The following is a 71,245-nucleotide window of genomic DNA, read 5'->3' as shown; positions in this document are numbered from 1 at the left end:
TAGCCTGTTTTCTCTCTCTTTCTTTATTTTAGTTTTTTGAGACAAGGTCTCAATGTGTGTCCTAGATGGGCCTCACACTCCTGGGTGATCCTCTGGCCTCTGCCTCATGTGCTGAGACCAGGGGCGTGCACCACCATTTCTCTTATGTGCTCACGCTATGAAAGACACACTCTGTTCCTGCAGTGGAGCTACCCAACTACTTCTGTTTACTGAAGTTAAAAGTGAATAAGACAAAGTGGAAGCTCACATAACCAATTCAGGGGAAAGCACTTCTAGGGAAGTTCAGAAGCATGATAAACATCATTAGAAATGCAGGTTCCAGGCTGGAGAGATGGCTTAGCAGTTAAGATGCTTGTCTGAAAAGCCAAAGGACCCAGATTCGATTCCCCAGAACCCATGTTAGCCAGCTGCAGAAGGGACGCATGCGGCTGGAGTTTGTTTGCAGTGGCTAGAGGCCCGGTGTGCCCATTCTCTCTCTCCCCCTTTCTTTGTCACATAAATAAATAAAATATTAGAAATTCAGGTTCTCTCTACCTTTGCTTGTCATCTCTTCCTCCAGCCTAGTCTTTAGACATGTTCCCTCATAACTACAAAATGGCTGCCCTAGCACCAAGATTCATATCATACATGACCTTGTAAAGACATAAGAACAACTTAAACCAAGGTTTGTTCAAATATGTTTTATCTAAGGTGAAATTCACATAAAATAGCCATCTTAAAGTGAATCAAATTGGTTTAAATATTGTGCGTCATCACCACTATCTACTTCCACGACTTTTTAAATGGTGATAAGTAGCACATAACATAAAAGTTTCCATCTTCACTTTAGATGTTTGTGATAACTATGCACACTATTGTGCAATACATCTATCTCTAAGACCTTTCCTCTTGTAAAACTAAAGCTACACACTGAACAACTTCCCCCTCTCCTGCCAGCCACTGTACCATTCTGTTTGCCCTTTTTAGAACATCTATGAATGAAATCATGCTATATTTGTCTTTTGTGTCTTGCTTCTTTCATTTGGCATAATATCTTCAAGCTTCCTCCATGTTACAACACACAACAAGATTTTTTTTCTTGTTCAGAGTTGAGTAATATTCAGTTGTATGTATTTGCCACATTTGCTTTATCTGCTAATCCTTAATGAACATTTAAGGTGCCTCTAGCAACTGGCTGGCTTTCAAGAGAGAATTAAAAACTTTCTCAGTAAGCCGGGCTTGGTGGCGCATGCCTTTAAATCCCAGCACTTGGAAGGCAGAGGTAGGAAGATCGCCAAGAGTTCAAGGCCACCCTGAGACTACATAGTGAATTCCAGGTCAGCCTGAGCCAGAGTGAGACCCTACCTCAAAAAAAAAAAAAAAAAAAAAAGCCCAAACCCCTCCCCCACAAAAATACAACTTTCTCAGTAGCTTCCAGCAGACTTCACTCAGACCTCAGAAGGCACAGCTACACGCCCACATCCTAGTTCTGGTTGAGCAGAGGGTAGGAAGGGACAATATCCATTTTAGCCTCCAGAAGTGGAAGGGAATCTTTCATCAGAAAGAAGGTATAAAGAGGCTTTGAGCAGACCATTTCACCCACCCCTCCTTCACCTTCTAGTTAGAATTCCTAAGAAATCCTCAGCCTCAAAGTAGCATCCACAAGCCACACAGTGACAACACTACATTTTAAAAAAGGTATATATATATCAGACTCACAATCTTCCTGCCTCTGTTTTCCAAGCACTAGGAGCCAGCTAGTACACATTACATTTAATGTTGCAGCTGCTTATGAAAAATGATAGTGAATATAATGCTTTTTAAAGAGTTCAAGTCCAGAGCTGTGGAAATGACTCAGTAGTTAAAGAGGCTTTGCTTGTTAAGCCTCCTGGCCCAGGTTTGACTCCCCAATACCCACATAAAGCTAGATACACAAAGCAGCACATGTGTCTAAAGTTCATTTGTAGCAGCAAGAGGCCCTTGGTGTGCCCATTCTCTCTCTCTCTCTCTCTCTCTCTCTCTCTCTCTCTCTCTCTAACACACACACAGACACACAGACACACACACACACAAAATGATAAGTAAATATATATTTTTAAAAAGAGTTCAGGGCTGGAGAAATGGCTTAGCGGTTAAGGCATTTGCCTGCAAAGCCAAAGGGTCCCGGTTTGACTTTCCAGGACCCATGTAAGCCAGATGCACAAGGGGCACTGCATCATGCATCTGGAGTTGGTTTGCAGTGGATGGAGGCCCTGGTATGCCCATTCTCTCTCTCTCAAATAAATAACTAAACATTAAAAAAAGAGTTCAAGACTAGCCTGAGTTATACAAGATCCTGGGTCAAAAATTTATATTGTATGTGTATACACACACACACACACACACACACACACACACATATATATATGTATGTATGTATTTTGTATATATAATATATACATACATGCATACATACAGATGTATCCTTTAAAACTTTGCTGGGGTAAACTCAACAGTAGAGTGCACATTTATTATGCACAAAACCCTATTATATCCTCCACACTAATAAATAATAATAACAATAACAGTAAAGTAGAGCCAGGTATAAAGTGCATGCTTATAATCTCAGCACTAAAGCAGGTGAAACAAGAGGATTGCTATGGGTTCGAGGCCAACCTGAGTACATAGTGAATCCAGGCCATCTTGGCCTACAAATGAAACCCTGTCTTTGAAAAACAAGAAGTTTTAGGGCTGGAGAAATGGCTTAGCAGTTAAGGTGTTTGCCTGCAAAGCCTAAGGACCCAAGTTCGATTCTCCAATACCCACTTAAGCCAGATACACAAGGTGTCTAGAGTTCATTCGCAATGGCTGGAGGCCCTGATGCATCCTCTCTCTCTCTCTCTAATAAATAAATAAATAAAAATAAAATATTTTTAAAAGAAATAAGCAAGTAGTCGCCCATCTATCTGAGATATACTTCTGTACTTTGACAGAGCCCCTTCAACCTCTCTAGACCTCCTGGGTGGCCCTGCCTGCAGCCGGGGAGAGTGACATTTAAATGGGATGTGCTCTACCCTGCAAGAGACTCAGTCTTGGGAGCAGGGACACAGCACTCTACAGATGCTCTTGTCTGGAACTTGTCTTGCTGGCTGTGATTCACACCAAGCCAAGGAGAACTAGATTCATGGGTGCAGAGTGTCTTCTGCCTGTCCCATGGCATTGTTCAGTCCCATTACTCACATCCACAGATCAGGGTGACACAGACACTGTCTAGGGCTGACTCAGGCGCTGCATGTGCCCTGTGTGTATACTCCCCACAGAGAGAAATGCCTAGAGGGCAGACCATCCTCTTCCTTGGTGGCCCCATGGAGAACAATAGATTCATCACGTTACACACAAAACACTAGGACAGCTCCATTTAGTGTAAAGAGTGCAGGATCATCACATACCTCACTGAGGGTCCTTCAGGAGCACACCGAGCCCCAAATCAGACAAGGGGCTCCTACATTTCAAGGTGATGTCTAGCCCTGAGCAAGAGGTCACCCGTGGTTCCTCCTTTGCATGCCAGTCACCCTCTTGTCCCTAGGGGTCCTCACAGGGACCTTCCATGTTGGTACAGGGGAACCAGACATCCCACTTAGCTGTCTCTGTCTCCTATCAAAGCTGCTCAGACCTTGGTAGCCTCTCCCTCTGACTCTGCAGAGGCTCTCCACCATCTTTGCTCTCAGGAGCAAGGAGCGTTCCCTTGAATCCCACAGCAGATATTTCTCCAGATAAGCTGTCCACTCCCTTCCAAGGTCCAATATCTCTCTGTTGAAAACCAGCATGTAATTCTGCTGACCCACAGGAGGGCCACCTGACTGCAAGTGCTCAGCTTGCTGAATATTACATACTCTTTACAAATCCAAATTTCTAAATTTAGGTGGACACTGGGGAAGGACAGCCCTTAAGGGAAAGGTAAAATTCTTTGGGACCTCTACTGCCTCCACAACATCCTTTTCTCTCTGTATGCCATTGGTAACTCAAGTGCAGCAGGTGGAAAGGACAGTGCTTGTGTAAGAAGGACGACTCTCCTCTAACAACTCCCACCTTGCCGCGGTGAGGTCTATGCCTCAGAGAGAGCAGGGATGTCCTGGCTTTGGAATCTTGGAGGACACTGATATGAGGGGAGGCCTTAGGAAAGCTATTTGTCATCCATACAGCAGTATACTGCCCTCTTCATGCCATCTATAGCTCTTTTCTGACTAAACAGTCAGAAAGAGCATCCCATCAGGACACCCCACTTGCTACAGGTGCAGAATGTGTGTTATGGACCATGCTCTGCTGCCTGATGACATGTCAACATCCCTATCTTCAAAGCGCATGGATTCAGGGGTCACCTTGCATGGTAATGACAGTTCAGAGGAATGCAGTAGCCATGACATGCAGCACAGGACCAACTGTCACCCATCAGGACAGCTCTTTGATGTGACATCTTATGATGAGAGCTGGGAAGAAATGGATAAAAAGAGGTATTTGAGTGTCAAGTCATACTCTCCAAGGTGGGACTCACCCAGAGGCTGAGCATCCCTTCAACGGTCCTGCCCTGGGTCTGACGAGCTGCTTTTATGACAATAGTTAACTTTTTATAGATATTTCTCCTGCAGCAAGTTAAATGGCAGCTGCTCGGGCAGACATCCAGGCCCAGGCCCAGCGGATGGAGCAGCCCGCCCCAGGCTCTGGCGGGCAGGCCTTCCTGCTGTAAAGCTCTGAGTCTAATAGGAAATCCAGGTTGGTGTGTGAGGCATGGGCAGCGAGCCCCTGCCCTTACAGTCTAAGACCTCAGCTGACTCCAACTTGGTTTTTCCTTCTTTTGCTTCTGAGCTCTGGGCCTGGGCAAAGCTCCTTCCAGAAACAGTAGTCACAGTAGTGGGTAGAGCTTGTGGTCAAAGCTGATATCAAGTTGTGGTTTGGACAACCTGGTAAACAGGAAAATAGGGGTCTCTGCCAGCTGTGATGGCAGAGGGTCAAGGTCATTGCCCAAGTAGGCAGCAGAGGTCCTAGCGCTGGGCAGGAAGCCAGCAAGAAAAAGCAGGGCCCCAGGCACAGGACCTTCCCCCAGCACTGAGAAGGTTTGCCATGGGGATTTGGCCACCAGCATGAAGTGAAAGTGCCGGAAGTCTTGCTCTCCAGGAAAGATGGAGAAGGGGCTCACTCTGGTCCCCTGACTGACTATCTTTTGTTGGGCTTCTTCATGCATAGCCACCCCATCTTGGCCAGGGCACGCACAGCTGGGTGAGATGCTCAGAGACTCATAACCATTCTCTTGAACCCTGACCTTAGCAGACAGTGTGTAATACTCTGAGGTTTCAAAGTAAACAAAATGCAGTCCCCACCCTGGTGGAGCTTCTGGAGGAGAAGGGTAAGAGCAGCAGAGAGAGGGTGTGAACATCCATGCTCTGCAGGCCCAACCCAGCCTCAGCCCTTGCTCCTGGGCTCTGCTCACCATCCCAGCTCTCCTGAGAAGCCCATAGGAAAGAGAGCACACACCTTCCCTGTTCTGATCTTGTTCTGGTCTAGGGCCCCATCTCTCCACAGAAAGCAGGGCTAGGCTGACTAACCCACCACACCCAGAAAGCCCAGAGTGACAGCTTAGCTCAACACAGCTCTATCTGGTAGTGGCTAGAGTACTCTACCCTATTCTAGGACCAACAGTCACTCACTGAGGCTCAGTTTTCAGGCAGGGTACTCTGTCATTAATGCTGTGTTCAAACTTCCCCCAAAACTTCCTGGCTTACAATAACAGTAGCATCTTTTCAGCACGTGAGTTTGTGAAGTACAACAGGGCCGGGCAGGGCTGGGCGGCCTCTGCTCTAGTTGGTGTGACCAGGGCCAGCTTGGAGGCTCTTTTCTCAGTGGGAAATGTGTTCGAAATCACCCCCATGGGTGTCTGAAACCAGATGATACCAAACCCTGTTGGGTATATTGTTTTTCCCATACATGCCTTCTATGATAGTTTTATTTATATATTAAGCACAGTAAGAAATGAACAATAGTAACTAATTACAAAGTTGAACAACTATTACAATAACTACAATATGTATAACTACCATGTGCTTGGGAACCAATAGTAAGTAAAGATAAGCATAATTTAAACACAAGAACAGCAATATCAAAGCAGTCAGTGGATAACTGAACCTGCACCGTGACTAACTGTGGGTAATGTATACAGCATGAGGACTCTGGACAAAGGTCAACTCACATCCTTTGAGGGAGATTTCATTTCACAATTTAAACAATTTAAAACGTATGACTTGTGTATTTCTGGAATTTTCCACCTAATAGTTGGAGTACAGTTGACTAAAGGTTGCTAAAACTGTGGAAAATGAAGCCTCCGATGAAGGGATCTCCTGTAGTCATTGGAAGCTGTTCACTTACCTACCTGCTGCTTTGGCTGCAAAGAGCCAACCGCTGGGAGGTGGAGCTGCTGGGCCCCTTGCCACACCTCTCTCCCCACGGCCACGCTGCCTCATCCCTGTAACATGGAAGCTCACATGTGGGCTCAGGACTCCAGGGTGCGTGTCCTGAGGAAGAGCAAGGCTGCAGGAGTGGAGTTTCCTTTTCCAGCCTAGTCTCTGAAGTGAATTAGCATTGTTTCTACTTCTTTTTATCCTTTCCTGGATTCAAGAGGAAGACTCTTCCTGGGAAGAGTGTCAAATTTGGGACACCTAAACGTGAGTGTAAGCAAGTTTTCTTTTCGGGGTAGGGTCTCCCTATAGCCCAGGCTAACTTGGAATTCACTATGTAGTCTCAAGAAGGACTTGAACTCTCAGGGATCCTTGACCTCTGCCTGCTGAGTACTAAGATTAAAGGCATGAACCACCACACCTGCTGTAAGCATGGTCTTAACAAAGGTCAATAGCCAATTTTAGAGAAGGGTCTAGAGAAGAAAGTGGCCAGTCCAGAAGACACAGCAATTTTAGACAGGTAAGAATTCTAAACCACACCTCCCTGCTCCAAAATCAAAGCCTTTCTCCCCATCATTTGGCTCATTGGTAAAGAGGTTTAAGTCCCTTAGAGCATCAAATAAAACCTACAGACAATTTTCCCACACAAAGAAATGCACATGCATAAAAATGTTGGATCTATAAATTTACGGGAGACAGAATAGTACGGCCAAAGCATAAGTTGAAACTCATCAATTCTGACCTCAGCTTTCCCAGCCCAGCCCTGTACCCAAGGTACACAGCACATAGCCAGGAGCACTCCACTGTGCCCACACATCTCCCAGGATCCTATCTCAGGGCCAGGGAAGGCCTAGGCTGTGGTCAGATTCTTGGGGAGCTTGCTGTGGAAGTCCCCACGATGTTGAGTCAACCAGGATGTCTTTCCCATGCACACCAGATGGAGGAAAATGAGAAGTTCCCTTCCTGTTCCTGGCATGCACAGACTCTAGGATCTGTGAGGGAGAATCAGATTCCATACTCACAGCAGACAGTAGGTCTCCTCTCAACCGCAGGAGCAGCTAGACAGGGCTCTAGAACAACAAAACAGCAAAATAAATGACATATTGAGGAGCCTATTACATGAGTGGTTTTGCCCCTGAGTTTTTTTTTTCTTAATTAATTTTTTGGGGGGTGGGGGTGGGGTTGTTTAAAGAAAAGGGAAACAGATGCAAGAGACATTTGGCTAAAAAGTATGGGAACCCCATCAGGACCACAGACAATTTGACCACATGATTTTTAGGCTTTTGGGGAACAGGGGTTATACAGAAAATGGAAAATGGCTTGTGTTGCTTTATTTTGTTGAACTGCAGAGCTGTGTGAGAGTCTTGCATCATTAGTACCGGACTACTCGAAGACCTGGGAGACATGCTTAAGCAGGGGGAAGGAGAGAGGACCATGATACATGGTCCCACCTACGATCTAAGGGAAGGGGTCCCTGGTTTGGCACTCGAGGAGTTCAGAATTTAATTTTTTAATGTAATTTTATTTATTTTGAAAGAGCGAGAGAATGGGTGTACCAGGGCCTTCAGCCACTGCAAACGAACTCTAGGCACGTGCACCACCTAATGCATCTGGCTTACTTGGGTCTTGGAGAATTGAACCTGGGTTCTTTGGCTTAGCAGACAAGCACCTTAACCAGTAAGCCATCTCTCCAGCCCACCACTTCAGAATTTAAAACCCACAGAAGTAGAAGGTGCAGGTGACAATGGAGCTGGCAGATGAGACAGACAGTCACTGGATAAGGAGGAGCAGCCACCATGTCACTCACTCTTGAACACACCGGAGGCATGGTGGGGTGGGGACAGTGCACTGCGTAGAAATCCTACAGTGGTAGTGGGACAGATGGGTGCTGATGCCCTTGTGACTTCATTTGTCTCCATCAGGTGAAGGAAGATGGGAGTGCTCATCCTAATGAGACCTGGATGGGTAATCTAACCGAAGGGTATGGAGACAGCAATTAACTTGGGAAAACTGAAACCTCATGTCTGGTTGTGAAGGCACTATCTGAACTTGCTTTTGAGAGATTGGAGGACTGAGACATGGCATTAGAAACCAGGGATGATCTCACAGGTAAAGGAAACACCTGGTTGGGGGGCATTAAAAATGTCCCTTGTCAGTGTGGCCATAGCAAAGTCCCTCTAGAAATGTGTGTGTGTGTGTGTGTGTGTGTGGAGAGAGAGAGAGAGAGAGAGAGAGAGAGAGATAATGGGTACAGACACACCAGAGCCTTTAACCACTGCAAACGAACTCCAGACTCATGTGTCACCTTGTGCATCTGGCTTATGTGAGTACTGGGAAATTGAACTTGGGTTATTAAGCTTTGCAGGTGAGCACCTAACTGCTAAGCCATCTCTCCAGTCCCATTACACTGGTTTTTTTAAATTTATTTTTATTTATATTTATTTATTTAAGAGCAACAGAGAAAGAGAGAGAGAAAGAGAGAGAAAGGGCGCACCAGAGCCTCCAGCCACTGCAAAGGAACTCCAGATGCATGCACCCCCTTGTGCATCCGGCAAACGTGGGTCCTGGGGAATTGAGCCTTGAACCAGCGTCCTTAGGCTTCGCAGGCAAGCACTTAACCACTAAGCCGCCTCTCCAACCCCCATTACACTGTTTTGAGAGGATTTTTGGTAGGACTCCTCTCAGGTAACTGTAGCCTTGCTCTGGGGTTACTGAGGGGTCATGGTCAAGTTCAGCTGCAGGATTACTGATGGACATTTTCTGAGGGCAGGAAATGTCCCCAAAAGCTGATGTGTACAAACTTCAAAGTATGACTTTATTCCTGGTGTCAGAGATGGCAGGGGACTGTTTCCTCACACTCAGTATTAGCCAAGGGAGGGTAAGGTAGGAGAGCCAGAAGGGATGTCCATACAAAACACAGGCCAGGAGCTGTGGAGGTGGAGATTGAACTCCATCTTAGGTAGGATGGAGCACAGGTTTCTGGACCCAGGAGTCCTGGGGACAGATGTGGACAATGAGAGTTCACCTGTGCATACTTGTCATCTGCTTTCTGAGTGCTTCTGCTCCTGAGTTCTGCCTTAGGCACAGTGAGGGCCCAGACATCTCAGCTGCTGAGAAGAGTCAGAGGAAAGCTTAACAATCCTAGACTTTCTATCCTGCTGTCAACTGACCCCATCACACAACACTGCCCAATGACAAAGAACCACGACTCTCCTCGTTTTCCAAATCTCCTATGTCTGTTTGGTGGAACTGAATTAGCCTCCAGCACTCTAGCTGCAAGGGAGTCTGTAAACAAACTCTTTATCTTTTATCTCTCTAGCCTCAAGTAAACAAGAAGGCATATTGAAAGGTAGAAATGGGTCTTCATAGTTTATCAATCACATGTGACGTTTTAAATCTCCATTTTCCAGATGGCTACACTGGGGCTTAGAAAGGAGAAGCAGTTAAGTAGCAAACTTGCCCTCCAGGAACTAGTAAGACAGGGCTTAAACAGGTGGAGCATCAGCTAATGTCTAAAAACCATTTCTCCATGTGCAGTTCCAACATGAGTATCAGTTGACATTTTTTCTGCTAATGAATGAAAGTAAAACAAAGAGACATGTAAAGACATGCCTCTTCCTTCACTGGCATGAATGATTTCTTTGCTGAATCAAATCAGAGTCCAATACCTGAGGCTTTCCTTCCTCTTTTATTATTTCACAATGTAGTAACTATAAGCTGTGACATACTTAATCTTTATCTGCATTGTTTACTTCTTCTCCATTGCTTTCCTATGTCCAGACAGTCAACAAAACAAAAATTATGACATGGGCTGGAGACATGGCTCAGAGGTTCAGGTGCTTGTCTGTAAAGCCTAAAGACCTGAGTTTGAGTCCCTAGTACCCACATAAAGCCAGATGCATAAAGTGGCACAGGTTTTTGGAGTTTGTTAGCAATGGCTAGAGGCCCTGGTGCACCCATTCTCTCTTTCTCTTTCTCTATCCACCTCTTTCTTTCTCTCTAAAATAAAAAAAAGGGGGGGCTGGAGAGATTGCTTAGCAGTTAAGGCACTGGCCTGCAAAGCTAAAGGACCCAGGTTCAATTCCCTACGACCCCTCTAAGCCAGATAGATGCACAAGGTGGTATATGCATCTGGAGTTCATTTGCAGTGGCTGGAGGTCCAGGTATGCTCATTCTTTCTATTTGTGTCTCTTTCTTTTTCTTTCTCTCTCAAGTAAATAAAAATAAAATACTTGGGCTAGAGAGATGGCTTAGTGGTTAAACACTTGCCTGTGAAGCCTAAGGACCCCAGTTCAAGGCTCGATTCCCCAGGACCCACGTTAGCCAGATGCACAAGGTGGCGCACGTGTCTGGAGTTCGTTTGCAGTGGCTGGAAGCCCTGGAATACCCATTCTCTCTCTCTCTCTGTCTCTTTCTTTCTCTGTCTGTCACTCTCAAATAAATAAATAAAAAATAAATAAAATACTTTTTAAATAAATAAATCATTTTTAAATCAAGACAAGTTTTATAGTGCTTTCAAATTAGGGAAAACCTCCTACCACAGTTAATTTAAGGCTACCAACATGGGGTCAATGAACCCAGAGATAGGGAAAGACCATTGTATAATATTTCTCCCTGTAAGGCTAGGTGTGCAGCTCAGTGGAAGAGCACCTGTGTAGCATGTTCAAGACTCTCAGTTTGATTCCAACTACAGCAAGAAGAATCATCTATAGACACAGTATATAACCTGCAGAGCATAGGTAATAGTAAAATGTTAGTGGTGAGCTTAGAATACTTATTACCTTTGCTTTTAATGTAATTTATTTAATTGTGTTTGAGTTGTCAATAATGAAATGTTTATCAGCTGGCTCACAAAATCCTTGAGAATTTATCAGTTCATTCTCACCAATGCACAGATGGCAGCTCTAGACCACAGGTGGTCCAGACCCAGTTCTTGAGGATCACCACAGCCCGTGTGCCCGACTCAATGCTGCCAAAGCATCAGAGGTCTGCAGGATGTATGTAGTGGGGTTGGGATTTGAAACCAACTATAAAGCCAAGTTTTATTTTTATTTTTTTTTATTGTATTTTTTTGAGATAGGGTCTCGCACTAGCCCAGGTTGTCCTGGAATTCACTATGTAGTCTCAGGCTGACCTTGAATTCACGGCAACCTTCCTACATCTAACTCCCGAGTCCTGGGATTAAAGATGTGCACCACCACGCCAGGCTGCCAAGTTCTCTTGTTTGTTTGTGTTTTTGTTTTTGTTTTCTGAGGTAGTGTCTCATGCTAGCTCAGCCTGACCTGGAATTCATTATTCATTATGTAGTCTCAGGTTGGCCTCAAACTCTCAGCAATCCTCCTACCTCTGCCTCCCAAGCACTGGGATTAAAGGCGTGTGCCACCACGCCCAGAGCCAAGTTCTTAACAGCTATCACTTAGATAATTATCTCCAACAGTTTCCTTTGGTATGACAAATAGGGCACAAGGAAAAGATGTAAGGTGGAGGTTTCAGAATTCCTAGCAGGACTATCCTGCCTCACACTCCAGACCATTGGCAAGTCATTAAACCTCCAGCACAGCCAAGTTTTGTTCCCTCAATGCAGAAGATTGACCTACCCAAGGTCATCCATGAAGCTCAGAACTACACTCAGAGTAGACCCCAACTATCCTCAATCATCCACAGCAAGGCTGATCCACAGCCCTGGTGACCTGTGCTCAACAGGCCAGCAGGAATCACTATTGCAGGCTAATGTGAACTGTCCCATTAGACTGGTACAAGATACCAAGCCCAAGGCTTGCTATTGTTCATGCCTCTGTGAGACCCTCTGGAGGGCTGTATAGCTGAGCAACTGTGGACCAAACAAGACCCCTACGAGCTCCCAATCCACTGTCCACATAAGCCCACTTTTATGGGCTAGACTTAAATTCAGTAAATTTTACATTTGAGTTCCTTAGCTACACTACCCATATTTAAGTACTCAGTGTCAGCATTTGGTTGGGAGCTGCCATGCCATATAGCACAGACCGATTTTTTTTTTATAATTTTTTTAAAATTTTTTTATTTATTTATTTGAAGCGACAGACACAGAGAGAAAGACAGATAGAGGAAGAGAGAGAGAATGGGCGCACCAGGGCTTCCAGCCTCTGCAAACGAACTCCAGACGCGTGCACCCCCCTTGTGCATCTGGCTAACGTAGGACCTGGGGAACCGAGCCTGGAACCGGGGTCCTTAGGCTTCACAGGCAAGCGCTTAACCGCTAAACCATCTCTCCAGCCCAGCACAGACCGATTTTTGCTAGTACAGAGCCTTTTAGTGGATAGCACTGGGCTGAGGAGGTAGGCAGATAAACCGGAAGACATTATCTTGACATGTACAAATTGAGCCTTATGCTCAGGAGTGGTTCTTGGTGGGAGAAAGCCACAAAGGCCCAATTCTCAGGAGTCCTGCCCACCCCAGGTCTGGCCTTCCCTTCTATGTCCTCCCAACTCCTGTCCGCTTGCTTTTTTCTTGATTCTTCCCAGCTGCCTGACCAGAGGCCTGTCTGCAGCTGTCTTCCACCACCCAGGGGTGGAGAATGTGGCTTGTGGGGACCTGCCGGGAGCTGACCAGGAGCCAGCAGCTGTGGGAGCAGCCCAGCCTCCTTCAGGCAGGCAACCACTGTGCCTGGGTGGGGCTTAAGGAGTGGCCTGCCTGCCTGAATCCCAAAGACAGCTATGACAGCAGGAACTTACTCAGGAAAGAAGGGCACTGGAGAGTAAGACAGAGGCTTGCGGGGTGGGGGTGGGGGGGTGTCTTGATACCTTTCGGAAGCCACTGGCCCCTGGAGAGGCCCGCCCTTGTGTCCCTTGTGTGTCTGACGCGGGTACCTTTGATGGGCCCCGCTGTCTTTCATGTCAGACATGTCCTCTGCCAAGCACACCATGTGCTGTTTGCTCTGGGGTTTCTCTTGTATTCATTTTTTATTATTATTATTCATCTCATTAAACTGATTCTGTGCAGGGCACCAGAAGGAGCCCAGCAGAAGAGTAGCCGTGTAGTTTATAGGGTGGGGGTGGGGCAGCTGAAGTCTAAGCACTTGCTCATCCACCCACACTTGAAGGCTGGAAGCCTCATGTGTGCAAACCTCGTAGGATCTTTATAGGATCCACATACACTTCTCATGGATGAACATAAAATCCTTATGTGATCTTAAGGGAAGCCATGAAGAAGTTTCCTGAGAATCCTTCCAGAAGCTATGTAAAATCCTCCTCAAATTCAAGACTTCTCAAAGATATCTAAATTTTTGATGTTCCACCCGCATAAACACTAACCCCCACTAACAGAAATAGCAAGTCACCTTGAACTTGAGCTTGGCCTCCTTTCCTTGGAGAAAAGCCACTTGATAGATTCATCTCTTATACAAATATACATGTTGGAGGTGTTAAGGCTTTTTGCTGCATGACTGGGCAGACCTCTTTTAAAGTTCATTGTCTGCAAACCTGGGTTCTTGGGAAGAGGTAAATAATTTGCATAAGGATCCTAGCATTTCTAAGAATAGATGAGGTGCAAGCCTTTAATCCCAGCACTTGGAAGGCAGAGGTAAGGAGGATCCCTGTGAGTTCAAGGCCAGCCTGGAAGTACAGAGTGAGTTTCAGGTCAGCCTGGGCTAGAGTGAGTGAGACCATACTGGAAAAAAAAAAAAAAAAAAAAAAAAGAGGAGGAGGAGAAAGAGAAAAAGGAGAAGAGATGAAGCCCCAGCTCCTATATGAAAACTCATTATGGTGTCCTGTGTATGACTTGCATGCTGGTATGTAAGCCCCTGAGGCAGGGGCTTTTGTTTGTACTGTGTATCCCAGTCCCCCATAGTGTTCGTCAATAAATATTTGTCTAATGAATGAATGAATGAAGGTATCCTTACAGGAAAGGACTACAAGGTCCTGAGTTTAGGAGATGGCGCAAGCCATAGGTCAACACAAAATTAAACCAGGCACTGGGCATTGCTATGGACTGCAGGGTGTTGGGGCAGCGGATGAAGATAAGCAAGCCTTCCCTGCTGGATAGATGGGCAAAGGCCCCGCTGGTATAGGAAGAAGCCAAGGAAGGAGTCCAACAGAAGCTGGTGTCTGGAAGACAGCTGAAGGAGTATGGCCAGGAGCAGCATGATCAGGGTGCAGCCTGTTCTGAGCATGTGGCCTGATAAAGAGCTGTGGGGAGCACAGGGTGGTGGTGCTTTTAATCCCAGGGAGGCAGAGGTAGTAGGATTGCTGTGAGTTCAAGGCCATCCAGAGGCTAAAAAGTGAATTCCAGGTCAACCTAGACTAGAGTGAGACTACCTCAAAAAAACAAAAGAGAGAGAGAGAGCTGTAGGGGATGTGGTTGAAGGGTCTAGAAGAATTTTCTGTTTATTTATGGGTTTCATCTTGCTTTCACTCTTCACAGTGGTGCCCTGTCAGAAGCACCCCAGTCCCACTTGGAGGAGCATTGTAAATATGTGAAGGTGGGGCTACCCAGCAACCCTGGATGCTGAGGAAATAAATTCTGTCTCTTTCAGGCACGGAGACAATTGCCCTTGAGTGAGAGCCCCGTGTCCTTCTCCCTAAACAAGCCAAGCTGTGCTGTGTCCTTGTGTCTATGACATGTGAGCCCTTCTGATCTCAGCAGCCCCTGTGCTCACCATGACCGAGCCCCAGCTCTGGGCCCTTCTCAGGGCACAGCTAAGAATATACAGGAAGAAGTATGTGGGGCCACACGTCAATGAGGACCCTGAAGGGCAATTGAGTTGGGACTTTGTATTTATACTCTGGGAGTCTTTAGAGGTTATAAGCAAGGAAATGACCTTTCAGACATGTGGGCATGTTTAGGGAAAACACTTCCTGAGCCTACCTGGGTCCCGGTTTTCCTGGATCATCCTGGTTCATGATGACTCTCTTGGGATCATATTAAGTTAATGTCTAGTGTACCCTCAAGAGCATCCAACACAACAAGCTGGGTTTTTTATGACAAAGACTTATTTTTCATTTTTCAAAATTTGATGACATTATTCATATTTAGAGGTAGATACTTAACTAGGTACAGATGAATGTCACTGAATGAAGATGATTTGCTTTCAAGTAACAGGGTGGGAGAGGAGATGAAATAAAACTGGCTGGGTGCACCGTTATTGAGGTTTGCTGGTAGCTAAATCGGGATTCATTATATTGTTCTCTGTATTTTGTATTTGCTTAAATTTTTGTGATATAAAAAAATGTACCAGTGCAAATAATAAATATGGTTGCTATAGTTCAGTGGGCCACAAAGAGTTTTGCCTTTAGGAGATAGTTGTCAGGGTTTAGAAATCTTTATAATTATATCATCTTAGGAGTTGGTGGTTGGCTGCTGTTATCTGATGGGTAAGAGGCCAAGGATGCTGCTAGAGACACCAGTGCTCAGGATGGCCCCACAATGAAGGATTTTTTTCTGGCTGATAGCACTGAGGATATCTGGGCTAGTGGCCTAGTCTGTAACTACTTTGGGGCTATGAGGCTGCTGCATGAACAGGGAGGGTGATGCACCTGTGTGTGAGATAACTGTGATTTGTGCCCCAAGGGTGATTCCTTAACACCTAATCACACTCCAGAAGTGGCCAGCAAGGGTTTCAAATATAGCTATCCACATCTTCTCCTTCAAACTCATTAACTAGCATAAAATATTTTCTAGATAATTTGTCACTGGTAAAATGAGTGATGTTCAAGAACTATGTTTGGCTGGGTATGGTGGCATATGCCTTTAATCCCAGCACTTGGGAGGCAGAGATAGGCAGACTGCTGTGAGCTCAAGGCCACCCTGAGACCACATAGTGAATTCCAGGTCAGTATGGGCTACCTTGAACCCCCATCCCACCCTCCCCCCAAAAAAAAAGAAAAAGAGAGAGAGAAGGAAAGAGAAGGAAGGGAGGAAAGAAGGAAGGAAGGAAGGAAGGAAAGAAGAAAGAGAGATGTCTGGCTGGAAAGATGGAAATACTTATGCCTATGCTTAGACAAGATAGAATAATCCTACAAACCAGGCTGCCTGAGACCCATGGACTATGGATCTATTCCCAGTCAGTTCCCTGTCCTCCTCAGAGATATCCAACCCCCAACTAGAGGGTTGGCTGATCTTGCTGAAATCACAGAGCCATATCTTGAGGACTGATCTTCTGTTCAAGTGCTTGTCAGCATGCCTATGGAATGAAAGAGGAGCCCCCAAGTTTAGTGAGGGCATAAAATGACTGTCTTGTGCCTACTTGCTATGAAAAGAATGTGTGGCAGCATCTGGTCTGTGGTTTACTTGACCATAACATGTCTAAAGACTTAGCTCCAACCTGATCCTTGGAGATAGAGATGCTTACTTAAGAACAAGATGACTACTAAAGGACCAAGTTTGCTGAGATCATGAAGATAAGGGTGTGTGTGTGTGTGTGTGTGTGTGTGTGTGTATACAGAGCAAGTTAAAGAAGACATCAAAGCCTTCAACTTCCTTCAGGGTTTGTGTACCTTCCTCATATCACCCAGGCACCTCACACCTTCCAGGCACCACCATTATGTGTTGCTAAACAGCCAAATTGGCTGAGATCTGTAAGATAATGCTAGTGATGCATGTGGAAGATATATTAGAGGAGATTAGAACTTTTTCTCTGCCTTCAGGGCCTTTTCAACACCTTTAACATACTACCTCTTGCTGCCTTGCTGGGTCTCACCCATGTCTCCCACATTTCTGTCACTTCAACCATGGCCTGTGAGGTATGAAATCAAGCAAAGGAGAGCCTGAGGCTTCGAAAACTGGAATTTGCGATGGTGGTCATATGTTTAGTGGCAGAAGGATAGTGAGGAAAAAGCTAGAGTGGCCACAAGAGTTCACAGGAAGCCTTACTTTTAAATACCAACAGCTCAAGACAGATCATTTCTCAGAGTATATTCTGAGAATATATTTGGATGGAGAGAGGCCAAGAGAGCAAAGCACAATGAGTGGGGAGGGGACATTCACCAGGAGAACGTTAGCAGAACATGGAAGCAGGACATACAGGAAGAGCTCTCAGGGGCTGTTGTGAGATGACTTTAACTTATTTCTCCATTCTGGAGAGGAGTGTTGCTTCCCAGCAAGTGCACACACATATACATGCCTGCATGTATATGCACACACACACACACATTCATGTATACATTTATGGGGCTTTGAGAAAGGCCTCAAGTTCCTTTCTCCACCAAGATCTCTATATGTACATTTGACAGATTTTTCATAGCTTCCAATCCCATGAGATGCTGGATTCCAGGGTATCCCACAAATAGGCTCAAGGGAAAGTCGTCTGACTCTTGAGACTTATTGGCACACCTTTAAAATAGACCAAAAAGCCTCCTTTGAGAAAAGTGTTCCACTTCTGGGGATCTCTGAGGTGTGCCTGGCACCATAGTGTGACAGTTCTCTCTGCCTCTACCCTAGCTAGTAGCAGTAGCATGAGGCAGTGTAAGATGAGGAGAAAATTCCATCTCAATCTACCTACCCATGCCAAGTAAGCAAATACTACATTAAAAAGAAGACAAAAAGAAGCATGTGTCTTCTAGACCCTTCCTATCAAAGGTCCTGGAGTCCCCTGGGTCTCAGTCACGGTAACACTGAGCCTCTGCTAGGCATGTGCTAACCTCGTGGGCTGAGAGTCCTCTGGACCCAAGGAATGGACAGGGCCTTGTCCGTCTCTGTCTTTCTCATAGCAGACTCAGCCAGAACCCCTCACCCCCGCCTCTACATGGGCTTAGAGGATGTCAGTGAGTGTGGGCAGAATTTAATTGCCTGACAAGTTCAGATTTGCATTCTTGATCTGCAAACCTGGCAGTATTGGGTGATGGAGAGAGCATGAGATGCAAGAACAGACGGACCTAGGCTTGAAACTCTCTGTCACTTTTACCTGTGACCTTGAGCATACCTCCCTACACCCTGGAACATGAATGGTCTCATCTGAGAACTAGGGAGAGCTGTGTCCAATCACAAGAGGGCAGTGAAAGGCTTAGACAATGTATACAAATGGCCTAAACCCATGCCTGGTAGTTACTCACCTTAATATTGGAGATTAGCTGAGCTCAGTGATGAGTGTTTTAGTCTTGGTTCCAGACATGGATTTCTATTATTGGCATAGTAAGCACCTTCCATGTGTACTAATCCTCACAGCAGTCTTGAGAAGGCAGCATTATCATCAACACCTCTTTTTTTTCAAGGCAGGGTCTCTCTCTCTCTCTAGTTCACGCTGACCTGGAACTCACTTTGTAGCTCCAGGTTGGCCTCAAGCACTCTGTGATCTTTCTTTTTATTTTTACTTTATATTTTATTTTTATTTTCCAAGGTAGGGTCTCACTCTAGCCCAGGCTGACCTGGAATTCACTACGTAGTCTCAGGGTGGCCTCGAACTCACGGTGATCCTCCTACCTCTGCCCCAAGTGCTGGGATTAAAGGCGTGCACCACTGTGTCCTGCTCACTGTGATCTTTCTACCTCAGCCTCTGGTGTGCTGGGACCAAAGGTGTACACCACCAGACCCAGCCAACAACACCTTTTTAAAGCCCAGGATACTGAGGTAATAGAGATTATACAACCTAGTTAAGGCCACCCAGCCAGCATATGGAAGAGCTGTGATTTGGGCCAAGACCTTTGGGCATCAGTGCCTGCAATCCTAGCTATGCCACTGGACTCCACTGAGATCACTCTGTGGATGGAGACCTACAGAGAGGCACTCTTACATCAGTCAGAACTACTTAGGGTTTACTAAGGAACTAAGAGAGGTAGGTTCAGCCTCATTATAAGATGCTCTCTGTGGGGTCCAGGGAAACAGCCCAACCCAGGCTTGCTGGGAAAGCTCTGCTGAGATCTGGCAGAGGCAGCCCTGCCCTGTCACGTCTTACTCCACAGCCTGCACGCCTGCCAGGGTGTTTGAACAATGATTAACCAGCATCAGGCAGGCTGGTGCAGGCCAGGGCGGGCACAGTGGGTGAGCTCACCCCTTACACAATGGCTGCCACACCCACCTGCCCCACTCCTGCAACTCAGTGCTGCAGGGCCAAGTAGCCTCCCAGAAGCAAGGGAAAGGGTCTGGGAGAGGTATAGGATAGTCAGGCTAAAAATGACAACCACATTCTGCACTGCCTTCTGCTCCCTGCGTAGACTCAAGCTCTTCTCAAGAGGCCTCCAGGGCAGTGGTTCCAGCCTGGATGGAAATGTCCCTCAGTGTCACCTGAGCCAGTTCCACACTATCCCAACCATAGAGCATCAGTCTCCAGACTGGACCAAAAATAGACAGGACCCGTGGGGACCACCCGCCACTGCCTCAGGCCCTTGGCAGACAGGGAGTAAGGCAACATGGCAACGTGCTCCTTTTTTTGGGGGGGGTGGTGTTGAGGTAGGGTCTCACTTTAGCCCAGGCTGACTTGGAATTCAGTATGTAATCTAAGGGTGGCCTCAAACTCATGGTGATCCTCCTATTTCTGCCTCCTGAGTACTGGGATTAAAGGTGTGCAGTCCTGAGCTTTACCTGGCCGTGTCTCTGGCCTGGACACAGAAAAGCACAAGTATGTGTGTGTTACAGGCATATCCACCCCCATACCCAGCCCCTGAGGCTCCCTCCTTGGGAGCACTCTGGTCCCCAGGGGTCAGCTGCATGGTGGTGGTGAATTCGGGACTCAGATTTTACCGAGTCTGCCTCCAGGTTCCTGTCACTGTCTCCACACCTGCCCACTCCACCTCACCTGAGCTGAGCCTCTTGTTTGTTTGTTGAATGAAGCATTGAAGTCCTTTGTCCTACATAAACTCTGTGCCATTTCAGGTCAGCTTCTTGTCTCCAGAGGCCAGAAAGTCTAGAACAGTTAACGCTGGGGGTGAGATTGTGAGAGAGGCAGAGGGTGTCACAGATGGAGTTATTGGCCATCTTTCTGCTTCCACATCCCTTCCTCAAGAATTCATACAGGTGGGTTCCTGCTGGTCTGATGTAGGGTCTTAGCTGATGTCTGAGTGACAAGGCCTGACTGCCTCTTAGTCTAGGGACTTGTTATCCCCAGGGTCTCCAAGTACTTTTCAACAATTACAAGGGGGTCAGGCTCCTCCTAAGAAGTAGTATCCAATTTTTTGTCCAAAATTTACCCAATCAGCCTCAGGGCCCCAAGTTCTGGGCCACATACTTGGAACACTACATCCTGTTTACACTCAGGAAACTCAGGCTAGAAAGACCTGGGTCTTCTTGCTTCCACAGAGTCCTCTCCCCACAGGAATCTCTCACCCTCTACCTCCAACTTCTACAGCCCCTTTCTGTGCCCACTGAGCACCTTGCTGGGCCACACCCCAGGATGAAAGGACTAGAATGTACCAGCTGCCCTCAGGGCGTATACCTTGGTGGAGAGCCAGGAGTGTGAACAGATTGCAAAGGTCTGTGAACATCATGGTGGCGATGAGTTCTTAAATGGCACCTTCTGTATACCCAGCCTTCTTCTAAACAGTTTGGGTATGCTTATTTAATTTATCACCTAGACTTTATAGGAAGTTTGTGAGGGAGACCATTTATGACCATCACTTTAGAGATGGTTTATCTCTATACCATCAGTTGCTATATATATAATATATTATTATAAGTATATGTCAGTTACTTTCTTGTAACTGGGACAAGATACCTGAAAAGAACCATCTTAAAGAATCAAAGCATTTATTTTTAGTTTACAGTGTCAAGGAGAAGTCTATCATGGTGGGCAAAACATGGCAAAACATAGCAGGCCAAAACTCTGCCATCACATCCCCAGCAAGGAAGTAGAGAGAGGAATGCTCAATACCAAGCTAGCTTTCTCCTTTTCTCCTTTTACACCATCCAGGATTCTACCCCTTGGGGTAGTGTCATTCTCAATTTAAGTGGGTCTTCCCTAATCTAAATAATCCCTCACAGGCATACCTGAGATTTGTTTCCATGGTAATTCTAAATCTTGTCAAGATAGCAACCAGAGATTAACCATCACATAGAGGAAATGAAACAGAAATTCAGCACCTCTCTCAAAAGATGTATAGCTGGTATGTAGTAAGCAAACATTCAATGCTGCATTAGGGTCACATGCACAAGAAAGGCAGAGCTTGCCGGGCGTGGTGGCGCATGCCTTTAATCCCAGCACTCGGGAGGCAGAGGTAGGAGGATCGCCGTGAGCTCGAGGCCACCCTGAGACTACATAGTGAATTCCAGGTCAGCCTGAGCCAGAGTGAGACCCTACCTCAAAAAACCAAAAAAAAAAGAAAGGCAGAGCTGGGCAAGTTTTCTAACTAGTTCTGTCTGAGCTGGAGTCTGTCATTCAAATACAGGAATCACATGATCAATGATCATTTAGATAGATGCAGAAAAGGCTTTTGACAAAGTCCAACGTTCCTTTGTGTTACCATGAAGAAACCAGGAGTAGAAGGAACATACATCAACGTAATAAGGTTTGACAAACCTATAGCCAACATTATAGTAAGTGGGGGAAAACTCAAAGCATTTTCACTAAAATCAGGAACCAAAAAGGGTGTTCATATTCTCCACTGTTATTCAATGTAGTGCTGATGTCTTAGCTAGAGCAGAAAGAAAGTGGATAAAAATAGGAAAGGAAGAAGTCAAGTCATCCCTGTGGTGTGCTCCTATATGTAAGAGACTATAGACTCTGCCAGAAACTCTTAGAACTCTTTGTCAGAGAAGTAATATGGGGATAGCCAAACAGAGCAAAGAGCCTAAGGTGGTTCCTATAAGACATAGAGGTAAAAAAAATACATAGGTGTACCTCAGTCTTCCTGGGACCCTGATTTCCTTCCAGATGCTTAGCCATGTCCCTTCTAGCTCTCCCAGATGAGCCATCATGCCGGTGGCCTGGAAGCCTTGAAAAGGTTTTGTGGAACTTTTCTTAATTCCATAAGATACTCACAAGATCAGATTTATTAACATTCCCATAGGACAGGTGCTGGAGAAATGGCTTAGTGGTTAAGGCACTTGCCTATGAAGTCAAAAGCACCCAGGTTCAATTCCTCAGTACCTATGTAAGCCAGATGCACATGGTGGTTCATGCATCTGGAGTTCATTTGCAGTGGTTGGAGGCCTTGATGTGCCCATTTCTGCACCTCTTCTGTCTTTAATAAATACATTTTAAAAAGAAGGGGAGGGCAGAAAGTCACTTGCTTCTGCCCCCACCCCACTGCTGCATGTAATCCTGCCCTAACTGAACATGGTCTTGGAAAATACTAATGTGCAGGAGAGGGAAGATTGGCCAAGGTTAGGGACTCCATCGATGCAGCTTTGAGGAGCTCATCACCCACGCCAGGTGGGGCTCTGTGGTAATGCAGCTATTGTATATCATCCATGTTCCTGGAAGTAATTGCAAAAACTCATTTGTTTTCCACGGTATACTTGGGTGGAATAGTTTCTTTGGTCTGTCACTGATGCCCTACCTGAGACAAACAGATGTTTGTTCACATCTCCCAATGAAAAGAGGGGTCAAGTGAATAAAAGAACGGCTCAAAGGAGGCAGGGTTCAGATCTTGGCTTTCCCCAAGGGTACTGGGGGGGGGGTTATATCCTTGAGGCCTCTCCAGACCTTCATAATTGCACTGCCTTCTGACTACATCGTCCTTCCAAAAGTAAACACTCCATTGGCTATTTCTCAACTGAGTCACTGTTCACTTTGCCTTCTCCCAGAAAATTGTTTGAATACAGTCTCCTCTGTCCTTCATCGCTTTGACCACAGTCATGCATCACCTTCTCCAAGGACCAACTTCCTCTGCTCTTTCTCACCCACAGAGAACCATGTAGCTGTCCCTAGAGGGGCTGAACCAGGCGTGGCCTTGGTGGCTTAGCTCACATTCCCAACCTTTGAGGGTGTGGTAGTTTACACAATGCATCTCTCTAGTCTCTCTATCTGCCCAGCATGGCTACATCCTCTCCTGGGAAGCTCGCCCACCCTTCCTCCTCCCCTTCTAGCCTAGTGTATAGGGTGATTATTCACAACAGTCTGGTCACCGCCTGATTCAGCCACATTGCTCCACAGGCAGACAACTAATGCCTCAGGGGACCCAGACTGACCCACTGGTCAATCAAGTCCAAATAGTCATACATCTAACAGGAACTATGGTGAACTACAGCCCCAGCTGGCCAAAATAGAGCCAGGCTCAAGTAACAGTCCCCTGGCCTGTTCTGACTCAACAGGTGACACTGAGGCCATAAGCATTTTAGGAAAGCCTTTCTCCCTATAGAGTATCTGAGCAAGACTCCGCTTTCACCTCCCAGACAATGCTTGTTGACCCATCTATGCAGTGTGCAGGGTGTATTTGTTGGCTGAGCTATGATCTGGAACTCTTCCTGCCTCTGAAAGGTGAGACTTAATGATGCCACATAGGAAGTCAAGGTATCTGTATCTCTGCCAAAGCCCTTTCTACTCAGACACCATGCAGGATACATGTGGTGAGTATCTTCCTACCACAAAATTCCCTATTAACACACAGACAAGGCAATGGGTTCCATGAGTCCATGGAGCTCAGATACCGGGACAGCCAGTTAGTCCAGAATTGAAGGGAAGAAAAGTTCCTGTGGACTCTTTCTCATAACAAGGCATGGGTATTCCAGCAGGCAGGATAGTTGACTGAAAGGATCAAGGGTGAGAGTCAGCCATGCGAATGGAGACTTCCCAAGGTTCCTTGCAGTGGGAGTAGAGAGCCTGATCTGATCCCACATCTGTCCACTTCTGACCCAATTCATACAGCAGAAACCTAGGGAACCTTCTGAGGCCTTGACCAACCCCAAGCAGGAGGCTAGGGTGGCTCTCACACAAGTACCTTTTCTGGAATGTGTTTTCCTGATGGGGGAGGGGTGGCACAAACCTTTGATGGAAGATCTGCTTCCTGTTGTGATTCCCTGTAACTTCTACCAGGTCAGCAGGTTCTTTGCTGTAGTAGCTCAAAAGAACTCAGGAGTCAAGGCACTCTATCTCAGGCCCCAGGGTGGTTCACCCACCTGTGAACAGCTCTGCTTAGACAAGGCAAGCCTGACCTGGGCTCATCCTGGCATACAGGGGACACTTTCAGGAGGGGAGGTCAGAAGCTCCAGGGGTCATCTGAACAGGAAGTACTTGGGTCACATCAAATGTTCCATGTCACAAACCCTTCATTGAACCTCTTTCCAGGAAGTCATCCGTCTCATTGGCAGGGTGGTGGAGAGGCCCTTTGCTGTGACTGTCACAAGTCAGATGCATCCAGTGGTCCCTATGTTGCATTCAGGTGACTGAAACCCCAGTTATAGGCACTGGCTGCCCAGGGCTAGAGTCTTCAAGCAGCTGCATGACAGTCCAGCAAAGGAAGGGTCGTTCCCATTCCATGAGGGGTTCCAGGGACAAGCTAAGGTGGGGAACACCCAGCAGCAGACACCCCCAACCAGAAGGAATATGAGAACCATAAATGTTACTTCATTCTGGATGGCAAATCTGAAAGGGAGTATACCACCTGTCTGTGCACACACCTGCCTGCCCCTCAGGTCCTAAAAGTCCCCAGTCCTTGTGTGTCACCAGACAACTTACTTGACCTAGGAATAAATCCTTGTCTGCCAGAGTAAGAACTCTTCAGTGGAGCCTTGCCTCCTACATCAGATGAGGAAGACAGACAGGTAGGAAGCCATATGGCCCATCTTTGGAGCTCAGCAAGAGGCTGGCACCCCATGTCCTACATGGAGCTATAGGTAAGAGGAAAGACTCTCCTCTATAGGACAAAGGAAGCATCCAGAAAGCCAAGCTAGCAGTCTCCCCAAAGATAAGTCACCTAGCTGTGCCATCTCAGTCCCTCGACTGTGTGGAGGCCCCAGCTGAGTGAGTAACCCTTGCCGGAAGTTGTTCTCCAGAGGGGAGAGGATGATAAGAAACCCAGCTGGGAATTGAGGGTCAGTGTGTGCTTCCCAGCATGTCCCCTGACTCTGCCCAGAGCCCACAGTGTGCCTTGGGGATGGCTGCTTGCAGTAGCGTGCTGCAGTTGGTGTGGGGAATGGCCCCTGGAGAGCCAGCTCTGCCCGCACCACTCAGAAAGGTTGCCACAGGCTGCCTTTCCATTATGCCAGCTCATCCTCTGCCTGACCTTGATGTCTGATGTATTCACCTCTGCAGGCTTTTCCCAGGGGTAACCTGCCTATCTCCCCTAGGGCAGCCCTAGAACCCCTGGTACCCACATCCCTCTCCTAATAGACCTATAGCCTGAGTCCAGCTCACAGTAGCCAAGGTCCTGAGCTCTGATGTGTATCTTCTTGGCAAGATAATGGGGTCTCTAAGGGATGGTCTCTATCTCCGAAGGAAGCAAGGATTGAGCATTCTGTCAGTGCTCAGCCCCACTCCTGCAGCCCCTCTATCTTGACTTCCACACCCATGCCTGCAGCTTCAGAGGGCTGGCCCAAGTGACAGTCCCCAGAACCCCTGGCTGAGGCTCTGTGTGCACAGGCTCCACTGACATCCAACTTCCCTGAGTCCAATGCAGATCTGGGGCCTCTCCTTAGCCACTGACCCAGCAAGGACATTTCCAACAGTTTCCTGCTGCCTCTCTTTGTCTGTTGTTTGGAATCAGTCATGGAGGCAAAGGGAGCGGGACCTTATGAAGTGACCACAGACACTCTGCTGCTTCGACCCCAAGGAGAGTCCCCAGCCATAGTGTGGGTTCTATGAGCACACACTGGAACATGGATGGAGCCTAGAGACCAATCCTGCACAGAAAGAGGGTTGGACTGAAGCAAGGTGGCTCAAGAGGACTGGGCGAGTCACTCACCACTGATAAATCACTCCTCTTCCCTGACCTTCAACCTTGAGGGTGTGAGTCTGAGAATCCTCCCAGCTTTGTAACTCCCAAAAGTCTATCTACATACTCAGAGGAGCAGTACAGAGGCAGCCATGTGGATCTCACGAGAGGCAAGTATCAGTGAGCATCTAGCTGAGGGACTCGGTGGCCCTGTGATGAAGCTTGCAAGCCAGGCAGTTTTGAGTTCAGATCCAGATTCTACCTCTGGCATGCTAGGCAAGCATTCTGCCGTTGAGTTATATCCCCAGCACCCCAAGTCTACCAATTACAAACATGGGCAACTTTTTACTGATGAGGACAACTGAGGTCAGGATCTTATGGTGAAGCCTGCTCTACTGGCTAATAGTTAGCTCTGTGCCCCTCCCTTAGACAAAAGAGGGTGCTGTGAAGTGTCCGCCTTTTAAAAGCTGAACTACCATGTCCAGGAGGGGCATATCCACTCACAGTCCATCTAGCAAGGCTAGTTCCTCTGCCCAGAACAGCCTGTGGATGCTGTAGAAACCATGTGTCTTTGGTGGTGGGGATGGAGGGGGAGCGGGATACAAACTGGGACCACATGGCCCCAGAGGAAAGCCCTGGGAAGACTGACTGTGCTGCATCCTGGGTGGTGGCTGGGGCTACAGATGGTCCTGAGCCTTTCATCTCCAGATGCCTGGCCTCTGTCCCCACATGGTGTCCAGAAGGCTGTGGGGGCTGCCCTTGCTGGAAGCTGCCAGTGGCAGCATTGACAGCAGGGGACTACACAGCCCAAAGCCCTTGAAGCTTGTGGATTTCAATTTTCACAGCACCCCTCCCCACCCTCAAAGTCCCCACATCCTTTTAAGGGGTGTTTATTAACCAGGAATGGAGAGAGGGGTAGCCTGTGGGTGGGGGGAAGGGCAGAGACGGTATGGGAGCAGTGACTGTATTTCACAAAGGGAGTCCTCTGAAGAACACATTTGGGCTACTGTGTGCCAATTAGTTAATGCACCAGGTTGCTACTTGAAGCAATCTTACCTGGTATCAGTGAAGACCGTGAACCTGCTGAGCTGTAATTGACCAAAGAGAGGCTCACAGGCTCCTGGACCCCCTACAACTACGGCTGTGGAGAGGGGGCAAGTCACCTGTCTCTGGACAGAATTTGGGTATGGAGAAAGGATTAGAAGATACAGGCCTTGACCCAGAAGAGGTGTGGTAGTCACCAAATATCCCTTTCTCTAGCATCTTACCTGGCTTGTGATGACTGCCACTTTCAAGTAGGAACTTAGTCCTGCCCCCTCAGCATAGTGCTTGACATCCCACAGCTGCTTCTGAGCCAGCCTGGAGCATTCCTGTCATGTCTTTATACAGAGGAGGGGACAGAGAGCTCGGAGCCACCCCAAATTTCAAGCTCTAAAGGCCCAAGGGCCAATTCTGAGCTAGAGGACAAGTAGACCAGACCAAGCCCTGGTAGACTCTGACATCTCCCCTTTGGATACTGAGTGGCTCCTGTCCCTACGTGTAGTAAGCAGAGGGGACAGGAGAGAATAGAGGCTTCAACCATCATCCTTCCTTCATTCTCATCAATTACTCTAAACAGAAATACAATCATACACACCTGTCATGAAAACCTGCAAGGCCCAGGACCTGCCCCAGCTGTGGTTCTGACACCATCCAGAAGCTTCCATGGACTAGACACATATGCATAAGGCACCATGGCACAGGTCACCTCAGCAAACCCCTATAGGCCTTTTAGAAAATATTTTATTTACCTATTAGAGAAGGGGGCAGATAAAGAGAGCACCAGGGCCTTCAGCCACTGCAAATGAACTCCAGACGCATCTGACATCTGTGCAGCTGGCTTATGTGGATCCTGGGGAATCGAACCTGGGTTCTTAGGTTTTGCAGGCAAGTGCCTTAATGGCTAAGCCATCTCTCCAGTCCCTGTAGGTCTTTTTATGGCTGTGTCTTTTTTAGTGCCTTTCCTCTGCTCCTCATTCTCATTCAGGGCCAGGGGAAGCAAGCTGGGGAGACAAGAGTTCAGGCATGAGCAAACTAGTGAAGGGAGTTCATGGTCTTTCTCCACATTCACTTCCAATCCCCTAATCCCCCTTCCTATCCCCATCCAAGGCCCAGCTCTGGGCAAAGCCCAGGTGTTTTTCATTAAGAGTTTTATTGCAGATTCTCAGGCTCTGGCCAAGGAAGGCCAAGAGAGACCTAATCCTGTGCCCCACCCCCAGGCTGAGCCCCACACTGCAGGAGTCAGGTTACTGCACAGAGGCATCCTTCCCTCTCCCCTCCCCAGACCTTTCTCAGGCAGCCTCAAACCCTCTCAGGAGGTCATCCAAGCCCTTTCCCTGCCTTGTCCTTCCCACTACAACAGCCAGACCTGAACATCCGGCTGAGGAACAAAGGGAATTATCCCATGCCCGTGTTTTAAAATTCAACGAAGACTACCAAACTTCCCTTTACATTTCTTTTAAACAACAGATTCTGATTTGTAGCTCTTGCCTATTTTCATGGTATAAATATTCCCATCATGGCCAGGTTCAAACCACTAGTGTAGGTTGTGGAACTCAGGTCACAAGCAGTTCTCACAAGCCAGGAGGAGCTGGCTGCAGCACATTGTCCTCTCTACCCTGTATCATTGACCTGGGGTACAAAGGTACAAAGCCCTACTTCACTGGTCCCTGGTGTCCTTGCCAGCCCCATTCTCCATTGCTGTCCATCCCTGACACAGACATGCTACATTGAGTGAGTATACCTCTTACTTGCCAAGAGCACCCTGTCCCCCTCCCTGGACAGCCCCTTTGAAAACCTCCTCCTCTAAGCAGCCTTCTCTAACTCCACACTGGAGGACATGCCCTTCCTCTGGGCCTACAGTCATGATCTTGGACCTCTAAATGAATTAATATGGTATGTGTGTCCTGGCCATGGAACTACAGACTTTTCCATGTTCTTCCCTGGTGGGTCACAGGTGATGTGGAAGAGGTTCAGCAACTGTGCTGAGTACAGGGAAGAGCCCAAGAGGAAGAGCTGCCTTTGGGGGATTGAGGCCATTCTCTTAAACTTCTTGGCAAAGCCCTGTGCTGGCTTTTTGGCATCTTCTTCAGATTGGGCTGCCCATCCTCTCCCCACACCTGGAGAGGGCATGCTACTGGCATGGAGGGGAACAGAGCTGCCCGGGCAGAGAAGAAATGTGTTGTCATCTTTCTCTTGGCTGTGACAATGGTTCCCTGCAAGGAACATTACCAATATGGACATATAGAGCTCCCAGACTCTTTGGTGAGGCTACCCTTTTTGCCTGGGAATAGCCTCGGGGCTGGGAGAAGGGCAGCTGCTACCTGGAAAAGCCTCCCCTCTCCCATCCAGGTAGTCTCTGTAACTAGCATGAGTGGACAGGATCTAATAGTAGAATGGAGATTGGTGAAGGTTTGGATTGGCATATTGGCTTGGTGGCTATAGGAAGCAACAGTCTGGGTGTCTGTTGCCCCATCTGCAATGCCCACCTTTCTGGGTTTCTGTGACCCAAAGAGTAAAAGCTACTATTTATGGAGTGATGGCAAAATGCTCACAATGAACTGCACAGCAGTGCCGACATGATCTTAATTTATGCCCCCACCACCCTAATGAGGAAAGAACAGTCTGCCCCATTTCACAGGCAAGAAAAACAAAGGTCTTAAGGGTTTATGGTCCAGCAGCAAGTGGAATTGAGATCTAACTCCAAAGTCCTGCTTCTACCACTGTGTTATTCGGTGTCCCTTAGGCAGGAGGGTAGGTATGTCTAAGGCCAGAAGTTTCGAGGCAGGTAAGCAATGGTAGCTCTATCAGAATTACCCAAACCCTACTGGGTAGCAGTTGACAGGAAGCTGAATTTGCTTAAATCTCTTTCACACTCTCCTCTGAACCTGAAGGATGACACTCAAATTCCTGGGTTGCCAATGAGGAAGCTGAGGACTAAGGGAGCACAAGGTTCTGACATGGCCCCTCTGCTAGTGGGGCAGAGCCCATCTAGACACTAGGTCTGAGCTGCAGGCTGCCCCGCAGCACAAAGAGGATGGGGGCTAGAAAGACAGGGTCTGAGAAAGCAAGCTGCGGATAGGCACCATCCAGCTTTCCCCTCTTCTGTCTTGCTACAGACAGCCCTTCCACCGTAAGCAAAACTGCCCCTCTCCACACTCACATCCTCTTCGTCATCTGTCGGACAGAAGAAAAGATCTATACCCTAAACAGTTCAGAGTTTTTACAAGAATGTGTCAGGCTGATCGTGACAGTTGAGCAGTATGGTAAGAGACCTGCTTGGGGAAGGAGAGACAATCTTATGAGCCCTGCGTCACCAGCCTTGTGTTGGACTGTCTATACTAGCTCTCCTCCAAGAAGCAGTGACCAGGCCATCACTGTGCACAAAGCATGACAAGGTTCACCAGTCCAGCCTCAATGTCCATCATTTATGGAAAGGCAGTAATAAGCCAACTACTGTCCAGATGGACCCTCAGCCCCACTGCATGCTCACTCGCCTGGTTTACGTCTGGGCTGTTTTGTTTTGTTTTGTTTTGTTTGTGGGGGTTCAAGGTAGGGTCTCACTCTAGTCCAGGCTGACCTGGAACTCACTACACTATGTAGTCTCAGGATGGCCTTGAACTTATGGCAATCCTCCTACCTCTGCCTCCCAAGTGCTGGAACTAAAGGTGTATACGACCAAGCCCAGACTACATCTGGATTCTTAAGCCTGGAAGCCCCTTGTCGGTTGTACCAACTTTTCTTTTATTAAAAAATTATTTATTTATTTGAAAGCAGAGAAAGATAAATAGAAGAGAGACAGACAGGGGGAAGAGGCACACCAGAGCCTCCAGCTATAGCAAACAAACCAGATGCATGCACCACTTTGTGCATCTAGCTTTACATGGGAACTGGGAAATCAAACTCCAGTTGTTAGGCTTTGCAGGCAAGCATCTTAATCACTAAACCATCTCTCCAGCCCACCAAATAACTTTTCTAATAGCTGCAAGTTGTGGCATAAGATGATGGCAAAGCAACTTCATTGAACAAGAGAAAAATAGGGCTGGAAGATTGCTCAGTGGTTAATGGCCTGGGTTTAATTCCCAAATACTCACATAAAGCTGGGATGCACAAAGTGATGCATGCATCTGGAATTTGTTTGCAAAAGCAAGAAGCCCTGGTGCACCCATACTCTCTCTCCCCCCTCAACTAAATAAGCAAAAATATTTTTGAAAACACTAAAATACATTTGAAAGAGAGAAAAATATACATCACCGAATGTTTTACATAGTCTTGAGAACCTGGAGGAACAGAGGAGAGTAGCTGATCAAGTTCCTCCTCTTCCTGAGAACTCTGACCAGGGTCCACTAGCTGGGCATGCCCACATGCCACCACAGGTTCTGTCGTGGCTCAGCAGTGGCCAGGCTGGACCCACAGGGGAAGCACAGGCTGCCTTTGCACTGGGGACCACAGAGTGTGGTATGAGCCTTGCTCCCTCGCTGTCAAGCTATAAGGACCACTTTTCAAGAGGGAAGGTGCTAGGGCCTGCATCCTCAAAGCCCAGGGATTTCATAACCAGTAGGTATGGCCACCACACCCTAGAAGAATCCAAGTGAGTTGTCATTTAGTTGCCCAAATCAGAATTTGACCTTGGACAAAAGAAGTAGTTTTATTTGATTTATGATGCTAGAAATAAGGAAAACCTATAGTTGAGAAGTATTTGGGTTTTGCTAGCTGTAAGTGACTACAAATAAATTCACCATATCCAGGCCATGGTATACAAAAAGAGCCAAATCTGAATATCCACAGTTTAGATAAACTCGCTGTTTCTGAGGTCAAAGAAGCTAGACTCAAAGGCTTATGCTAAATGATTCCACTCATACAACACCTGCAAATCCAAATCAAAACCATGGTAACAAAGATCTGAATGTGGGGAAAGGGTTAACTACCAAAACCATTGGGAAGTTTGGTCTACATCAAACTATAGGGATGGATACACAACTTTATGCATTTGAAAAAAAAATTGCATAGTGGGTATAAACTTTACTCTATGTAAATTTTACTTTATATTTTGTAAAAAGGAAAACTTATACCTTTCTGTTTCTTTACCTATTCTTTGGTTTTGTTTTGTTGTTTTGTTTTTGCTTTTATCTTTTGTGTCAGGGTCTCACTTTTGCCTAGGCTGACCTGTAACTCACTTTGTAGCCCAGGCTCAGTGATCCTTCTACCTCAGTATCCTGAGTTCTGGGATTTACAGGCATGAGCCTGTAAATACATAAGCATGAATTATTAAAGAATTTCGTCCAAATATCAATTTTAAAATATTTTGTTTTTATTTATTTATTAAAGACAGAGAATGGGTGCACCAGAGCCTCTAGCCACTAGAAATGAACTCCAAATACATGTGCCATCATGTGCATCTGGCTTACATTGGTTCTGAGGACTTGAACATCTGGGTCCTTAGGCTTAGCAGACAAGTGCCTTAATAGCTAAGCCATCTCTCTAACCCTCAACTATAACTTTTTAAATTTCTGATTAAATTAAATAAATAAAAGTAAAAGAACTTAAGTATCTAGGTATTTCTGAAGTGCTTTCTACAGACCAGGTCTTGCCTATGCGTAGAGAAAGGCTAGAGCTGAAAGCCCAGCCTCTCCCACTTGCCAGGGGGCCAGGTCCTCCTCACCTCCCGACTCAATGTGCTCAGCCCAAGTGCAGTATTTCCCTTCTCAGGAACTCAATGGCTTCAGCCCCATGTTGACCAAAGTGAGTCAATTTGTTACTATATATGTTGAAATACTGAAATTTCTAAGATGTTTTTCCATTACCTATGGAAATGTAATATTTGAAGTGGGAACCTGAGAATTGGCCTCTTTTTTTTGGGGGGGGGGGAATCATTCTAGTCCCTCTCATGCCACACACACTTAGGGAAAGAAAAAAGAGGCATAGATTGATTAGCAGACAGGGACTCAGTCCCTTGCTGCCCTTGCCAGGATAGGGCAGGAGACAACAGAACCAGAAGGGTTCTGGACTCTTGTGCAAAAAAAAAAAAACCAGACCAATTCACCAACTAGCCCTGCCCATCCTCCTGTCTGAATAGGCACTGAATACACCCAGAGGTCCTGTTCCTCCCCAGGTCCCTGTTTGTTCCTGTCTACCACCACCCTTCTCACACAACCTCAGTTCAAGACAGCCCTCCCCCTCCACCAACGCCCCAGCACTGCAGTAGTGGAGTATTTTGAAAAGCCCAACATGCTCAATCCTTCTTATAACACAAGAACACCAGACCAGACTCACACATAAGCCAAAGAGACCTATTAGAAAATTGGGCCATAAAACATGAAAAAGTGGGTACCCCTACCTAAAAATAACACACAAATAAAGAAAGCATATGAAGATATTCCTCACTTTGTTTGCAAGTAAATAAATGCAGCTGAAAATAAACATGCAATGTCATCCCCACCCATAGCTCAGCAGGAAAAAGAAAACAGAATCTTTTGATAAAATGTGGCAATGTGTCTGGGACTCTGCAATCTGGACTTGGTGACAGGCATAAGAAATCGGTAACACTTTGGGAAGACAATTGTGAGGAACATCCCTTTCCTTCCATGTAAGACCCTTGGCTGGAAAGCCCACCCAGATATGTGTGAATGTTCATTTCACTGAATTCCAGTACTTACCTGGAACCAGGTGCCCACCAGGAGGGAGAGCAGGGCAGTTCCCGTCCATCAACACTGCAGCCCTTACAAAACAGGGTGAGGTCTGGCAAAATAGCTCAGTCAGTTAACTGCTTGTCTTATAAGCATAAGGACCTGAGTTTGATCCCCAGTAACCACATTAAAAAAAAAAAAAAAAAAAGCCAGGCATGGGGCATATGCTTGTAATTCCAGCACTGCAGCAGCAGAGACAGGAGGATGCTTGGGTGTTAGCCAGATAGGCTAGCCAAACTGGCAAATTCCAAGCCAATGAAAGTTCCTGTCTAACAAGAAGGTAGACAGACAGTATTCCTGGGAAAAGACAGCCAAAGTTGTCTTCTGGCCTACACACACGCGCATGCACGCACGCACACACACACACACACACACACAGAGAGAGAGAGAGAGAGAGAGAGAGAGAGAGAGACAGAGAGAGAGAGCTATCTGCATCTGGTCAGCAAAGGGAGCCATGTGTGGGGATTTGTGCAAATTTCTTGTACTAGCCATTTGTGTAAGTTTTTAAAAGCAAACCTTATCCTCATAGAGACATGCATGGAAAAATGTTCTGGAAATGTACCCCAAGCCCTGTTAAAGGAAGTTGCCTTTGGCCTGAGCTACAGGTAGGGAGGAGGACTTCACTTTCATTCTGCGTATTTCTGCTGTGCTTGGGTTTCTAGTTATGTGCACGCAATTCTTTTCAGTTTTCATTTTGAAAAAGTCACCAGGAAATCTCTGTATGGTGGGGTTTGAAGCAGCTTTCTTTTTCTCTTTCTTTCTTTCTTCATTCCTTTCTTCTTTCTTCCTTCTTTTTCCATATTTTTGTGCTGGTGATGAACCTAGACACTGGTGTATGCTGTATCACCAACCTTTTAACTTTTTTATATTAATTTTTGACAATTTTATACAAGTTCTGATACTTTGATTTTGTTCACCTCCAGTACCTTTTCTTATCTCCTTCCCATGACCACTAAATCTCTTCTTCTTCCCACCTTATCCTCTTTCTCCTGTGTGTGTGTGTGTGTGTGTGTGTGTGTGTGTGTGTGTGTGTTTGTGAGAGAGAGAGAGAGAGGGAGGGAGGGAGGGGGAGGGAGGGAGGGGGAGGGAGGGAGGGAGGGGGAGGGAGGGAGGGAGAGAGAAGAGATTCACTGAGTTAAGTTAGGACTATTTATATGACTGTGATTGGGTGTTATTTACTGGAGCACAGGCAACCTACCAGTGGTCATACCACCGAAGAACATGACTCCTCTTTCCTCAGCAACCATTAATACCAGTAGCTCCTTTATGAGGAGTAAGATATTATGAGTTCCTCTCCCATTTTTTGTTTTGTTTTTTCGAGGTAGGGTCTCACTGTAGCCCAGGCTGACCTGGAATTCACTATGGAGTCTCAGGGTGGCCTCGAACTCATGGCGATCCTCCCAACTTTGCCTCCCGAGTGCTGGGATTAAAGGTGTGAGCCACCACACCCGGCTTCCTCTCCCACTTTTATTTTTAACTCTTTAAAAAATATTTTTGTGTGGAGGGGAGGGAGGGAATTAACATGGGATATTTTTTTATAATCATGGAAAATGCTAATAAAAATTTTTTTAAATGTATTTTTATGGGCTGGAGAGATGGCTCAGTACTTAAGGCACTTGCCTGCAAAGCCTAATGACCCAGGCTCAATTCCCCAGTACCCCAATAAAGCCAGATGCACAAAGGGCACATGCATCAGGAGTTGGTTTATAGTGACTGGAAACCCTGGTATGCCCATTCTCTCTGTCTCCCTATCTCTCTGTCTACTTGCAAATAAATAAATAAATATTTTTTTATTTATTTACTTGCAAGATAGAGAGAGTGTGTGGGCCTGATAGAGCCTCTTGCCACTGCAAACTAATGTACCAGACACGTGTGCCATTGAGTATCTGTCTTTACATGGGTACTAAGGAATTAAACCCAGGCTGTCAGGCCTTGCAAGCAAGTTTCTTTAATAGATGAACCATCTCCCCAGCCCCCTATTATTAACTTAAAAAATATTTTGTGGGGATGGAGAAATGGCTTAGTGGTTAAGATGTTTGCCCGCAAAGCCAAAGGACCTTGGTTTGATTCCCCAGGAACCAAGTAAGCCAGATGTACAAGGGGCGCATGTGTCTGGAATTCATTTGCAATGGCTGGAGGCCCTGGTGTACCTATTCTCTCTCTCTCTCTCTCTGTCCCTCTCCCTCTCCCTCTTTCTCTTTCTCAAATAAATAAGTAAAATAAAAGTATTTTATTTTTGGATTTTCAAGATAGGGTCTCACTCTATCCGTGGCTGACCTAGAATTCATTCTGTACCCCCAGGTGGGCCTTGAACTACTGCAATCCTCCTTCCTCTGCCTCCTGAGTCCTGGGATTAAAGGCAGGCATCACCATGCCTGGCTTAAAAATATTTTTAATTATTTATTTACATTTGTGTATGTATGGGCTTGTCAGCTTTATGTAAGTGGCTGGGGAATTGAACCCTGGCTGACAGGCTTTGTAAGCAAGCACCATTAGCCACTGTGCCGTCTCTCTAACCCCATTTATATACATATATTTCTGTTTGTTTGTTTTGTTTTGTTTTGTTGTTTTCCAAGGTAGAGTCTCACACTAGCCCCAGGCTGACCAGGCACTCACTCTGTAGTCTCAGGCTGGTCTAGGACTCACAGCTATCCTCTTACATCTGCCTCCTGAGTGCTGGGATTAAAGGTGTGCACCACCACACCTGCCTATCTTCTTATTTATAACTTTTAAAGATTAGTATTGTTCATGTATATCATGAGTGTTCATATGTGTGTGGGCACATGTATGTGTGTGCATGTATGTGGAGGTCAGAGGTCAATGCCAGATGTTCCTCCGGAACTGTATCCACCTCCTTTGAGACAGTGGTTTTTTGTATATATATATTTTTAAATTTATTTATTTATTAGGGAAAGAGAGAGAATGGGTATGCCAGGGCTTCCAGCCACTGCAAACAAACATCAGATGCATGTGCCCCCTTGTGCATCTGGCTTATGTGGGTCCTGGAGAGTCAAATCAGGTCCTTTGGCTTTGTAGGCAAATGCCTTAACCACTAAGCCATTTCTCCAGCCCAGAGACAGTGTTTTTTATTGGGCTGAAGCTCTCCAATTAGGTTAGGCTAGCTAACCAGTGAGCCCTAGGGTTCTGCCTGTCTTTGCTTCTAGGCACTAGGATTACAGGCCCACATCATCACACCCAGCATATTTATGGTTACTAGGGATTGAATTTAAATACTCATGCAAGGGCTGGAGAGATGGCTTAGTGGTTAAGCGCTTGCCTGTGAAGCCTAAGGATCCCGGTTCAAGGCTTGATTCTCCAGGACCCATGTTAGCCAGATGCACAAGGGGGCACACGCGTCTGGAGTTCGTTTGCAGTGGCTAAAAGCCCTGGTGTGCCCACTCTCCTCTCTCTTTCTCTCTCTCTGCCTCTTTCTCTGTCACTGTCAAATAAATAAATAAAAATAAACAAAAAAATTTTTAAAAAGATAAATACTCATGCAAGACCAGCACTTTAACAACTGAACTACCTCCTCAGCATTCCCCCCCACCTTTTTTTTTTTTAACTTCTTGAGACAGGATTTCATTAAATTAACCAGATTTGCCATGAACTCATTTTGCGACCTAAGATAACTTGCATGTTTGATCTTCCTGTCATCCGCTTGAGTGGCTGGGATTACATGCTTTCTTCACCAGAGTTAGCTAATTTTCTTTATATTTTTATATACTAAAAAGAATTGCCAAATGTGGTGGTACATACCTTTAATCCCAGCACTTGGGAGGCAGACGTAGGAGGATCACCATGAGTTCAAGGCCACCCTGAGACTACATAGTAAATTCTAGGTCAGCCTGGGCTGGAGTGAGACCCTACTTTGGAAAAAAAACAAAACAACAACAACAAAAAACAATGTGTTGAAGTGTTTCACTACAAATACATACCTTTGCTGCCCTGGGGATGAAGTCCACACTCGCAAGTGCCTGCCCTGGAAGGATCTCTGACTGCCTTCCCTACAGTTTCCTCTCTCTAGACTCCTGGTCCCAACCCTAGCAGATCTGATCAGCTCTCAGAGCCCCTTGGCAGTTACTTCTGGCCTTTGCCCATGCTCTTCTGTCTACTCCGAACAACGCTGACCCCCAGCCCCACCCTACACAGACTGTCCCTCTGCTTTACCTTCCTCTTCCTACAGCCTGACTCCAGATGCTCACTCCTTGCCTGCCCACGAATACATTCCCTCAGGCTCCCAGCAGCCATGTCACCTCCATGCCATCACAGCCTCCCTCCCTCACTTGAGGCAGGAAAGCAAGGCCCATCCCAGAGCTAAGCTTGCTCCACAGTAGGTGTCATCAACCTGACAGGTGCCTGAGGACTGAAGGAAGAGATTGCGGACTCGTGGAGTCAGGCCTACCTAGTGCAGCCCTGTTTGTGGGGTGGTATTTGTGGACCTAGCTCTAGACACTGCCCATGCTGAGGCAGTCTGGAATGGCAGACAAAGCAGCCTGCAGCGGGGCCGACTGCTTGACTCCAAGGTGGCTTTTATTTCCTTTTCTGCGGGTGCCAAGTCCCTGAACAAATATTTTCCTGGAGTGGAGGAATGGCTCAGCTCTCAGCCTTAAGTGTTGGAAACAGCAGCTGGGTAGGGCAGGTTCCAGGAAGCAGAGGAAAAAGTGGGGCCTGGCTGCCACTGGGGAAAGCAGGGGCACTGGTGCTGCCCTCCACGTGGTGTCCACCATCCTGCTGTCCAGGACGGGGTCTGCTCCTCCCACCCCATTAGGCCTAGACAGGCGGCCAGTTCTCTTGGCTAGCAGCTGTAGCTGGCTTTGCCCTGGGCCTCTTCTACCCATACATTGGAACCCTCTGGGATTCAGAAGAAAACGTAGGCCATGTGGGCCTCCCTACTTTTTGCTGAAAATACTACAGTGGAGTTTAAAGGAATTAATTAGAATCTCAGAAGCTGTTTTATAATCAGCTTTCTTTCTCTTCACATATCTTTCCTATTACAGAATAACACACACAGAGCACACTCATCTAAGTGCTCAGCTTGATTTATTTACATACACCTTCACCCTTGTAATCACCACCCACATCAAGCTAGAGAACATTTCCGGCACCCCAAAAGGTTCTTTTGTGTCCCTGCCTAGTCGTACCGCACCCTTGGCCAGAGAAGCCTACTGGCTTCTGTCATCATCAACTAGCCCTACCTACTACTGAGCCTCCTATAAATGAATCCATGCAGCCTGGGCTCCTTTGTGTCTGACTTCATGCAGTTAACATGTTTCGTGGTTATTCATCTATGTTGCAATTGCCTCAGTAATTTTTTTTAATGGACTAGTCTTCCTTTATATGGATATGCCACAATGTATCTTTCCATTCACCCTCTGATAGACATTTGCTTCTGTCTGGGCTATGATGGCTAGAGCTGCCGAGAGCATCCTTACACACACCTTTCATCAGCAGACATGCTGTCACTCATTGGAATAGGAAGGGGACTGTTTGGCTTCAGGAGCTATTGCCATATAAGTCTCCAAATGAAATGCTTGTGTGTATTGGTACACCATCTAGCAGCATGAGAATGCTCTAGTCACTACCTTTCCTATGTGACATATTGTCTTTTAATTCTAACTTCTCGGGGGGGGGGGGGGGAATGTCTTGTATCCATCCATTTTTAAGGTTGGCTGGACCTTCAGAATGGAATATAACCCAGCTAGCCACAGGGAGCACCTCAAAGGACTTTTGCAGGCTTTGTGTGCCATGGCCCCTGGCAGACTGCACAATAAAACATCTGCCTTTGAAGAGCACCCAAAGGGGAAGCGGCTGTGAAAATAGCTCCCTTTGGTAAAGTGGAAGAGGTACCCCAGAGAAGTGCCCCAGAGTCATATGCTTCTCCTGCTTTGAAGTTAAAAGCAGGCATGGGACAGAACTGCCAGGGACCTGATTGGGATGCACCCATTTTACACCCTCACCATTCATGTACAAGTGTGTGTGGCCAAGGATGGGGAGGTACATAGGTGGAGAGATGTCATTGTTGAAGGGTGGGTAGGAGGAAAACGGAAGTCAGGTGAATGTTTTCCAATGGCTAGAGTTGGAACTCTCATGACTTTGGGGCTGGAGAGCCTAAAGCAGTTTTTAATGTGTTTGTTACTGTTATTTTTGGTGTGTATGTGTGTGTATGTTTAAGCACAGACATGTATGTGCATGTGGAGGCCACAAGACAACTTAGGTTTCATCCTCAGGAATGCCACCCATCTCCTCTGAGACAGGTTCTCTCAGTGGCCTGGAGCTCACCAGTTATGCTAGACTACCTAGCCAGTGAGTTCTCAGGGCTTCTCCTGTCTTCAGTGCTGGGATGACAGGCCCAGGCCACCACACCCAGCACCAAGAGACCATTTAAAGAAGCCTGTTCTGCTGAGGGCTGGGCTGGGCTGCCCATCATCAGTGCCTCCCCTAGGAGATGCGTGAACACCGACTCAAGGGAAACTATCCCTTCTCCTGTGTGCCCACATCTGGACCACTGGCTCAGAAGACACCCTTTTCCTCAGGTTCTCCTCGGGCACATTGGGGAACAAGATGTTACCCAGTGAGTCAAGGGCATACCTCACGAATCCTGCGAGTTGTGCCTCTGGATCGCAATCTAGGCCCTTCCTGTTCTCTCACCCTGCTGCAAGGACTCTTTTCTTGAAGCAGTCTCATCTCCCACTCACCACACTCTAACCCCTTCCTTCCTACAGCTGTTCTAACATCCCAGCCAGCCAGAAGCCTCTGGAGTCTTTGGATGAGCTGGCCCTTCTAGCTTCAGGCCAACTGTCATTTTCTCTTCTAGGCCCAGTTCAAGGGCCATCTTGGCCACCTCCAGTGACCTAAATGCTGAGTCGTATAAGACGTCCATCTCCCCCAGCCCACATGGAACTCTGCCAAGGACACTCTCAGATTTGTCTGTCTCCACAAGCTGTAGCCTCCCTGAGCACCAGGAGAAGGTCCAGGATCTTCACTCTGGATGTGACAATGTATCCAGAGCAAAACCCCAGAGGCAAGGGGGCAAAAAATTCAATTAGAAAGGAAACCAGCTACAAATGGAGCATGTGACACAATCAAGCCAAGGCAAGATGCTTTATGAGACTAGAGTAACTGGAAGGAACTCTGGCTGAGAAATTTGAAGAGTCCTTGTTCTTACACAGTGTGCAAGCACCCTCACACCCGGGTCACTCCTATGTTGTTTTGTGTCAATGAGTTTAATTAGGGTTTAATTAGGGTTGCTTGCATGAGCATGGGTGGTGGGTTATTTACCAGAGCATGGGCAACTTGGCCTCCCATTCCCCTATCCACTTTACTTTTTGAGACATGATCTCACTAAGTTGTCCAGGCTGGCTTTGAACTTACTCTGTAGCTCAAGAAAGCTTTGAACTTGTAAGTCTCCTGCCTCAGCCTCTAGAGTTGTTTGAAAATTTGTTTATAAAGGCATGTGTCACCAGCTCCATCAGAATGGGAGGCGTATGCCATTTTGCTAATCCACTAGGAGCCTTCAGGTGTGCACTTCTGCTCTGCACTGCTCTGTACTGTACTTGGGTCAGACTGACCTACATCCAAGGCCAGAGTGGGCCAGCAGGCTGGATGGGAGCGAGGGAGGCAGCTAGCTGCCCCAGAACACAGAGGAAATCCCTCAGTGCACTGTGCTCTTTCAACTTGCAAATCTTTCACTTTGCCTCCAATGAACAGTCAATACTGGTAAGCCTTTGGTACTTGAAATTGTTAGTGAAAGTTTTTAGAGAATTGCTCAATGGGTAAACAGGACAGAGTAAACTCTGGAACTCAGAGTCAGCAGGAAGCCCTCATGACCTAGAGCAAGGGGACATATCTAGCTCATGTTGGCACTCTGAGTGTGGAAGGCAGGGATGGGCCCCCACATCCCTTACAGCAGGGGAAATCAGGGCCAATCCTGTTGCTTGGTATCAAGCTGGAACAACCCAGTTAGGCTCCTACTGCAGAAGGGGACAGGTAAGGGAATTGCCAGGCTAAGAACAGATTCCAACACCACCACCACGTGTCTGCTGTCCAAGACGACAAGTACCGTTTATTGCAGTTACATGAATGGGCCCAGTAGCCAGGGCTGGGGCACTGCTGAACCATGGGCCCAAAGCTGAGTGCAGTCCCACATCCCACCCCTGCACTTCACATTGGGTCCAATCATTCACTCCAGCTGCAAGTCCCAGGATCAAGCACGGGGAATGGGGGTTCTCTTCATTTGGTGGTATGTCTCTGTGAGCCTGTCCAGCAGCTGGAACGTTGTCTAGTTAAATTAAGCAAGGATGAGTTTCCAGGACCTCCAAGCTGGGCCTTTGGTTCCAGCAAAGGTGTAGGAGAAGGGTTGTCCCAGGTGTCTGCCTGCAAGGCAGGCCTGGCTGTAGTGATCTCTGGTCAGGCTATGCTAGAGTCCTGGATACTTAAGCCATTTAGAAGGGCTGACATCAGGCCCTGTAAAACCTTGGCAGAACCTACAAACTTGTCACAAAGAAGTTCAGCCAAAAGAAAATAAAAATTAAAAAAACAGAGTGAGTCTGGACCCAGGATCCCTTCCCTCAGAGACATGAGGGCACAAAGCCTCAAGCCCAGCTTCCCAGAGCTGCCAGGGTTTGGGAAAAGGCTGGCCATGTCCACAATGCCATCCCAGAGAAGTGAAGGCAGTTGAGTCCACATGACTCCTTTATATTAAAGTTTATTACATCTGCAACATCTACTGTACAGGGAAAAACCCATTGGATTAAGTAGCGTTTTGCCAAAAGCAAAAGACTCTTTGGGAAACATTCCTACCTCCAGCCCGAGGCAAAGGTGCAGGAGCTGAAGGTGAACTTGCTTCCTGATGGAGGAGCCAGTGACAGCTGTAGCCAAATGCCACTTGTCAATTTCCAGGAGAAAGGGTTCCCCAGAAATGATGCCAAAGGCAGGAGAGTCTTGAGGATCCCCCACTCTACCCTTCTATCCATCCATAGTCCTCTCTCCTTAGCCTGAGCACCAGAATTATTCACACAGGCTCTGCCAATGTTGCAGTGGCCCAGGCCATGGATATGGTTTGGGGTTCAAAGACAGACATGACTGCTCAAAAGAGGTGGCTGCCCTGGAGTGGTCAGCCCACTAACGGGCCACCAAAAATGAGGGGCCACTACACAGTCCATACCCTGTTGCACACATGAGTGACAAACTCAGAGACACACAAATTAAGCCTGCATTGTGGAATCCAGATTTGGTTCTTCTATTTTAAAAACAAAACAATAAAAAGTCTTCTTAACCCTGATGCTGTCTCCTAGATGCAAATTAGGGAAGCAAGATGAGGGACACCAGTCAATTGACTTAACTTACCCTAGAAGTGACAAAGTCTTACTAGACTAGTCTTATTAGGGCTATGAACAGAGAAACTAGAGGAAACATGTGCAAAAACAAGTTGATACCTAAAGTAGACACAGACTGAATTCTGAGGAGCCCTGGACTCCATCTCTGCCACAGTGCAGCCATGCCCCCAAGCTGTCTCTACAATAAGTGCTATTGTATGTCAGCCAAAGCCCCCTGCCCCCAGGATCTTCCAGCCACAGCAGGCCATCCAGGTCCACAGCGCTGCACGGTCCCAGTTCTCTCCAGAGCCGAGTCTAGGAGAGGCTGCTCTCATTTGCAGAGACTGAGTCAGCACTGTGGGATGCCAGGAAGAGCTGTGGTGGAAAAGTCAAGATGCGAGAAACCTTTTGCGCCCAAGCCTCTAGGCAAAAGTCAGAGAAGCAGACTGAGCTCCCAGCACACCCCAGGACTGCACGGGCAGGAGTAGCCGGAGGGGTGGAGGAGCTGGGGAGATGGCACAGTGGCAGGAAGGCCACAGCTTATAGTTCTTCACAGAAGAGGCAAGTGGGGGCCTAGTGAGTGGCAGGGGTGAAGGGAGAAATGCTCCCACATCAGGCATAGAACTCCTCCTGCTTGGTAGGCTTCTGGTAGGCACCACCATTGGCTTGTTTGGGCTCTTCCAAGGAGTAGCTGCCCTCGTCCTTCTTCTTCATTCGGTAGAGCATGAAACCCACCAGGCATACAGCGAAGATGAGCCCCACGAGTCCTCCAGCAATGACCCCTAAGGAATGGACAGAGGTTGGCTCAGCTCAGTGGCTACTTGGGCTCAGCAGCAGTCCCACCCCTGCCGGACAGCACAGGAGAGACGCCATCCCAGAGCTACAGCCTGCCTTTTCCCACCCTCCCTAGCACTCACCTCCCAGCACTTCCTTTCTGTCCAGGAGGCCCTGTGAGGCACCTGTGGCCCCTTTGTCCACAGGGGGCTGATTCCGGTGGTCAGGCTCCACGGCAGCTACGACAGCTGTGTTCTCACCAGATGTTTCGAAGGTGAAGTCCTAGAAGAGAGCAGGTTGGGTCAGAACCACCACTACAGCAGCTCCCTGCAGCACTTCTAATCTCTAAGTAGACTTCCCTGCACCCCACCAACCACACCCAACCTGGTCTGACTGTGCATCCTGGACCCCAAAGCCAGCGTCCCTCCTGTGATATAGTCACACTGGACTCTGGCTAGCCAGGACAAGTATCTTCTCCAGTGACACACAGCACACATTTGTGTATGAAAATTCCCATGATGCTATAAGAGAAAAAAAATACGGCTTGGGAGAGGTTTCACCCTAGTGTAAGTTTGGGTGGCAGCTCTTTGAATGACCTCCAAGGACTCCTTTGCTAACCCTTATAACCAGTCTGTACTTAGGAGGCAGGACCCTGTGAGCCCCGTCTTTGTGGGAGGAAGTATAATGTGCTCAAAGAACACGGGGTCCTGGTTATCAGGCACTGGTGGCTACACAACATCCCAAACAATGAGAGGCCACTCACCTGCTCCCCAGAGCCCTCTCCTGCTGGGAGCTGAGTCGTGGCTCTGTCTTCAGTAGCCCCACTGGTGGCAAAAACACCTCTGTCCTCCACATGGGGAGGGTGATGCTCAGCTTGGCCAGGGGCTGAAGTCTCCTGGAGGCCAGGCTGCATATCCCTGTGGGGATGGGAAGTGGCAGGTGCCTGGGCTGTGGTGGCTCTGGCTGTTGAGACCCGCTGAGTGACTGGGAGCTGTGTGGTCTCCCTGGGCTCCAGGGTGACCTCTTTCTCCTTCTCCTGAGCAGTGAAGCCAGGATCCACTTCTGCAAGTACAGCCACTCCCTCCTCAGGCCTCTCTCCAGTGGGCAGGACAGAGGTTAAGGCAGCTGCAGCATCCCTGCTGGTGGGCTCTGGAGCTGTGGGCATGGCTGTCAGGAGCCACATATCCTTCCAGGTGGAGGAGGTCTGCTGTGACAAGGTGACATCTGGCAAAGCACCTTTAGGGCCAGAAGAAGAGAATACCAGGGTCAGGGACTCCCTCCCTAGCCCAAGAACAAAGCCCAACCAGCTTCGCTGGGAGGAGACCAGAGACTGGGCCACGACTTGAGGAGGACTCTCGCTCAGAGTGAGCTAGCTGGGGCTGAACCTCCTCTCACTCTGGAGCATGGCCCAGGAGAGTACCCTTTGCCTGTGGGCAGCCTGGCCTCTGGAGCTGGGAGGAAGACCCCAGAAACCTGGGAAGAGGTTCTGCGGTAGTGTGGGAACAGGACCCCACCCAGTGCACACAACTTGCCTGCCCTCTCTCCAGAGGAACCAGGCTTCGGGACACAAGGCCTTCTGCCTCATTAGCCTCTGCTCAAGGCCCTTTTCCCCTACTGCCTTGATCTCCCTGCTGAGTCCTTCTTTACTCTAAAACTGCCACTTCGTCTGTGAAGCCTCATGGACTAGCTCCAGCTCAGGGGTCCCTCTTCCTTGGGAAACAGGGACCTGATGGCAAGTCTATCCAAAACTCCCAAAATTATCTGGATCAAAATAGTATTCCCATCTCACACATGGGAACACCAAGGCTCAGAGGAGGTCCCAAAGGGTGGCCCCAGGGGAGTGTGTGCTGGTGTGCAATGGGGCAGCCCTTAGCCTCTCACATTCACAGCCTTTGCTTCTACTCCCTGGAGCTGCCAGTCAACTGGGCAGCTTCATGCAGCTGGATGCCATTATGTTCTCTTAGCATCATGCTTCTGACCCAGTTGGGGAAGGTAGGGCTGGGAAGAGAGGTGGTTCACTAAAACCAGGTGACTGCCTGCCCACCACTTCAGCCCCAGCCTGCTGTCATCTCAGTGTCCTGGGTCAGCCTTACCTGTGCCTGAGCCAGAGAAGTTGTCAGAGTCATCCCCAGAACTGTCCTGGTCTTCAGGGGGCACATTTGTGGCCACAATTTGCTGGAAAGGGATCAGAAGTGGGTCTGAGTGGAGGTGTGACCAGCGTCTCATCCCACACAGCTAAGTGCACTAAGCCAGCCACATGGCCCGGCTACATATGCAGAATCCTCAGGTCTGGGCCGCCCCTGGTCCTCCTCCACCCACTGATGCTATGATGACATAGCTTGGTACCAGGGACTGGGTCATGTAATGAGGGCAGGGCCCTCACCCCAAGATGCTCAGTCTGGTTAGGCAGCCTGACCAGGGAACATAGGCTGTATGTGACCCTATCCTGAAAATCAAGCCTTGGAGACCATCAGCAAGGGACTCAACAACAGCGCCCAAGAATAATCCCAAGACAATTTATACCCAGGAAAGTAGCCTGCAGGTGTCCTGAGCACTTGGGCATAGGCAAAGATGCCATAGTCAGGAAGCACAGGCTGAGGACAATAGGGCCATCTGTGCCAAAACAGCCCCATTCAGGGCAGTCACAGGCCTGGCCAGAAGGACTGTTTTCTCACCCAGCCCTGGTCACTCTGGTCAGGCTACTGTCATCCTCAGGGAAGGAAGGACATAGCACCATTCAGACTGGGGGCAGAGGAAGCTAATCCTGAAGGGGCTCTGTACTAAGGGAGTGGCAATAAGTGGGCAACAGCAGCCACAGGAATGTGGCCTGCCTTGCCCGCCACTCCTGTTCTAAGAAGCTACACGTGCTGGATTGCCAACACAGTCCTTCAGCACCCGGGTGGGTACTGAAGGAGGTGGAGCATCGCCCCTAGCTGAGCAGGTGAAGGACTGGGCATGGTGGCACACGCCTTTAATCCCAGTGCTCAGGAGGCAGAGGTAGGAGGATTGCTGTGAGTTCAAGGCCAACCTGAGACTACATAGTGAATTTCAGGTCAGCCTGGCTAGAGTGAGACCATACCTCAAAAAAAAAGAAGCACATCTGTATGGCTCAGCACCAACCCTCCAGAGAGTCCCCAACTTGCTACTCACCACTTGAGTAGCCCTAAGGATGTCATTATATGTCCTCTGGCTTCAGTTTCCCATCTGTAACATGGGGGGGGGGGCAATACTAGCACATGCATTATAGAACTGTTACAAAAACTCAGTGGAATTCTGCAAATAAAAACCTAACAGTTGGCGCATGTTTTTAATCTCAGCACTTCAGAAACTGAGGTAGGAGTTTGACGCTAGCCAATTCCAAATCAATTTCAAGTCAGCCTAGGTTAGAGTGAGACCCTACCTTAAACAAAAAAAAAAAAAAAAAAAAAGAACTTGGCACATAGTTAAGTGTCCACAGTTATTGCTCTAAGTAATGCATGAGGGCCATTCAACCTAGGAACAAGATTCTGGAGTCTGTGGCAATCCCTGATGCCAGTAGGCCTGTGTGGAGGACAAAGGGCAGTGTGGGAGCAGAAGACAGAGTTTGAAGAGGAAGTGGGAGGAGTCTCTCCAGGGACCTCTGCAGAGTGGCCCAACTGAGGCTAGGCTCCAAGAGAACAAGGTTGCCTCGGCTCAAAAAGCTTGGCAAACACTAGGCACAACCCCATGGGCCTCACTCATCAGTGAGACAAGAGCAGGGAGGGTCAGACAGGACCACTGGGCTCCTAAAGCAGAGCTGGACTGGGTATAAGCTCTACATTCAGGAACCCAGGTGAGAGACATATCAGCATGTCTAGAAACTGGCAGGCCAGAAATAACACTGAACTTCCTTTTAAAGTAAAAAGCAAAACTGTACCCTCTTCTCCCACCACCACCACAAAGGTTTTGAGCCTAGAAGAGCCTTTAATGGCCCCATCTACAAATGCAGTATTACCCACCATGGCCCAGCCCTAAGGGGCAGTAACAGTCCGGGGTGACCCGTTCACAAGAAGCAGCCATAGATCCTAGCTACAGATGACTGGGCTTCTGCGTGAGAATGAAAATACTTAGTAGCAGAGGCCAGTAAATGAAAAAGGAGACATAAAAGGAAGAGAAAGGAAGGGAGGAGGGTACTTAATAGGTTGATATTGTATATATGTAAGTACAATGATTGTGATGGGGAGGTAATATAATGGAGAATGGAATTTCAAAGGAGAAAGTGGGGGGGTAGGGAATTAACATGGGATTTTTTTAATAATCATGGAAAATGCTAATAAAAATTAAAAAAAAAGAAGCAGCCATAGCCTACCACGGTCCAGACATAATGGACAGTCATAGTCCATTGTGGCCTGTCCATAAGAAACAGTCAGAAGCTATTCCCTCACCTTACTCAGGCCATGACCTGTCCATATCACCCCAGGTGTTTCCAATTCATCCTTGTCAACAAGGAGAAACATAGTCAAGATCACTTCTATCTTTTTTTTTTAAATTATTTATTTATTTATTTGAGAGCAACAGACACAGAGAGAAAGACAGATAGAGGGAGAGAGAGAGAATGGGCGCGCCAGGGCTTCCAGCCTCTGAAAACAAACTCCAGACGCGTGCGCCCCCTTGTGCATCTGGCTAACGTGGGACTGGGGGAACCGAGCCTCAAACCAGGGTCCTTAGGCTTCACAGGCAAGCGCTTAACCGCTAAGCCATCTCTCCAGCCCCACTTCTATCTTACTTACCCCTTCCTGACCCACAAACTCCCTCTCAAGGAAAAGCTAAAGATGGGGTAGGAGTCACAGCTCTAACCAGACCAGCCCATGCCACCCAAGAGTGCAAACCTTCCGGCCGATGCTACCATGGGGTTGAGGGGGAGCAGGCCTGTTGTTCAAGAGATAAGGTAGTCAAGGCTGAGAAGACACACTGAGGGCCCAGTACAACCCTGAAGGCATGTCTGAGAAGCCCAAGCACACACTGGGAGGCTGGCCTCTCTGCACAGAGAAATCTCAACAGCCTAGCTATTTCCCAAGAGCAGGGCATCTCTGAGAGCTAGGTAAGACTCTGGGTCTGCCCAGGCCCCAGAAACAATTTGTTCCCTAGGCTCTACTCAGCTTATCCTGGTGTGATCTTGTTTACACAACAAGCTCTTAAACAAACCTTGTCTCCACAGAAACCAGCAAACCAGCTTCTGAGCCGTCAAGCCAATCCCCTCTCTAGACCTCCACCAAGGGAGGGCCTCCTTGACCTCCCATCTCCACCCTCAGTTAGAAGCTCTCTAATAGCATCTCAGGTGAGGAAAAGGCCAGACTTCAGGCCCCTTGGGAGGAAATGAGCTGTGACTGAGACCCGACTTCCGGGTGTGGCTCTGGTGTCATCTAGCAGGCCTGCTGCTCTCACCACCCGCAGCGCACTGCCCTCAAGGACACCTAGTACTTCCTCAGCAGACACTGAGGCCATTGCTCAGGGCTGCCTAGGTACAAGTGGGCTCACTTAGAGCCACCTTCCGCCATCTGGGGAAGCAAAGGCAAATCCAGCCAGTCCTACCTTTCACCTCTGCAGAACCCAGGACAATCAGCTGCCCACTGAACCAATCAAAAACACAGAATGGAGCCGGGCGTGGTGGCGCATGCCTTTAATCCCAGCACTCGGGAGGCAGAGGTAGGCGGATTGCCGTGAGTTCAAGGCCACCCTGAGACTACAGAGTGAGTTCCAGGTCAGCCTGGGGTAGTGAGACCCTGCCTCAAAATAAAATGAAGTGTGTTTACCCTGTAAGCATAAGGACTTGTTTGAATCCCCAGCACCCATGTTAAAAGCTGTGTATGGTGGCACATGACTATAATCCCAGGGCTGAGGAGATGGAAATAGAAGGATCTATGTCTGGAGTTTGCTGGATAGCTATCCTTGCTAAATTGGTGAGCTGTACCCCATAAACCTAGGGGGAAATGCCAGCAATCCCACTAAGGAGGGCCCTCAGTGGAATAGGGGTAGGGACAATACAAATGATGGTACTAAAAAATGATGTAGCCATACAACTTTCTACTTAAAAACTTTTTAAAAAGTTAAATAAAATTGGAGGAAAAATAATCTGGGGGCTGGAGAGATGTCTCAGTTGTTAAGGCACATAAGGCCTAATTACTGAAGTTAGATTCCCCAGTGCCCACATAAAGCCAGATGCACAAAGTAGTGCATGCATCTAGAGTTCATTTGCAGCTGCTAGAGGCCCTGGTACACCTATTCTGTCTCTCCCGGGTGTGGTGGTGCACACCTTTAATCCCAGCACTCGGGAGGCAAAGGTAGGAGATCGCTGTGAGTTCGAGGCCACCCCGAGATAACCCCCAGATTAGCCTGAACTACAAGTGAGACCCTACCTCAAAAAAGGGGGGGGGACTTTAGATATGGCTTAGAGGTTAAACGCTTGCCTGTGAAGCCTAAGGACCTGGTTCAAGTCTTGATTCCTCAGCACCCACATAAGCTAGATGCACAAAGTGGCGCATGCATATGGAGTTTGTTTGCAGTGGCTGGAGGCCCTGATGTGCCCACTCTCTCTGCCTCTTTCTCTCTCTCTCTGTCCTCTCAAATAAGTTAGAAAGAAAGAAAGAGGAAAAAGCTAGGTGTGGTGGCCCATACCTTTAATCTCAGCACTGGGAGGCCAGGTAGGAGTATCACTATGAGTTTGAGGCCAGCCTGGACTGGACCCTCCCTCAAAAAAAAAAAAAAAAAAAAATCAAAAAACATCTGGTACTTAACACCATAAATTTTGCCAAATTGGTATAACTAACACACTCATGTAATCTGTGTCTCTCAAAACTTCATGATACTAAAATATTACTATAAGTAATCTTAATGAAACCATTGAGATATAGTAAAACTTGAAATCACCACTGATCCATTGTCAGAAATAGTACATGCTTAATCTAGTCTCGGTGTTACTGGTTCCATTTTTGACAGCTAACCACTCAACTGGATATGAATATGTAAGAAAATGCATATCCACACAAAAGCTAAATAAGTTTTTCTTTCTATTCCATCATTAGGAGCTCATCTTTTTCTTTTTTCTGTATGCCTTTTGTAGCTTTTACAGCAATTTGAATATCCCACATACTTATGTGTGCTCACACAACTCAAAATACATATTTGAATACCACAGTTGTGTATATTTTTCTTAAGTAGAGTGAATAATAGAAAGCTCCTTGATACGCAAGTTTATACTAAAATTTCAACTGGGTCATGGTATGTTTTAAGATGTTACTTTGCTGATAATAGAAACATTTCTTTATTAAACATGGCTTATGGCTCACAACTCTTTCATCTGGGCTTAATGATAATCACCTTTGAAATGCAGGAGGCTGAAAAGCAATTTTTTTAAGGTTTCATTTTTATTTCTACTATTCGTTTTATGTTTCAGTTTCTGAATGTAACATTTAGAGCTAAATAGGGCAAAGCATATCCTATAATTTGTTTCAAAAATTAAATTAATATATAATTTAAAGGGTTTTTCATTTACTTTTGAAAAAGAAAAATTTCTCTAACAGATGGTTGCACAGGATGGCACTGATCAACTTCTTGTAAAATAAAAAGAAAATTTTTTCAGCAAAAAAAAAAAAAAAAATCTGGGCGTGGTGGCGCATGCCTTAAATCCCAGCGTTCAGGAGACAAAGGTAGGAAGATCACCATGAGTTCAAGGCCACCATGAGACTACATAGTGAATTCCAAGTCAGCCTTGATTAAGACCCTATCTTGAAAAACCAAAAAGAAAAAAAAAAGTGGGGCTAGAGAGATGGCTTAGTGGTTAAGGCACTTGCTAAGTTAGGGACCCAGGTTTGATTCCTCAGTACCCATGTGGGAATGCATGTGGAGTTTGTTTGCAGTGGCTAGAGGACTTGGAGTGCCCATTCTCTCTTAAACACATAATATTTTTTTTTAATTTATTATTTTTTTAAAATATTTTATTTATTTATTTGAGAGCAACACAGACAGAGAGAAAGACAGATAGAGGGAGAGAGAGAGAATGGGCGCGCCAGGGCTTCCAGCCTCTGAAAACGAACTCCAGACACGTGCGCCCCCTTGTGCATCTGGCTAACATGGGACCTGGGGAACCGAGCCTCGAACCGGGGTCCTTAGGCTTCACAGGCAAGCACTTAACCACTAAGCCATGTCTCCAGCCCACATATTTTTAAAAATAAAATTTTAAAAATCAAAAACAATAAGGTAGACAGTGATTAAAGAAGACATTGACCTCTGCCTTACACACACACACACACATATGCACACATGCATTCACATACAAGCATACAAACACACATACCACAAACATGCACAGGAAGAGAGGGAGAGGGAAGGGGAAGGGAAGAAAGAGAGGAAAGAAACTAATTGTACAGTCAGAAAGATCTAGGTTCTTATGTTCTGATCTCTCAAAGTCAAGGTGTTTGCTCCTTCTTTACCCACAGCATAGACCCTGGACTGTGGCTGATTTGACAACCTAAAGCCAGAGATTTGGATCACCTAGAGGTGAGGATTATTGGGGTAGACACATAAGATGTGGGTATAAGAAGGAAGAGAGGATGGTCAGCCCATCTGCCTAGCCACCCCTCTAGCTATGTGGCAAAGACCCTGGAAAAATGCCCAAAGCAGGGCCCTAGTCCAACAGGAAACCGAGTGCAAAGACTTCAGCCTTCCCTAAGGCAGGAGACACTTCCACTGTCACCTTTAGATACCTACCCTCTCCTGCAACTGCTCAGACACAGCTGAGATTAGTATCTCTAACAGATAAGGAGCAGAGTTTGGGCATGGTGAGGCTCCTGCCTAATGCTACCCATCCAGCAAGCGTCTGCACGCCTGCAGTAGAGCCACACTTCTCTCTCTTTCAGGCCTATGGACTACCACCACTACCTTCAAGGACTGAGCCTTTCTATTTTAAGCAAAACTGGCCCAAGATTCTTTGCACAGCTTCAACAAAGCATCAGGAGCCAAATGAGAGGTCACTGAGTAGCAGCTGAAGGTAATCTGGAGGTACCAGGCTCATACATGGGAGATGCAAAAGCAATGGTGGCTCAGGATGGGATCCAGGAGAATTCATCCTCTGCTGCCAGGCATTCCTAAGAGCACATTCAGAGCTTGTGGGCAGAAGGCTAGCAGGGATATTTTAAGAAGACAGACTGGAACCACTTCCTGCCAGCACCTGCACTCAAATCCACACCTTCCTTGGCAACTGTAACCTGATGGAGCCCCACGTCCTAGCTTCCTAGGGGCTGCGAGGTGGTCTGAATTCCAGCACCTCACTAGGACAACATAGAGATAAGGGTACCTTGGCTGTGTCACAAACCAGGGTACTAAGTGGGTGCTCCCTAGAGGCTCAAGGACAGTAGACTCAGTTGCTTTATGGAAAGGACGCCCATCGGCTCCCCACCCCATCAACGAGCAGCTTTCAAGCACAAAGACCAGCAGTTTCCAATTATCACCCTCAGACACTACTAACATGTTCTGTCAACCATGGATTCTAAGTGTATAATAGCATGTAAGGAGGTTATGGAAGTAAATTTGGGCCTTCGACCTCAAAAATCAGGAACCATTATCTTTAGTGGGTAAGCAAGGTAAGAAAAAAATAATCTTGTCCTGGCACTGCCCTCCCTATTAGTGGTGTGGTGCCCCATACCAGAGGCTTCAGGAAGACAGAGCCTCAGAAGCCTGGCTATAAAAGGCTACCTAAGGACTGCACTGGAGTTGGGCCTTGAACCCCCAGCCAGCCTCCAGTAGTGGATGCCATCAACACAAGGTACGAAACAGGAAAGAGCTGGCAACTATCACTTCATTGAGTAGAAAGGGGAAGCTGAGCTATGGGCAGTCTGTAGCCACCAGTGTGGCAACAAAACCTCGAGCTTCTGTAGGTGGGAGGCGAGTCACTGAATTAACAAGTCCCATTAGTTACAACATCCAGCAACAAAGAGCTGTTCATATCAAAGGAGCTAGGTCACAGGCATTCACAAGCTGCCTGGTTCCCTAGTCAGGAGGCTCCACACTGGTTATAGGAGGACAGGCTTCAGTCACACTGTTACAATCCACTCAGCAAGCTACACATGCTCCCATGGCCATGCCAGGACAAACATACCTCACTCCTACCCTACCAAGATTTCAGACCACAGCAACATCCCCCTGGGCATTGAGGAGAGTTCAAGCAGGTTCATAGTGTGAGAAATCTGGCCCTCTTTGGTGCTTTGGTCAGCTCTGTGGATCAAAGAGATACGCACTGACTACCATGACCACAAATGTCACAACTCTGAAGGGTGAAAGGCTGCAGAGCTCTGCACTTTACCTCCTGCACAATCTACAATATGACCCAAGAATGATATCTGAGCCATGACCCACATCCAGGGTCCCTGAGAACCACCAGGAGCAGAGGCCAAGTGAAGCTCTGTCCCCAAAGGCTGACTTCAGGCCCTACAGAGGTCCCCCAGGCTACACTTAGAGCAGTGGTCTGGAGAAGACAGGCCTCACCCAGTAGGGCAAGATCACCACCTGGGTCCCTGGTCTGACTCCATCATTCAAAGACAAGGCACCCAATAGCAAAGCCTCAGAAAGCTGCACAGGCTATGGACCATTCTATTCTTCCAGCTTCTTCACTCTTGGTGCTGGACATGTGTCCTTCATGAAACAGCTGAGGGAACATCTACCTTCCAGACTCCCCGAACCCCACCAAGAAAAGCAAGAACTGTGGTCCTGATGCTGGAGGCCTTCCTGCCAAGGATTACTGGGGCATCACCTTGCCTTCCCAAGTCACTGGCTTTTTAGTCCAACACCTTCTCATTAGCTGCCCCTTACCAGTGATGCAGCTAAAACCAACAGCAAGAGGCTGCCAAGAGGCCCCAAGGGAGAAGCTGCACCCCAAGGGTAACTGGGCTGCAAGATGTCAACTGGTCTTGGAGGGACAAGGCAGAGGGAGAGAATATGACGAAAACTTACTTCCATCCTGGTGGCCCTCAGCACAGCCCAGGGCCCTGCCATGTGGAGGTGTGACCGTTCACCCTGCACAGACACCCTTTCCTTTAGTCCTAGCTAAAATGGCTGGGGTACTGAATGGCAGAGTATTGTCCCAACAAGCGTCTCAATAATGGTCTTCACCTCCCACACTAGGTGCTCCCGTTGTCGGGGGTGGCAGGTAGGGCGTGGAAGTGGCTTGGTTAGATGATCCTGAATTCCCTTACAGCTCTCACAGGCTAAGCTGGGTGGAATAAGGAGGCCACAGTCCTTTGTTAGGGAAAGAGTCACAGCCCAGGGCCTAGGAAACAGCTTCCACCTGCCCCAGGATGTGGTGAGGTGGTGGCCAATCCTTCACTCCTGGGGAACTGGTAGACTGCTGTTGGCTAGGGAGGCCTCAAGACCCTGAAATCTCCCACCAAAGTCACTCCCAAAAGGGAGCGGCTACACCAATGCCTTCAGGCAGCATCTGCATTTCCGGGCGGCAACAGGCACCGTAATTTATCAGCTTGCTCCCTCCAACAAGAGTCAAGCTTGGACCTGCTAAGAGGGTGATTGGTGACGGCCAGTGAGTGAAGGGCCCAGCCCAGGGTGGAGCCAAGAAGACAGGCCAGGCAAACGCCTGGCTAGGGAACATAGGACCCAAGGCACCCCATGAAACATCCAAGACCCTGCCAGTGGTACACTTTGAACAAAGATGAGAGGATATCTACCTACACATCCTCACACAACACCTCAGTAGTCCCTATTTTGCTACTCCAGACACCTCACTGCCCTGGGGGATTCCTCGGAAAAGCAAGGAGGAAAGATAGCCTCTGTGCTTGACTTTTTTTTTTTTTTTTTTTTTCTTTTTCGAGGTAGGGTCTCACTCTGGCTCAGGCTGACCTGGAATTCGCCATGGAGTCTCAGGGTAGCCTTGAACTGTCGGTGATCCTCCTACCTCTGCCTCCCGAGTGCTGGGATTAAAGGCATGCGCCACCACGCCCGGCTTTTTTTTTTTTTTTTTCAAGGTAGGGTCTCACTCTAGCTCAGGCTGACCTGGAACTCACTATGTAGTCTCAAGGTAGCCTCGAACTCACGGTGATCCTCCTACCTCTGCCTCCTGAGTGCTGGGATTAAAGGCGTGCACCACCACGCCAGCTTGACTTTATTTTTATTTATTTATGTGTTTGTTTGTTTGTTTGAGAGAGGGGTTGGGAAGGAAGGAAGGGGATTGGAGAAATGGCTTAGCAGTTAAGGTGTTTGCTTGCGAAGTCAAAGGACTCAGATTTGATTCCCCAAGACCCACATAAGCCAGATACACAAGGGGCACATGCATCTGAAGTTCATTTGCAATGGCTAGAGACCCTGGCATGCCTATTCTTTCTCTCTCTCTCTGTCTCTCTTCTCTCTCTGATTGCAAATAAATAAATATTATTTTAAAAACAAAGGAAGAGCCGGGCGTGGTGGCGCACACCTTTAATCCCAGCACTCGGGAGGCAGAGGTAGGAGGATCGCTGTGAGTTCGAGGCCACCCTGAGACTACATAGTGAATTCCAGGTCAGCCTGAGCCAGACAGAGTGAGACCCTACCTCGAAAAAAAAAAATAATAATTAATTAAAAAAAAAAAAAAAAAAAGGAAGGAAGAAAATGAGTGCACCAGGGCCTCTACCCACTGCAAACGAACTCTAGACACATGTGCTACCTTTTGCATCTGGCTTATGTGGGTCCTGGGGAATCGAACCTGGATCCTTTGGCTTTGCAGGCAACTGCCTTAACCATTGAGTCCTCACTGTAGCCCCAGCTTGACTTTAAAGACCCCTTTCTGTGAAAGCATTTCCCTTTAGTGTGCCATCACATAGAAAATAGAGCCCAGTTTCCAAATGTAGGTCTTTTCCACTGTACCACACTGTACAGCCTGCTTGGAGGGGCTGGGCTGTTGGTTCTTGAAAGTCCACTGCCATCACCAAGGTCCTGACCAGGTATCACCACCAAACCCCCTCTTCTGTGGAGCCAGTGCCTGCCCAGCAGCCTACATGCCAGGACTAGTCTCCAAACAGGCTCTGCTGAGACCTGGGTGTGGAGGACCAGTTGCTCTACTGCTCCCACCTGATTTCAGTCAGCATGAAGCAAGGCCACCAGGCCCAGGCCCAGCCAGCCTCTGGTTTGGTGCTACTCCTGAAGGGGAGCGATCTAAACCCTTCTGCAAACTTCCCAGCATATCCAGGGTTGTACTGTCAGTAATAGGACCCTGGCTGCTTCTCTCCTGATTGGGTAGATGCCCCTCCAGGAATTGGACCTACCCACTCTCTTTAGACAGCTGCTGTAGAAAGTCCTGGCTTCTACTTCTTGGACCAAGGGAACCAGCCCACCCTGCCATGAGAGCCTTTCCAGGGTGCTCTGTCCTCTTGCACAAGGGAGCCATCCACCCCTTCTCAGGTCCCTAGACCTTGAAAATCAACATATATATGGTCAAGGTAAAATGAGAAGACTCAATATAGGGAAAAGTGCCTTGTGGCCTGGGCTCAGCAGAATTGTCTATTTGCACAATGGGGATTTGGCTAGCCAGTGGTAAGAAAGCGTCTGAGGTAAAGCCTATGGCTGGTTATTTCATAAGCGTTCTAGCAAGTTTCAAAGGGCAACCAGGTGCAGTGGCTACTGCAGGGAGCAGCAAGCCTCACAACAATGGGATGTGCAGGGGAAGGACAGGGACACTTACCACCACAACCTTACATCATCCCTTCTCAACTTCTGAAGAGCATTATGGGCTAGAAGGATGCTAGAGATGCCCTAAATCAAGCTATCTGTAGAAGTGTCAGCCTATGGGAGGAATGGAGGTGATAGCCAAGGTCATCTCACATTACCCTCCCCAGCTGCCCTAAAGAGAGTCTAGGCCAGAAGTCCAAAGCAAAAGCCTCCTCCCCAGTCCCTCTTGGAGGCCCAGCCTGTCCCCACCACCCACCCCGAGGATGGCCCCAAGAACTGCCAGAATCTACCAGCCAAGGGGGCCTGACATCTGTGGCATCTAGTCTTCTTAAGGACATTTCCCTACACTGGCTAAATAGTGTCTTCAAGTTTCACAGAGGCAGAAACTATAGCTTTTCACACACCTGCCACCAGCCACAGCTCCAGCTGCAAGGCTGCAGCCCTGCTCCAAGTCTATCACCAAATCTCTCTTCTCAGCATCTCTGTAGTTGAGTAATATTCCCTTGAAAATAAAAATACCCCCCCTGCAAAAAAAGAAAAGAAAAATACCCATAGGGGGGACAAGGAGTGCTAGTCATTCATGCTATAGTATAATGAATCTGTTTCCTATAGGGGAGGGACTAATTCTGGAACTTGGGGGTAAGGCAGTTGGATAACAGAAGCAATACCCCATGGCAGAGGATTACAAAAGGGAGGCTGAAAGATGCAGAGCAAATCTCTGAACTTTTGTCAGGATGTGGATGCCAGCACCACCATACCTAGGAAAGGAACTGAATTCCCTTTTCTCCTCCCACATAGAGAAAGGGGGGCCTGGTCGGGGCAGGGCAGACCTCCCCCTCTCAGATAAGGCACAAGAGGACAGAGCACCCTAGAAAGGGTCTCATGGCAGGGTGGGCTGGTTCCCTTGGTCCAAGAAGTAGAAGCCAGGTCTTTCTACAGCAGCTGTCTAAAGAGAGTGTGTAGGTCTAATTCCTGGAGAGGCCTCTACCCAATCAGGAGAGAAGCAGCCAGGGTCCTATTACTGACAGTACGACCCTGGATATGCTGGGAAGTTTGCACAACCTCTCAGACTGGTAGTTGACCGTAATATGGCTGAAGGGGGACAGTGCGGACAGCCTCAGCCTCAGCAGCCTCTTAGGGCTTAGGCTGACAGTAGAAGTGGGAGAAGAGCCTGAGGCTGTGACCCTGGCTGGGGGGTTGGGGAGATGGAGGCGTATGAAGCACAGAAACAACCAAATTAGGCCTTGAAAAAAGTAATCTCAGCTTAAATTTCTTGAGTAACATGTGGACGGCACCAATCTAAACGTTTTCCCTAAATTAATAAAGTTAAATCTTAACAACCACTTCAGAACCACACCCATCTTACAGATGAAGAAATTGAGGCAAAGAGGACAGTTGTTTTTTTAAAGGGCATACAGCCATCAAGGTAAAGATAGGCCACACAGGCTTGCTACAGACCTGCTCCAACACTGTGGCACCTAGTGCCCTCACCCCATGGAGGAAAGCAACTCTCATTGTCACTGAAGGGGCTCAGGGCCTCTTTCATCTTGTACTCTGACCCAGGATGCCAGAAGTCGCAGAGAGGCAGTTTCCTCTACAGGGTAACCTTCTGTCTGAAGTTCCAAGCAGAGGCCACCAGACCTTACAACTGAAGCTCTGCTCTACTCATCTGAGCCCCCAGTCAGGTGCCCAAGTATCTGAGTTGACCTGGCTTCCTCCCTACTTGGTAGACCAGCTCCCACAGTTCAGGTCAGGAGCCAGCCCCATGCATATGCTCAGGTGGGGACAGAAGTCTGGCCTGCCACTGAAGGCTTGTGTTACTGAAAAGGGGCAAAAACCATGTCTGCATACCCAGTAACAGCAGCGACCCTACGGCAAGACCAGATGGCCATTCACAGTGAGTCTCTGCACCCTCCACACCTCGATCATAGTCACTGGTGGTGCTCCCCACAGCAGACCACCCTCAGTGCTCCTGCAGACTGGCTCTAGGCAAAGACAGGGCCTTAACATATTACTTCATTAATCTTTTCAAAAAGCCCCTTGGGCAGGATATGAAAAAGCCCATCTTACAAGGAAGAAGCAGGCTTAGAGAGAGGTAAAGAGTGGTGCTCAAGATTACACAAAACACGCTAAATCCAGATGAGATCCAGGTGGGCCACACTCCAATCCCATGGGCCTCTTTGTGGCCCAGCCCAGGTTTACGTAAGGTGAGGCAAACTAGCCAGCTAGCACTAAATCTACCTCACTGGCCCAGCCATGAAAACTTGGATCAGGCTGAGCTCCCAACGACAAACTCAGACCTCTGTGGCAAGATGAGTGGCTAGAGTGTCCACTGAATGGCTAGCCTGTCCTAGGTCAGATTCACCACACAAATCTCAGGACCACTTCTAGATTTCTATACCTCCCTGGCCTACCAGGGAACCACCATGCTCATGGTGCAGGTGTCAGGACTTTGAATGCCTCTGGGGCCAGTGTATGAAGACCACATCCAGTTCACGGGCCATGTCCAAGGTCTAGAGGGAAGAGCCCCACCCCATGCCATCCTGGGAGAGATGTGGTCCTAACATGGCACCACGCCCCCTCAGTTTTCTTCTGGAGAGAACTGGAGTGATGTCAGCCTCCACAACGGTCTCTGTGGCTTCAGAGACATCCTATAGCCTGAGGCCCTGCAAGCCTCAACCTAACCGCCGTATCCATTCAGAACTCTCTAGAGCGTTTGGGCCTCCAAGACCTAGGGAGCTTCCAGGGCATGCCTGAAGTGCTAAGCTGCTGCAGAAGAGCCCAGAGACATATCACTCTGTGACCCTTGACACAATCAGGTCCCCAACTAGCAGCCGCAGGAAGATCCTTAGCCACCACTGGCATGGCAGGCAGTAAAGAACAAGGCTGGGGCTCAGGTCCTGAAAGGCCTTCCTAGGAGCTCCTGGTGCCAGCACGTGGATGGCACAGGTGGACACCAGTACCCAGACCTCCCAAGTCTTCACTCTACCCACCTTCTCCAGGCCTTGCAACAGAATCCTGCCTTCTCAGCCTGGCCCTTCCAGGTCCCCAAGGATGGAGGATGACTTTAGGTTGGGCTTCAAAAGTAGGCAGACCCAGGGCTGGAGAGATGGCTTAGCGGTTAAGCGCTTGCCTGTGAAGCCTAAGGACCCCGGTTCGAGGCTCGGTTCTCCAGGTCCCACGTTAGCCAGATGCACAAGGGGGCACACGCGTCTGGAGTTCGTTTGCAGAGGCTGGAAGCCCTGGCGCGCCCATTCTCTCTCTCTCCCTCTATCTGTCTTTCTCTCTGTGTCTGTCGCTTTCAAATAAATAAATAAAAATTAAAAAAAAAAAAGTAGGCAGACCCAGGCATTAGCCAGGTGGATGCCCTGGCATGAAGAGGAAGGCAGATTTACCAGAAAAGGGCCTGCACAGCTACAGAAGGGTGGAATGTGAAAAATTAGGAGGCCCAGTTCCTGTCATTGTGCTGGAAGAGCTTTTCGCCTTTGGAGATGAAGGGTCCCAGGAGAATTCCCAGGGCAGGCCTGGTTGCCTTGCTCCTCCTGTTGCCCTGTCTGGAAGACCCTCCCCAAATTCTCCCCTAGGCCAGAAATCCTGCAGGTCTGAAACCTTGAGGAATGTTTCGCCTTGCAGGCAGACTACTAAATGGACACCAGTCTTGTGAGATTATGGGATAAAGCCCTCTGACTGGTTAGGGCCCATGATGAAAGGCAGACATTGTAAATGTCCTTTGTTGTCATCATCTCCCTGACTTGTGTGGGCCTATGGCCTCTGCTGATGGGCACTCCCTCTGGTGCTCCCAGCAAGAGGTGTAGGTCTGGGTCCAGCTGAGCTAAGTAGCGCTCACGAGCCCTCAGCACATATGGCAGAATGCTCCTGGGGCAGAGCGGCAGCCTCCCGGACACCCGCTAGTCATGTGACACAGACACAAGAGGTCATAAACACCCAAAGTCATGGCCTCCCCTCAGCCTCTGCCCCCATTTCACTGATGGGCTACAAGCCAGGCCCCTGAGCCCTCTGGTGTACCTCACTGTCCTGCCCCATCTCGTGCCATACAATAGGCACCAGTGGGTCAAGGCTGGTTGGGTAAGTCTCCAGGGAGGACCCGTGGGGCCTGGCACCATGACTCAGCTGATGTGTGAAGTGATAAACACGCCCACCTCCCTGCTGCCCCAACCTGCCCAACAAAGCTTTCATTCCTGCTGATGAACGGACCTCGGGGCGGGTGCCAGGATGTATGGGTGTGGGTACAGAAAACATTGCCTGGGCTCCCACCTCCAGCCTGACCTTGCCCAGGGGCCTCATCCACCCTCGCTCCCATGCTGAGCACCAAAAGCCTTCCTGATCTCTACTTGCACCCAGTAGTCTATCCTGAGAGGCCCTTGGGACAGCCAGTTTTCCCTGTTGAATTTCTAAAAGAGAAAAAAGGACAGCAGGAAAAACTGTCAGGAATTCCTGCGGGGTTACCTTTGCCCATCCCAGGACATGGCTTTCAGAAATGGAGGAGGGAAGGGTCTTTGAGCACAGAGGGGAAACAGACTGCTTGAGCCACACAAAATCAAGAACAGAGCTGGGACCAGGAAGGACAAGAATCATTTCTGCATACTTCTAAGCCAAGGATGCCAAGGACCAGAGCTGCCGTTAGGAAGGGGAAAGACACCCAGAAGGGAAGAGAGAGGAGCAAGCTTCCAGACATCTGGGAAGGAAGCTGCAGACAAGTAACTGGTGACCTAGTTTCCCAAAAGCTATGACTGCAGCAGAACAGGTAGGAAAGCCCTAGAAGATGCCTCAGGACTGCCCTGGCCAAAGCCAGTGTGACTGCAGCCCCTGAGCATGCGCATGTGCCAGAGAGCGCACACAGCGGCACGTCTCAGGTGAGTCACGCGGCAGAGGAGCTTTTCCCAGGGCTGGAGGCCAGCATAGTGCATCCTCTCCATATAATTAGGCAGCCCAGGAAACCATAAGCACAAGTAGATAGAGACCCTTGAGAGACTCTGAGTTGGAAGAGATGAGAAGCAGATGGGACTGGAAGCCTCTGAGATTCTGAGTTAACACAGGAAAGATCCCTGGGCAAATCCCAAAGAGGACAGCAAGCCTGCCACCACCCCTCTCCCTCTCCTGTCAAAGGTCCCAATATTTCCCACTGCACGCTCCCCAGGTCCTGTTAGGCTTGTCGCGACTTGCAGGACTCGTCAAACCTCCTGGCTCCCTAAACACATGGGGCAGGACAGGCAGGATACCTCTCCCCTAGGACCCATCAGGGCTACCCCAGTACTGACACAAGGAGGTGATCTGTGCTGTCAGGCCTGGGAACAGCAGCAGATCTCCTCATAATGTAAGCTCCTTGTGAGCAGACAGCAGCAGTCTTCCATGCAGGCAAAGTTTGCCTTTCTGAGCAGAAGCCTTCAATATCTGCCCAAAGCAGCAAACTATGCTATTACTGAAACTACCCCCAAGCCTCAGTCCTCATCTCTGGGACCTCATCTCTATGATCTGCACCCAAATCTATATGAATATGGTGAGACAAATGCTTGCCCTCCCTGGTCAGGGCTCAAGTAGAATGTTCTAATTGCACATTCCCACCCTCTCTGCTCCTGGGTAGGATCCTAGAGACAAAAGCCCTCTTCTTACAGACCCTCTGTTGTGGTTTGGTTCATGTGTCCCCCATAAACTTAGGTGTTCTCAATGCTAGGTTCTCAGGACGCAGTGTATTGTTGGGGTCGGACTTATGAGTGTTATAGCTAGTTTCCCCATGCCAGTGTTTGACACACTCTCCTGTTGCTGTTGTCCACCTGATGTTGGCTAGGAAGTGATGTCGACCCTCTGCTCATGCCATCATTTTCCTCTGCCATTATGAAGCTTCCCCTCGAGTCTATAAGCCAAAATAAACCCTTTTTCTCACAAGCTGCTCTTGGTGGGGTGATTTTTGCCAGCAACATGAACCTGACTGCAACATGCTCCTAAATTTCATTCCTTCTTTCTGGGCTCAGGGAGGCAGGATCTCAGGGAAGCTTTCAACGCAGCACTCCAAAGCTGGTGGGTGAAAAGAAAAAAGAAAGCAACCAAGAAGCAGTACATCTGGGACCAGAAACTATTTAATGACCAGTTTATTGGGGCTGCTCCTCTAGCAGGACCTAGCATTGGAGGGACCAGAAAGTGAAGGCCACACAGGCCTGACCACTTGTGCTAGGATATTCACTTCCTAGGGCTTACTAGAAATCTACTACATCTGCAAATGTTCTCTGGTGCTCAGGATAAACAACAGCCAGCATGTGTTTCAGCTGACTGGGGGAAGGAGGCACCACCACCCAAACAAGCCAAAAAGGTGTGAGCCTTGTGTAGCCTCAGGTCCACTATGCATATGATCCACCCTGCTCTGGGTCCCAAGGCTATCTCCTGACCTCAGCTTTCTGTGAGGAACTCTTGTCTGTGACCAAGTAGTCATCAGGTACCCACAGCCAAGGCCCAAGGCATTGCCCAATACTCAGGGTTTACCCAAAGGCACAGTGCAGCTAGCTCAGCACAGTCCAATGCCTACTCCATCCAAAATGCTTGCACCCTAGAGTCTCCAGGGTAGACCTGCAAATACCAGGCTGGACTCACAGGGTTTGGCCAGCCTCTATGTTCTGGACTTCTTGGGGCAGGGGGTTAACAGCCTAGGGTATTTATACTACATATGCATACACAAATACACACATACCAAAAATCCTGTTTCTGTCATTTTCTGTCCCATGGACGGAGCTTACCTCTTTAGGCTCCTCCCCCCCCCCCCATTCAAAAGATTCAAAAGGTAGAACAATGATATATATCATAAAAGTTTGGGAGTAAAGACTACATAAAACTGCAGGGAAAGTAAGCAGTCCTTAATAGTAGCTCAATTAAAGATAACCTTAACTGTACACACAGCTAACTCTCCTTGGGCACTTTCATTACAAAGCACTTTCACACATCCATTATGAAATGAATACAAAAATGGCACAACCAGGGCAGGAAGAACAGGTATATAGATGTCTGTTTTACACATGAAGACAAGACTTAGAAGTACAGTGAGTCACCGGAGATTACATAGTAAATTAGTGGCAAAGTTGAGCCTTGGTCCTGGGGCTCTGCTTAATCCAAAGCTGTTTCTGGCCCGCCAATCAGTATGAGTGTTAAGTTATAGAGAACATTAACTAAAACCCAAATAAAGCATATGATGAAGAGGTGGAGACAGGAACAAAGTCAGGATAAAGAAAATGAATCTAGCCAGGCACTGTGGCTAATGCTTGCAGTTCCAGCACTCTGGAAGCTGAGGTAGGAAGACTGCAGAGAATTCCAGGCCAGCCAGGCTACAGACTGAGATGCTGTCTCAAAATAAAAACAAGGGCCCTGGCTCATCAGTATGTATAGTAAACTAGCCTTGATACTCTAGGCTAGTCACAGATCAGATGAGATTGAGTAACTAGGCTATGGGCTCATCAAGTGCTTCCCCCAGATCATGAGTATTCACTGAGAAGTCCTTAGGTCCCTTCCTTGGTCTAGGTCTCTTTATCATTCCAGAATCAGGAGGGGTGGGGTCTAACAGCTACACCCTAGTGTCCATTCCATCACCTGTGTGTGGAACCTCAGAGATCCACCAAATCCATAGTCCAAAGGTTACTGACAAGTTGAGACCCTCAGACTTCAAAACAACAAGGGGGAAACCAGGAGGTCCCAAGATCCAGTGTTCTTCAGAACCTAACAGAACCAGATGATGCTTGACTTGGCACAGTGGGGAAGAGATTAAGTTATAAGTTTTGTTATTGTTGATAACAAAGGAATTAAGTGCTTTTGAGAGTCTGGCCCAAAGACAGACTACTTTGTAAGATAATAGTGAGTTTTAACTCACTGAAAAGGTCTGGATACCAAGACATTTTGTTCTCAAAGGATCTCTAGAATTAAAAAAGAAAGAAAGAAAGAAAGAAAGAAAGAAAGAAAGAAAGAAAGAAAGAAAGTTAGAGAGAAAGAAAGAAATCTCTTCTAGAAAATACTGCAGAGATCAAGCTTTCCAGACACTCTTCAGAGCCTTCTCCCCATCAATGTGTGTTTTATTGGAACCCATCAAGAGCCACAGGTAGGGACTTAAACCGGCTCCACCCTCCCCAGGGAGCTGAAGCCAACAGTGACATCACCTCCAAAGGCTGAGCCTTGCCTCTTCCACCACCACCCCCTAAACCACCTCTGGGGAAATGTCTCTACTAGTCCAAATAATTAAAGCAAAAGGGATTTTTAGGCCTTTCGAGAAGGAGAGGAAAGAGAGGGAGAAAAATAGCAAGTAACTATTCCAGAGCAAGTGACCATGGCAGAAACAAAAGACAAACACACACACACGCACACACACACACACACACACACACGCACACCCACAGAGGGATGTGTTACACAAACCTGTTTCAGTCCCTGGGGAGTGGTTCTGAGCAGCCTCCCCTTGCCTATTCAAAGCCAGGCACCCAGTAGCAGTCCTCCTCCCTACCTCAACAGTCCCTTGAGGGGTTCTGACCTGCTTCCCACAGGAGCCAAGGGAACTTTCAGAGGGAGTCAAATCTCTGGCAACTGTGGACACCTGCTCCCATTCTAAGCAAATCCCAATGGCCTTCATTTGTTAGGAAAAAGGGGCTGGGACCCCTGGAATGCCTCCTCATTGGCTGAACCCACATCCACTTTTTTTTTTTTTTTTCCTAGTAGGGTCTCACTCTAGCTCAGGCTGACCTGGAATTCACTATGTCGTCTCAGGATGGCCTCGAACTCATAGCGATCCTCTACCTCTGCTTCCCGAATGCTGGGATTAAAGGCATGCGCCACCATGCCTGGCTGAACCCACTTTTAACCAAACATAGGAAGCAAGGAATTTGCTGGGAAAGAGAAAACAAACCAAACTTTATAAAATAAGAAAAAACAAAATGAACACTTAAGCTCCAAGCTGAATTCAAAGCTGATCTCAAAGCTCAGGCAGTGCCTTGGGGCTCAGCTTAACCTCTGACTACAGGAACCTAAGGCCTGTTCCTCCCTACCCCACACAGACACTCCTGCTTCCTGGGGGGTGGGGGATTCCTACAGTGTCCAGTTCTTGAACCAAAAAGTCCTACTGTTACAGCATCTGCCCCCTTCCTAGCCTACAGAAAATATGGTCCACCAAGAACCCCACCTTTACAGCAGCCTAGCCAGTGTTAACAGATTTTAGGAATATCTTGTCTTGCCCAAAGCAGACCCAAAGAAACCATCACCCCTTCTGATCCTGACTGGAAAGTGGCAGAACCCCATCTCCGAGGCCCAACTTGAGACTGCAGAGTGGAGCAGGACATAATGCCAGGAGGGTCAGGAAGGCATGCCAAGTGGCTCCACTCTCTTCCGCACAGTGGTAACAGTGATTCCAGGCATAATCGAAGTCCCACAGAAACCACAACTTTCAAGAGCAACTAACTTCTTGAACCTCAAAGCCAGGAGTGCATGGGAGACCGGGCTCAGAAGACACGTCCCTCCCTGGGAACCATGGTCCAGCACTCCAACTCATGAGCAATTCAATAGGCCTTGGAATACTCTAGCTGACTTCATGCAGAAGCAGCGAAAACACTTTAACCAATCTCCTCAACGAAAAAAAAAAAATCTAAGTCCCCCAGCTTTCCTCACCTCAAGGGTCAACTCTCAACTCTTAACTGGTGGCTGCTAGTACTATAGAGGGTAACACTTGCAGAGGTTCGTCACTGCTCAGGGACATACAAGAGTCCTTCCCTGCCCACGTGCCTCCCACAGCCAGAACTAGGGAAGTCGAGCTGTCCAGATGTGGTGGAGAGAGACCGCTACTTCCGGAAGAGGAAAAGCCCCCTGCTCCACACCTCCCCACTGCCTCCAGAGCCTGACTAAGCCCAGAGGACCCCGGGGACTGCGCAGCCGGTGCGGGGGCAAGGGGCGTGGGCACCCCGAGGCCAGCGCTGACACCTGGCAGCTGCCCAGGACCCAGCCCACGTCCAGGGCCGGCGCTGCGGGGCGGTTTCCAGGAAAGGGTTACTGGGGCCGAGAACAAAGCGCCCCCGTTGGGGAAGGCGGGCTAGCGGACCGCGGCTGCGGCGGGAGAGCCACTTTCTGGGGACCCGTGGCATGCTCTTTGTCGGTCACGTTCCTTTTCAGGGGAGACCAACCCCCCCACCAAAGGTGGATAGCTGCATCCTACCCAAAGGCCTCCCCTGAGTCGCGAGTTCCATGTTTGTCCTCCTTTCCCCGTGGCTCCACTGGGCGGGCCAAGGGACCCGCCTTCCCTCCGCGCGGCTGCAGCACAAAGCCGAGTCGGGGGAGGGGGAAGAGCCACTGCGGGGTCCACTCGCGCGCAAGGACCCCGCGCGCTCCGGGCGCGCGGCCCAGGCGAAGACAACGCTCCGGGAAATGCACGACTTGAGCCACCCAAAAGTTGGGCTCCTCGCGGTCTCTAGAGTGGCGAGGCTTCCAACTTCCTGGAACCTCCCTCTGCCAGCCTGCTGGGCTCACCTGGGACAGCCCAAGTAAACCCGAGGGCCCCCGAACCAGCCCTGGTCCTTGGTCCCTCGGCCAGTCAGCACGTCCCTATTGCGCTCAAACTTCCCTCGGCGCGGAGGGGCCAGAGCCCGGGCTCGGCGCTGCCGGGGGCGCAAACCCTCCGTCTGGCTTGAATTAGGGTCAGCGGAAGGGGCGCTGTGGCTGCGGTCACTGCAGCCCGCCGGGTCACTGGGGGAGGACCGGTGTTCGAGATGCCCTGTGAGACTGCGGTGGGAGCGGGGCACCCCAGACTCATGTGGGGGTGTTTTACGTAATTGAGAGCTGAGGAGCAGCGGGAGCTCCGGTCCGTGGGACGCCCCGGCCACGAGTGGCAAGACATGCGCGGGGACCCACGACGGTGAAGGGAGTGGGTTCCCGGTCTCACCATCCCAGAGCCGCCCGAGGTAGCGCGGGAAGAAGTCCCCGCTCCCCTCCCCCTCCACGTGCCGCCGCCGGCATCGGCGGGTGGCGAGCCCGGGCTTCCCGCCTCCTTCCAGCCCCGTCCCGGGCCACACTCACCGGGAGGGCCGGCTGCGGGCGCAGGGCCAGCGCGCAGAGGCAGAGCCAGAGCGCCGCGCGCCTCATGCTGGTGCCCAGAGCGGCCGGGGGCTCGGCGGGCGGGCGGGCTCGGGGCCGGTTCTGCTGCTGGCGGCGCTCTGCTTTCCCGGACGCTATCCTGGAAGAGGGCTGCGGGTTTGCCGGCTGGAGCTGCTCTCGACTATCGGATTCCTGTACGCCTGCCTCTGCCCCGGCCCGCACCTCTCCCGCCGAGCTCCGCCTTATAATAAACCCACAGGCTCTTAGCCGTTGCAAAAACTAGCCCCCGCCCCCAGCTCGGCGGGCCGGGGCAGCCCCAGTCCTCATCCCGGGGCCCCGCCCCCTGATCGGCTCCTCCGAACGCCCCGCCCCCGGCGCCCGGCCCGGCCCCGCCCTGCCCCGCGCCGCGGAGGCCGAGGTCGGCCTCCTCACCCCCCGCCCCCGGCCTGCAATCTGTGATTCCCGCGTGGCAACTGCCCTACTCCGCTCCGCTCGGGGGCTGAAGAGCGCCGACACGGACCTGCCAGGACGGCCTGGCCCCGGGTACTGAGGCGCTGCCCCGGAGCCGGAGCGGTCGGCGGTGCCGGGGCAGCACGAGTCTGCAGCGCCCTCTGGGCAGGGGAGCGCTCCAGGTGCTCAGGACCCCACTCGTCGCCCCAAGGGACAGGATCCCACTGACCCCGGTGAAGTTCAAGCTTGCCACCTCCCCCTCGGCTGCAGATAGTGCACATTTCACAGCACTGGTTCTCATCCGCGTTCACCGTCTCCCAGCATTTGCAAAGTGACAGGAACTCCGGGCCTCTTTTTAAACAGCTGGGACGCTCTCAGGAAGAGCTGTTTTCTAAAGAGGAGTTTTTGGTGTCTTACCGAGACAATGCCCTCTCTCTTCATAGTCCAAGCCAAAAGGAAAAATAAAATGGCTGTTTTGTTCCCAGATGACCTCAGGCATGCCCATCTGAAAAGAACTGGTTGAGTTTCTGCTCCTTCCATTCCCTGTAGGGGGCCTGTGCCTCAGTGTTTCCATCACACATCAGGTTCATCAGTCCTCAAAGGCCACGGAAAGCCTGTGGGCGTGGGGCGAGCCATAGCTGGAGAGATGGTGCCAAAGGACCTTCGCACTTGGGGCGCAGAGACCAAAGACAGCTTGCTGCTTCCTCATCCCTTCCCTCTCCCCCACAACCTTCCGCACAGCACAGGGTCCGCCTGAACTGGGTCTTTAGAAAATCTGAGGCTCCTTTCTCAGGAAGACGCCAGTGTGGAATCTCGGCGTGGGGAAAAGGGTTTTCCTGGAGCTCAGCAGCCTCCTAGGGCCCCACCTCATGCCTCCCTCCCTCACCGTCAGAGAACGCTCTGAGACTACTGCTCACAGCCCGGCATTCGTTTGCATCTGAATACATTTTGCTCTGGCAACTCTCTTTGAAGTCTCAATTTCCCCAGTTATTCTACAGGCATAACATACTTTGTCAGGGTTCTTGGGGCTAATGCCGAGTTCCTCAGGACCTGGATGAGGAGCATCCAATGACAGAACTTTAGGTGGCTCAGTACCTCGAGTACAATATGAAGGAAAAATGGGTCCCCTTGGTATGTTATCTCCTCCTTCTCAAAATAGAAAAAAATGGAATCGGGAGTGTTTGATAGGGGTCTTTTCATATTTTATTTGTTTAAATTTTTTATTTGCAAAGAAAGAGACAGAGGATGAATATAGGTGTGCCAGGGCCTCGTGCTGCTGCATAGGATCTCTAGATGCATGTGCCACGTTGTGCATTATGTGGGCACTGGGGAAGTGAATTCCCTGCCCGTCAGGGTTTGCAAGCAAGTGCCTTTAACTGCTTAGCCATCTTTCAAGTCCCATATTTTATTTTAATTACTTCTTTAATTAAATTATTTTTAATTAATTATTTATTTGCCAGTAGAGATAGATAGAAGACAAATAGAAAAATAGAATGGGTGCACCAGGCCACCAGCCATTGTAAACAAACTCCAGATGCATGCACCACTTTGTGCATCTGACTTTTCATGGTTACTGGGGAATTGAACTCAAGTCATTAAGCTTTGCAGGCAAGCACCTTAACCACTGAACAATCTCTCCAGCCCATATTTTATTTTTAGTATGTACATGTTCACATGTGCATATGTGAAGGTCAGAGGGCAACCTTGGGTGACAGTTCCTCATCTAGAGCTGTCCAATTAGGCTAGACTGATGGGCCAGTGAGTCCCAAGGATACTCTAGTCTTTTCCCTGGCTCTGGCATTATAAGTGAGGGATACAACTCATGGAATTTTTACATGGGTACTGGGATTGAACCTAGGTCCTCATGCTTGCATGACAAGCACTTTACCAAGTAAATTATCCTGAAATATTTTAACAGTGATCAGATTTCTGTTTCCTTCTAACTGAATAAATTTACCACAGATCAATTAGTCTGTTTGAAAACAGGCTGGGTAGAGGGGGGCTCTTTCCACAAAAGGGGCACATGCACTGAGAAAAGGAGATGGTCCAGTTGGCCTTCAATTCAGCCACCCTGCCTAACTTGTATTTTCCTTCTGCCTATGGTGGGCAAGAGACCTTTAAAAGCCTCAGATGAAGACCCT

The 71,245-nt window shown here is 48.5% G+C and overlaps 1 protein-coding gene across 2 annotated transcripts; it reads right to left on the bottom strand.

Annotated features, from left to right (window-relative positions):
* Nucleotides 1-41,880: 41,880 nt before the first annotated feature.
* On the bottom strand, nucleotides 41,881-69,560 carry Sdc1 (syndecan 1). 2 transcript variants are annotated; one of them, XM_045150397.1, is made up of 5 exons: nucleotides 69,522-69,560; nucleotides 46,025-46,106; nucleotides 44,695-45,167; nucleotides 44,075-44,213; nucleotides 41,881-43,939 (listed from the first exon to the last, which is right to left on the bottom strand). In XM_045150397.1, exons 1-5 carry the CDS (start codon nucleotides 69,543-69,545, stop codon nucleotides 43,770-43,772), a joined length of 888 nt encoding a protein of 295 aa, XP_045006332.1. In that variant the 5' UTR covers nucleotides 69,546-69,560; the 3' UTR covers nucleotides 41,881-43,769. The 2 variants fall into 2 exon arrangements, with proteins under 2 accessions (XP_045006332.1, XP_045006333.1); XM_045150398.1 differs by lacking the exon at nucleotides 69,522-69,560 and adding an exon at nucleotides 68,637-68,928.
* Nucleotides 69,561-71,245: the final 1,685 nt, after the last annotated feature.

The sequence above is a fragment of the Jaculus jaculus genome, chromosome 5 (assembly GCF_020740685.1).
Source record: "Jaculus jaculus isolate mJacJac1 chromosome 5, mJacJac1.mat.Y.cur, whole genome shotgun sequence".
NCBI lineage: Eukaryota > Metazoa > Chordata > Mammalia > Rodentia > Dipodidae > Jaculus > Jaculus jaculus.
Note: the sequence above shows the minus strand (reverse complement) of the source record. Positions and strands in the feature narration are given on the sequence as shown.

Excerpts from the sequence above, each read along its gene's own strand:
- Sdc1 (XM_045150398.1), bottom strand. The coding sequence starts at position 68,702 with ATGAGGCGCGCGGCGCTCTGGCTCTGCCTCTGCGCGCTGGCCCTGCGC. Across the intron at positions 44,214-44,694 it reads GAGAGGGCTCTGGGGAGCAG|GACTTCACCTTCGAAACATC; the intron begins GTGAGTGGCCTC and ends GCTCTCTTCTAG. Across the intron at positions 43,940-44,074 it reads CAGAAAGGAAGTGCTGGGAG|GGGTCATTGCTGGAGGACTC; the intron begins GTGAGTGCTAGG and ends TCCATTCCTTAG.